The following is a 71,904-nucleotide window of genomic DNA, read 5'->3' on the forward strand; positions in this document are numbered from 1 at the left end:
TATGGAGTAAAGAGCCATGTGTGTTCTGCATTTGCCACTAGCTTGAGGCAGACTTTTTCTCCACACTGGCCATGAGACAGACACTTCACACTGGCCATCAGCTTGGTCGCCAAACAACAGCAGTTTCTTGACAACTGCATGGGGACATTGTGGCTCAAGGAAGGGGAGCAAAGAGGCTCTAGTTTCTATTCTGAACTATTTTATTTGTCTTTGTTGTTATCTGACCATTTTAAATTTAGCAGGGGTACAAAATTTAGCACTCTATGGAAAGCAGTCCCAGCTGTCCCCTTGCAAGAACTTGGTGAGCCAAACCAAGTACTTTGCTCTCAAAATTTTAATTGCTCTTATGCTTCCTGGCAGAAATGTCTTTCACTAGCAGCCAAAAACTGGTGCAAGGACAGTGCCAGCTCTGGGCTTTCTCTCTCCTCCTTGCACCTTTGGGTGTTTGACAAGAGGTTGGGCAGTGAGTGCCTTGGCAGCAGTGAAATGTGCAAGTAACTTCTGGGAAAACGTTGTGATCCTTAAAGCCATGGGGTTGTTTCAGGTGGTTCAGGATGCAGCTTATGCAGCAGGAATGCACACAATGGGGCAGGATTGTGTCTCAGTGTGCTGTAGGCTCTGATAGCTAGACAAGCTATCAAGTCCAAAATACAGCTGAGTTGTATAAATGCTTCACCTGCTGCTTCTGGACAGGCAGGGACACTGTCTGTCCCTTCCTTTAAAACCCCAAGTTCTCATTTCACTACAAGCACTGACCAGTGAAAAGATCGAAAATGAGTTCCTCATTTTAGAATGGCTTTGATAGTATTAGCAAGCAGCAATACTTCCTTTTAATATTTTTAGAAGACTCTGAAAACAAGAGAAAAATAAGACCAAGCTGCCTCTTTTTATATAAAAAAGCTAGTCATTTTAATAATTTCAAAATGACTCTCTACAAGATAACAAACTGTAATACAGGGTTGCAATAGAGGTTCTCCTTTGGAAAGCACAAACTATCAACATAACCACTACACATAAAAACACATTTTCACTTCCTAAGAATATACAGAAATATACAGAATGAAAAAAATGGACAAGGAAATCCAAAAGAATCCCAAACAACAATAGCACAAGACAGGTTCACACAGAATGCTTTTTGGCAACTGGTTATAGGTTACAAAATCACAACTTTCAGGATGTTACACCAGGCCAAGCCTTGGAGCCCATCCTGAGCCAGCTGGGATTGTGCTGGCTTCCACTGACCTCCCAGGAATGTTCTGTGCTCTGGAACCTTATGGTAGTGAAGAGGGGTCTTTGCTCTAAGACAATACATTAAGGCTTCAGGGTTTCATACAGTGCTGAAATGGTTCTAGGACAACAAATCCCATTTCAATAAGGCACATGTTCAGCTACAAAATGGGAAAGCCAGGAGTCAGGTAGCAGTGAGAAGTGCCTGTTTCCCAGATGCTACTGGATCCCAGCGATCCAGCAAACACTCTGAACACATTAATGTGGGACTACCTTGAATGAATAAGGACAGTAGTGTTTGTGTTTCTGTTTTAAAAATGCCAGAATCACCTGGAATTTTCCTGAGCTACTGCTCACTTTGAAGCACAGCTTTTAGGCTGGGAACCACAGGCAAAAGATGTTCTGTGACTTATTTTTAGGGGATACACAGAAGGCAATGACGACAAATAAGCTGATATGTGTTTTGGAGTGACCACCATACATGAAATTTATAAAGGAGACTAACATTCTACAAACAATTTTTAAAGGTAAAAATTTTCAATTTTTACACTGAAAATTACCAGGTGGGACTGTGCGTGGTTACTGATGGAATGGTCCACTAAAACAGGACATCATTTTTGACAATAGTGTAGTGCAGAGAAGACCACCACCTACGCAACAGAATTCCAGAAAAAAAGCCCAGTAGTTGAATGGAAGTCAGAATTGCAACAGAAGCAATTAATTTCCAATAATATGTCCTAGAAAATTAAGTGCTATTTCTTCACTAAATTGTGTGTATGCTATAGAGATGCTAAAATACCTGTTATTTCAAATTAAGCTCTTTTCTTTCCATACGAAATACAATTTGTATGTTAATCCTTCTGAAAGGGATTGGTATTTTGAAACATTGCTCATCCACAGCCTCAAAGATGAGCCCAATGGAACCTGGGATGCCCTCAGGATAACTGTGAGTCCATAAACAATAAGGCTTTCAAGCCTGACTGTTAAATTAAATTGCCAATGCAAGGACATACAAAGTAAACATGTATGAAATTACATTGCTGGGAATCCATCCACGGTTTTGAAATCCCATGTTGCAGTTATTAGAAACAGAGGAAATGTGAATGCCAAAAGATATTAAATATATACAATTCTGCCTTCCTCCTTTGAAGGTCCTGCTTCTTACAAAAAAAAAAAGCCTAAAAATGCTTTTCTCCCAAATGCTGCATGCCTTGCTTGACATGTTGCTCATTGTAGCTGTGCATCTACGTTGGTCAGAATGACCAAATGTTTTACACAACAAAGTAACGTCAAGAGGAGATAAACTTCACAGAATTAACCTATAGAAAGTAATTTCTAAGAAGGGAATGGAGTTCTATGAGAACCATTACACTTGCTTCATGGATTGCTACAAGTAGGTTTCACAACCAAGTCCATGCACCAGCATTAAGATGGAATGAAACAAAAAGAGTGCAGCATCCAGTTAACAAATATGCTGAGGAAACAGCCTGTATATACAAAAGATATGCACTGTTTACCCGACACGTAATTTTTAAGGTGCTTAATTGATGTTTTAAGAAAGTAGCAACATATACATATACGCTGTGTATACAAATCTAAATGTGTATAAGAAACATAACACAGAACCAGACAATATTCCCAGATCCCTGATTTGATTAGACTCTCTAATGCATAAGAATATATTTAAAATATTTAATAAAAATATCTAAAAAAAAGATAACATTTCCATAAAAATAGCTCCAGTTTGTGTCTGCTCTTCTGCTTTGCTGATTCTGCTGGGGGTTCATAAGGAGGCCATTTGGGCCAGCGAGAGTTTGAACAACTGTGCGTGGTGAGAGAGCTCTGTTACCCGGTCCACCATCTTCTGCAGGGATGCTGTGTTGGGGTAACTCAAGGCAGCCGCCTTGGTGGCCAGAACGACGCCCTTGAGCAGCTCGCACAGCTGGTTGCTGGAGTTCACCACCCTGTTGCACATGTCCTGAGTGGTCATTTGCCTGGCGAGCGTGTCGCCGATGAAGACGAGCTTGTGGGCGCTCAGGATGATGAACTTGCTGTGCGCCACGAAGATGCGCGGCGGCTGGGAGGAGCTGACGCAGCTGAAGAAGGCGTCGATGGCGCTGAGCAGCGAGCTGAAGTGAGTCTCGCACTGGTCCGAGTAGAACAGAAGCAGGCGGCTGTCGTGGGAGGTCTGCAGGGCTTGGGGAGGTTTCCATTTGGAGATGTCGTTCTCTACTGGCCTCGTGATCTCCTGCTCCAGACGCTGGAACTGATGGATCTGGAAGGAAAAGCAGAAGCTCCCATCAGCAAGTGTTTGTTATATATCACGATTTCACTTCGTGCCTCGGGACACCCCTGGGCATCCTACACTGACCTTATGCTAAGTAAAAAGGAACAGTATGTTTTCTAGGATCAACTGCTCTGACTACTGTAGATCCAAACACGCAGACTGCAGAAGGGAGAAACATCTAAAATACTTCATTTGCATTAAAAAACCCAACAACCCAAACTCCTGAATTTACAGGCTGTTGCTCATTTGGAGTATTCTGAAATCACAAGTGAGAGAGATGGATCCAAGTGGCAATGAACTCCTACACAATCTTTAAAAGGCTGTCATCTCTGTGGGATTTTGAGATGAAAACCCTTTCAATCTCACCTCCTCATTGCTTGTACAATTTTCTGCCATACGATATGGCAACAACATATTGAAGAATTAATATGAGGGAAAAGTGACAGCCCTTGATCTTGTGAACCTACTTTTTTTAGCACTAAAAGAGATGTTCAGCACAATATTTAAGCTGACAGTACTGATGTTCACTGAGCAGATGTGAAGGTGGCACATGTATCCAGTATGGTCCAGTGAATAAGGCCCTGGATGGAAGGTCAGGAAAGCAAGTTCCCAAGCTGGCTTTGTGACTGATCTTCTGTGAGACATCACAGAAGCTTGTTTCTCTTCTGTGGTAAACTTTTACAGTTTTTAACTTCTCTGCTTTTTATTTTTTGTATCCTTTGCACACTGCTATGGAAAGGGCCCCTCCTGCTCTATTTGGCCAGTGCTCCTCATGTGTGAGGAATGCTGCATTTCAGGGCAATTATATACCCAGGAGAACATACCTGATGGTGCTCTAGCTCCATTTTGCTCTGCTTGATGATATTTTCTTTCTCCAGAAGCTCCTTCTGTTGCCTTTCAAACTCTTCTTTCCCCTGTTTTGCATAAAATAAGAGACTGTGTTAAATCAAAACTGCTCCTGAGCTAAATGGCAGCTCACAGGCCAAGAGAGAGACTGCTTTGTATTGGCTTTCTCACTGCTAGTGCACCACTAAGAGTACAGAAAATTATAGTGTGGCAGGGCAAAAGGGTATCACTATCAGAAATCCAACAGTCCTATCTGACAGGAAGTAATCACCCTGGTGAAATTACTCTCAAGTATGCATTAGCATGGCAATGGGTTGCTGCTTTCCTGCAAGCAGCTTCTACAGAAACCACAGGCAATCCCTCCATGGCCTGGTGCAGAGCAGGGTGCTGGGTTTACCCACCTGCAGGTGAACATAATCGTAGTCATCCATCCAGCTCTTTTCTGAGCTCTCACTGGAGGCACTGTAAGGGTGCTGGCCTTTGCTCAGGAGCGGGGGAAGGGCGCTGCAGTGGCTCTGTGCCTTTTCTGCGTGTTGCTGCATCTGAGGGCTGTCATACACACAGTCAGGAGCGCCCATCACGTTCTCTGGTGCGTTTTTGGCACGGGAGCTGCCCAGGGCCTGTCTGAAGAGCAGCTCTGCGTTGACACTGATGGTGGTGGTGAGCTGCTTGGCGTCGTCCGGGACCGTCCTGGCCACCATCACGAACCGGTCCAGGTCATCGCACTTGCTCTGCACTCTGTTGACAGCCAGCACGTTCAAAGACCAGCTGCAGCTGTTCAAGTCATGACTGGTTTGGGTAAGGATCTGGTGAGAGTCCTCCAGCCTCTGCACCTCCCTCCTCATTTTGTTGAGGAGGCTGAAGTCAGGCAGGCAGGAGGCATTGGCTGCGGATCCCTTGGCAAACTGGAGGTACTCCAGCAGCGACTGCTCCACCTTATCCACAGCAGCGTGAATTTCATTGATGTGCTTCTCCATATACCCATAGGACCTCCAGTCTGGTGTAATGAAGGCTGTGAGGTGATGGACAGCCGCCTCCACCATCTGCTGGAGGCGATAAAGCCTCTCTATGGCCGTGTCTGGATCAAGGATTAGTCTTTTGTCCTGTGCAGTTGATGCTGAATGAGAAGAGTCTTTTGATGTCGTTGATGATGTGGACATGTTGCTCCTCGTGCTTCCTGTGCTGGAGAAAGACAGCCTATTCATCCCATCAGTCACATCCTGTAAGCCTTTATTGTCTTGGAGGACTGCTGGTGGCACATCGTAGACACCTTCTCTTCCTTCTGTGATGGGACCTTCACTGAGTCCTGTCTGTTGTCCTGGGAATGCAATTCCCCTCGGGGTATCATAAACATCCTTTTCCGGTGCAATTTGCTGCCCAAGAAAATGGTTTTGATGGTTTGTAGGGATGTCATAAACACCCTGTGTCTGTGGCATTCCACCTGGCAATAATAGGCTCTCAGGAGAAAATCTATTATGTTCTTTTCCAGTTGCTTTGGTGATGGGAGGAGGAATATCATATACCCCTTCTGGTCTTACACTGTGGGCCACTGTAGATGAAAAGTCCTGCAAGTTTTCCCTCGGGGCTGTATCATCTTGGCATGCAGATGGAGGTGCAGCATAGACCTGAATCACAGAAAACAAAACATGAAACCTTTGACTAAAACAGTGAAATATTTACCATCTTCCATTTGGGATGGAAGATCTGCTATTGCCTTTCAAAGAGTCAGCTACTAATCTTAAGTTTGACTGAGAGTCAGTCTCACTTTTTATCACTCATCTCAATGCAAATTGCCGTAAGCAGCAAAATCCAAAAAGGCAGCATGCTGCCACAAAGATAATGTAGGTCTAATTATCAATTTATAATTCATCACCTTAATTTTGATGCAGTGCTTCCCTTCACCAGTTTTAACAGTTTAAAAACCTAAAGAACTGTTTGAAGTACTGAATCTCCTTTTCCTTCAGGATCATACATGAACCCTTGTTAAAACATGTCCTTGGCCAGACACAAAAATACAGGATCTTGTGGAAAGAGAGTAATGCTTACCCCTTTGGCAGGTGGTATGTCATACACTCCTAAAGCTTTTGCTTCTCCCATGGGAACTGGAAGTGCAGGCCCCTTAACCGATGTGGGGGGAATGTCATATATCTGAAGAAAGAATAAATTGATTACAGAAACAAGTCACCTTGGGAAAAGCTCTGCTACTAGATGCATTTTCATAGTTTCTGTGTTTCCTCTCAGAAAGCTTGAACGTGATCAGAGCTCTTCAGTTTGTTTTGGTTTTTTTTTCATATGGGAGAAAATCTTGGATTTGCCTAGAATTTTGGACAGTTAAGAGGAAATGCACTTTGCTAGGTCTCCTCTGGACAATGGTGTGGACAGCAGGCTGGAGAGATGAAGCCATGGCTGACTTCCCTCCTAGAGGTAAATCAGGGTCATTCTATTGCAGCCACCTCTTGGGGTGAACAGGAAGCACATGTGACCAGAACTGATCACACCCTTAGATCCAGGGTGGTTGAGCTCCAGGTCCTGCCAGCATCCATTCTATAAGTCTGTGGTCCTGGCTAAGGACTGCTGAGGGAGCTCCCCAGAACAAAGATATAGTACAAGCTCAGTGACATGGTGCAGTCAATAGATGGTGAAAACAACTCCCTGCATAGCAGCTGTTCATCTGGGCGATAATTTTACCCTTACTGAGTGAATTACTGTCAACTATGAAACAACAAAGTAAATGGGGAAAAAAATGTTCCCAGGCAGCAAGTTTATTCTGTTCAGATATACTCTTTGATCAAAACAGAGAGAACAAATGGGACTTTTGCGTTTGGTGTGCTGCCAAATCTTAGTCAACATCAAATAAAACTTTGAAATACGTCTGTGATCTGTGAATAAGCCACAGCATCTAATTAAAACATATTTTCTCTCTGAAATGAGAGAACTTGCCTCTCTCGTAAAAGTCTGGTGGAAATTCATCACCTTTTGTGCTCTGTCAGCCCTGTTGGCACTTTTATTGGTACCTACCCCTTGGAGAGGGCGAGCGGGGGGGATATCGTAGGCATCCTTCTGGTGTTTGGAGGGGAATTCATAAACATAACCTTGTCCTGACCTGACTGGTGTTATTACCTGTGGATAAAGGAAAAAGAGGAAATGTTAAGTCTCTGAGGATCTTGGCATGTTCTCTCTGTAGCTGCACAGGGTATAAACAATCCAGTCCTGTTAACATTCATGCTTCATTGGCGGTGTTAGTAACACCACTCTGCCTACCTTTCTGAGAGCTGAACACCCTAAAATCAGTGTTGGTAGCTACAAGTGCACCATTTTTTCTTTCCATGACTGTTTGCTAGTGCTCTACACTGTCTTCTATGTGTCAAGCACAGCTTCTGTGCAGGTCTGACAGCTCAGTCCTTTCTTCCCATTGACCTCCCATTAGCACAGACCACACGAGGTGACTGATGGCTGCACCACCCACTCGCTGAGACCAGGGCTGTGTGCACTCATCCTACTAGGTGTGAGTGTCCCCACTCACTGATAGTCTTGAAATACTGTTTAGGCTCTGGGAGTCTATGCCTTTGCTTGCAGAGATATTTTCTACCTACTCCAGCAGGACTCCTTGAGTTATTGTGCTCCATAACACAACATTCTGGAGAACTGAGTGTGAGTTGTGGTTTTGGAAATTCTTTAGATAGAAATGCCATGCTTAAACTTTCCAAAGCAGGACATTCAATTTTGCTGTCTCTACTTGGTTTTTCTATGTTAGTGGCTAAGAGATTGGAAATGTCAAGCCATTCTTGAAGTATATAATGCAATAACAGCCTCTGAAAAACAAGTAAGCTTAGAATTTACATTTTTTTACATTTTGTAAACCATCAACTACCATAATGACTACAAATAAAATCTGGTGAAAAATAAATGCCTTAAGCCTTGGACAGCATCTGCACAGCAGAATTTCAGTATAGTGTGGTATAAAAGAAATGTTACCTAACCCCAAAAGAGAGCTGGGTTGGTAGTGGAAATGCTGACATCTTGCACCCTGCTGGTGCTACTTAGCTCTAAGAAAAAAATACAAATACTGTAACCCAAAGGCACAAAATGGCAAATTACATAGGCTTGTATAAGATGTGGCTTTGTACTCAGCTGAGGAAAATTTTGTACCAGAGCTACCAAACTCCTGAGAAATGTATGCAAGTCACACCAACAGCATTTCTACCCCAAGACTCAGCAAGGATCCCATGGCTGTTTTGGCTGTAAGGAATCCTCACATCCTAGCCAGATTTCACACTGAGTTTTTCTTGACTGAGGTCTTCAGGGAAAGTCCCTCCTGCTAACTCCTACCTCTTCTCTGCCACGTTAACAACACAGGCTTTCCCTCTTTTCACTTGCTGCCCAGCTTTGGCTATGCAGTCTTTGTCCCAGTACCATGCAGCTGGATTTCCCCCTGGGTGGGTGCCTTGCCAGCACCAGTACCAGTCCAACCCAGTGAGCAGCCCAAGGCAGCACCAGCCCCTGCCCTGGCTGTGGGGGCTTTGGGGAAAGGAGGAACAGCCCTGCCTGGCTTTTGCAAGTGTTTTTCATTAAAATAGCACAGAAGACAGGAACTGGAAGTGATAGTCTGCAGAGTGCTGTGTAGGAGAGAACTCCTGCTCAGTTGGGTGTGTGGCTAGTAGGGTTTACATACATAGGAGTGTTTTTTTTGAAAAATCTAAAAATACTACATTTACTCCTGTCCTACAGAGTCACCTACTGCATTGTAAAAGGTATTTGTGGGCAAAATTTTTAAGAAGCTCTTTCTGAAGTTATTAGAAGCTTCCCATAATGGATCACTTATGACAGTATCCCTCCCAGGCCACTCTCATGTAATACTGGGATTATTCTGTTTGCCAGAGAAAATTCTAACTTGTGTCAACACCACTTCATGCTTTTTCTGCCAGTGAGGGCTAGTGACCAGACCAGAATAGTTTGCCATATATATTTTGCATCCTTTTTTCCCCCAGCTGTGTACTGCCAGTCAAATGCTTTCTACCCAAGTCAAGAACAGAAGGATTTGGTTTTAAGCCATGTTTACTCAGATGTTCCTTCCAAGGGCTCCAAAATTACAACCATGGAGTTGCTTCAATGAGTCATTCAGTGTCTTAAAGTGATCCTCTGGGAGAGCTGATAATGTACAGTAAAAACCAAGGGCTGTTTCCTGGGTAGCCCACCTCCACCAGCCCTTCTGCTGCTGTGAACACTGTGGCATTAGGCTGCTTGCTAATATGCTGGGAAACTGCCTGACCATCCCAGAGAAGAGCAACAACAGGGTGTTCATGGCAGGCAGCCAGAGCCCCCACGCAGCGCTGGAAGCAGGAGGAAAGGGCACTGCTGCAGTTTGGCTCTGCTTCACCTGCTGCTCCTTGCCTAGGTGCACAGTGCAGGACCCAGCATGTGGCAGGCTCCAAAAAGACAGATATTGGCTGCTCAGTGTGAAGTTTTTATACCCATTTGCTCAGTTTTGTTCTACACCAGAAACTGAATGACTGAAGTCCTTTAAAAGGAGGCTCAGGGGGAACCTTATCACTCTCTGCAGCTCCCTGGAAGGTGATTATAGCCAGGTGGGGGTTGTCTCTCCTCCCAGGCAATGACTGACACAATAAGAGGACACAGTCTTAAGTTGTCCCAGAGGAAGTTCAGATGTTAGAAAAAATTCTTCACTGAAAGAGTGATTGGGCATTGGAATCATCTGCCCAGGGAGATGGTGTAGTCACCATCCCTGGACATTTTTAAAAAAGACTGGATGTGGCACTCAGTGCCATGGTTTAGTTGATTAGGAGGTGTTAGGTCACAGGGGGGACTTAATGATCTCAAAGGTCTTTTCCAACAGAGTTTATTCTTAATTCTGTGATAAAAGACACCACCATTGTCTTCTTGCTCAGAGAATTGATCTCCATGAATAGTCAGATGCCTTTAATATAGAAAAGGGAGTTGATACAAGCAGCACAGGTAATAAGGCACAGAATCACAGAAGGCTGGGAAAGACCTTCAGGATCAGTGGTTCCAACCATAAACCCAGCACTGCCAGGTGCCTAAGCACACACAAGTAAAACACTTCTTCTCCTTAGAGGTAAATATGGTATTTTGCTCTTGTAACAAGAATCCCTGGTCACAAAACAGATGATATCCTTGCACCATGGAGCCTGGAACACACATGGAAGAGAAGCTTGCTCATGCCCAGAACTTGCAGAGAAATTCTCCCTCACTCTGCACACAGGAGTTTCATGCAGCTGCAGTTACTCTGGTAGCTCATCTTTAGAGGCCTTACCCATTTTTCAAGAAACTCCTGACATACCAGATGCTGCATGAAAGACTTACAGTACTCCAAGGGTGCTGGTTTAATTTACTGTGCTGTGACAGAACCCTAAAATGCTACACCAAAGATAGATGGACAACAGGAAGGAAGCCAGTTTCATTAAGCACTGCAGGACCTTTTGTATCATCTGGACACTTTTGCTCTTCCCCAGACCTGAAGCAGTGGTCAAGCAGTGTCACTCCTTTATTTGGCTGAAACAAAACCCTGCTCTGGGTGTGTCTGGCTATTGTCAAAGAAAGTGAGAGGTTAAAGCACAAAATGCTTGATTCTGGGTATTCATGAGTAAAATCTGCCTGCAAGTGCAATTGTGGACAGAAGACCTGAGCTGTCTGCAGGGCTGTGTTTAGCAGTGCACTCTACTCACAGTGGCATTTATTTTTCAAACAAAAATGCATCAGATGCTTTTATGTCTGCTCCTCTTTAGGCTTTCACAAAAGTTATATGAAAGGCAGGAAATATTACTTTAAGAAAGCCAGCAACAACCAAAGTTTGCTATCATGAAAGACAGCTTTTTTCTCCCAGTGACTTAGGTATATTTTCCTGTGTGGAGGATTATCATCCAGTAGCAACATGTCATGAGCAATTTCACAGCAAAATCTCCTGCAGATGATAATCTGGTCTGCACTGAGTACAAGAATGGTGCCTGTTGTACCTCCACTCCTCTTTCCTTCCAATACTTTTCATTAAGCTGGACTGCTTATTCCTGGTCACTTCAGAACAGAAGCAGCTCATCACCAAAGCTTGGCTAGAGTAAAAATTTTGTAACAGTATTAAACGAATGGCCAGACTACTTGACAAAGGGAAAATGTGGGACATTTGTTCTGACTCTCATGACCTCACATGGGACATCAGGACATGGGGTTGAACTGCTTCTTCTGTCTAAGGAAGAGAGAGGTAGCTGGGCAGATGGAAGTATCAAAGATACCAAATTCAATCAGAAGTAACTTTTGATTTTGGATATATACCCACACACATATTAAATTAACTTGCTGCTTCTGAATGGGATGCTCAGCCCTTCCAATGCATTGTTGAACAATTTTTAATGGTTTTGTTTTTGATGGTAGTTTACTTTTGAAGATGAATTTAGAAGGAAGGAGCTGACTGCAAAGGAAATGTTCCACATTACCCACTTCTAGAAAAGGGAGAGCAGCCCCATCTGACACTCACAAATTTATTTTCTAACAAATGTCATTGCACTTCATACCTCAAGAGGATTACTTTTCCTTTTACCTCTTCTCTTTTAAGAATGCCTGTGGTCATCCAAGTATAAAAAAATAATCCTGCATCTCAAACCAGCAATTTTCCTTGTTTACGTGTTAAAGGAAACAGATGGTGTTCCCACAAACTATCTAGCCCAGCATTCTCAAAACATTGTTAACCACTTAATCTGTGCAGAGCAGCTAACAGGCACCAGCTTTGGCTCTGGTGAGACATGTAATGAGCCTTCAAACTTTCAGTACTGCAAAACAAAGACAACCCAGCAGAAAGTTTGTTCTGTTCTTGCTGAAGACCACACTCTTCCAAAAGCAATTACTTGGGCCTTTTCCATGCCAATGGCATGTCCCTAACCAAGAAAAAAGAGCTGAATGTGCATGTACTTTGCAAAATATCCAGTGCTGTGGTTCATTAAATCCCGCTTCCCTAAATATAGGGGGAGAAAAACCAACATTCTATTTCTTTCAGGATTAAAATGCATGTTAGGCTGCAACAGAGAACATTCCTGACTACGGCAACAAGAAGACCATTCTCGTGCTTACAGCAATACACAACACTGTAGTTTACATTGTTTCACAAGGACAAAGAGCAAATAAACCTACTGAAGCAAACAAAATTACTCTGAATTCACAGCAGTACCGTGGAGGGCACAATTTGGCCTGTTCTCATGAACTCCAATTCCTGATATGCAGAATGATGGGAAACAAGTGAGTTTTACAGGTGACAGAACTGATCAGAGGTATGTCACCTCTGCAACACCTTGCCCCACCCAAATCACGGGCAGAGGGAAGCTAGAAAGGGCAGCTTGGTATTTCCAGGCATGGCCTCTCAATCCCAAGATCCCACTGCTGCCTGCTGACTGCTTTGTAAATAGATTTTAAACAGTGCTTTCTGAAGGTGGGAAAGAGGGGGCATTATTTGAAATCGGGACTAAGAACTATTAAAACATATTTCAGCCCAGGATGCTCTCCTCTTCACCCCATGGGCAGGGCTCAGCAGCTGATGGGTTACCCTGGGAAGAGTTCTGCCCTGGAGGAGGCCAAGTGGTGGTGCAGGAAAGGGGGCTGGCATAAAGCCTGGATGTGGGAAAAATTAGTCAAAATGAGTGTAAGGAAATGGAAAAAAAAAAAATCACGTCTGTTTACTGTTGTAAATAGTTTCTGTAAATTCAATATGAAGCCCTAATTGTAGAAATTCTGTTCCTGAGACTCTTAAGTGGATATATAACAGCCACCTGGGCTCTCTTAGGCTTGTAACAAGCATAAAATAGACAGAGAGAATATACAGAAATAACAGAGAGAATTAAGGGGAAAAAATTCCCTACTCTCTAGAAGTCCTAGACTTTTGCAAGGCAGTGGCAGGAGCCATTGAATGATTTCAGATTAGGCAGTGAACCACCTCTTGGCCATTCTTTCTGTTCTGCTGCATGTACTTAGAAGCCACGGTTGTCTCTTTAATTGTTTTGAGTGTTTTTTCCCCCCTTGGGAAAGGTCCAGTAGCTAAGCTGAACTGCAGGAAGGTTGGGTTGAAAGACAGAGACAGGTAATTTAGGTATTTGGAAGAACCTGGCCAGCTGGCTAAAACTGTCATTTTTACAGAAAGCACATAGTGATTCCACTCATGTCTTCTGCAAGCTGCATCAGGATTCCCAGTGACTGATACTAAATTTCCTGACAGTAATACCTACTGTATCACCTTCTGTTGCCTGCTCTGAAAAAACCAAGCAATCATGCTTTTACTTACTTATTTGCTGTATACAATAATATACAGTGTATTTCCCTGCTGCCAATGAGTAAAGGTTGGCATTTCACATGTGCTAAGGATACTCTTATCAAGGTTTGGGTTTGTAAGTTGCTATAGGCTATGAACTCAGAACACTTTATTTTAATCCAAATAATGTATGAACATTGGGCCACTATAAAATGTTCTGGTGTAGTACTTTCTGCCAAGACTGAGCTGTTGGAGAGCTTTGATCAAGTCTCACAAGCTGGAAGAGACGGGAGGAAGTCTGTAGAGGCATTTCTTCTGATGCACTGGATTTGTAGCTCAGCTATGAGTTGTTCTGAATGCTATGCCCAAAGGTCTCTGCCAGGCAAGAGGAAACTGTCAGAAATGACTGCAGTATTTTCTGGGCTGAGTGAGTTACCAGCATAGGGGGTGGCAGAAAGATTTGAGGCTCCGGACGCGCTGTGACACCTCTGCTTGTCTTTGAGTGGGTGTTCACCACTGAGACTTCTTAGAATATTCAGATGTGTGAAGATAAGAACTCATGGCAAATACAACCCTGACACAAAACAGATTTATTTCTTGATGCTGCTTTTATCTTCAAAAAACCTGCTCATTTTCTCCTACACTTTATCTCCATTTGCTGTCCAAGACTTACACCTATGAAGATTCTGCTGTAAATGCTCTCAAAAGGTGAAACAGGTCCAGATGTCACTTATTCACAGTGTGTTAAATTAAAAATGCTTAATTCTGCAGGCTCAGGCATTTAAACAGAAACTTTTAAATGTGCCTATGAAGTGCCTCATCAGTAGATGCCCAGCCTTAAAAAATGCCCCTGTGGTATTGCCATGTAAACAGCATGTAATAAAAATGGGTGTTACAATTTTGAGCCTCTATTATTTCAACCAGACTCATACAAGTTTTGGGTTGTGAGTCTTGAAGATACAGAGCACAAGTTGTGAAACAGATTTAAGAGAAAAAATGTGACATCACAAGCTGGCCTGGATTCACACCCTCACTGCTGGTGAGAAGGATATAACCAACTGCTTTGCAACCAACTGCTGGCTTAATCCTGACTTCTTAACTTCTGGTGTGACCTCTTCCATTAATCAGTACACAAAAGCAGGGTCATGACACTATTTTTAAGTTTGGTTATTTTTTTTTCCTAAATCTGAAATGCAGGTCTATAGTCTTTCCAAGCAACTAAAAAAAAATATTTGTGGAGTTAGATAAATGTCCTAAGCTCTGATTAGTATAAAATGACAAGGCTCTATGAAGTGTGGTTGAATAGTGCTGAACTTGCATTAGCTGTAGCTTTAGATGATAGTGTTGAATTTTTTCTCACTGATGTTCATGATTGCAAACTAGCTGCAGATAAAAAGGCCTGTATCTCCAGATCTTCCTAAATGAGCTGTACAAAGCACCAAAAAAATCTCATCAGCTCTGTCACCGGCAAGATCTGATTGGGTGTTTTCTTTTTCTTTTTTTTAATGATGTTTTCGTGACATGATCCTGCTCTCTCTCACACCAGCTCTGGGGCTTTCTGCCAGTTGTGTTATGAGCAACTTTTCTGCTTGCTTCAGTGGAACAGGCTTGGTGCTGGCTGGCCTTGAATTGCAAGGCTGACTGGGAAGGGGTATTTCCAAGATTCTGGTAAGAGTCATTCTTGCTTACAAAATCTAATTAAAGAGAGTCAAGCTAATGCTTCTGAGAATGTCCCATTTTTGAGAGGAAGAACAAGAGAGATGAGCAAATCATATCATTGCTATTAAATTATCAGCATTTTTAAAGGAGTGTGAAGAGGAGAGTTGTCCAACATTCTTGATAAGAGTTTTACCAGTGTCATGTCATCTCCATGACCATTACTCATATTTAGGCAGACAGAGACATCATCATTTTTGCATGCACTGGCCAACAGAGCTAAAAAGCTGATGTGTTACAGGACTGGTGATAGAACAGGCATGAAATCAGAAATAATGTCTATGGATGGGTCTTACAGAGAAAGAATCCCCCCAAAATTATTGTGTGATAAGTTTTAGTGGAGAAATATGTGTGTCTGCTAAAGCACTCTCTGGAAAACTGTGATTAAATCTGAGCTGTAGTTGTGATAAGGGGGAAGTATTTGGAAAAACTCAGCACCTCAGCATTCAGGTCTCTTGTCCATGATGAAAAAGGGTATCTTGCTTTGGCCATCCCAGTGTCTAATCTCCCCATTTTGTCACATGAAGAACCAATTGCAAACCAGTACTCGTTTTCTGTGCTGGTAAACTATGACTTTTCAAAGACAGAGGCCCAAATTTAGGGCAAGTTTGGCAGAGGAGAGGAAAGAAAGAAAAAAGATGAGGTGTTAAGAGAAGTAGGGCAGAGAGTGTCCAGTTGTGAATGACATGAGATCCTAAAGGCTCACAAAGAAAAACTAGTTTGGTTCAGTTCATAAAAATTTGAATCTTTTGAGGTGCTTCATATTTTTTAAGTTATTTCCTTCCTCCTATACTTAATTTCTAGACTGGAGGGGGGAAGCTTCATTTGGGAATTTTAACAGGGTATTTCCATGACTTCTTGTTTTCCTTCCTTTAAGATGTTTCTCAGAACAGATCCTTCCCTGTCAACAATTTCAGTTTTTGTGAATCGGCATTTCCCAGTGGGCAAAAAAATGGTTGAGACGAAGCATTGCCAGAGAGTTTCAATTCCACAAGAGTGTTCTCAGAGGGACACTTGGACAGAAACAATGGAAGTGCCCCTAAATCATTTAATTTGGGAACTATGCTGCTCTGAGAGAGAGGGGTAAATAAAACCTTCCATGAGGAAGAAGCTTGATTTGATTTGATTTGATTTGATTTGATTTGATTTGATTTGATTTGATTTGCAGAGGTTCTCTGGCTCTCAAGCTGTATTGGCTCCATTTCTGTATGGGTATCTCAGGGCAGCTGTACAGACAAGTGCTTTAGTAAGTGGTGTTTAGATTAGCACTGCTTACTTTGGCAAGTTTATGGAAGGCACAGACACCTTTTAAACAAATATAAATTCCATCCTTAATTGTTTGCTGCATCTGTATCATAATGACCTCAGCCATGACTGATTGTGTGTATGTAAAAGCTGTGAAGGTAAAACCCAATGGGAATATATTACTGTCTTTTAAGGATTAGGGATGGACTGGCTTATGGAAGAAAGTTCCTGTCTCCTAGGAACCTAACTACCTTAATTTCACTTTGCTCCCATTTTAACAGTCTGTTTGGGAAGAAAGATTAATTTAGATTCATGTTAAAAAAAAAAAAAAAAAAAAAAAGAAAAAAAAGAATGCAATACTGCCACTGCTATATTAAAAAAAAAAAAAAAAAAGGAAAAATTGAAATATTTCATGCAAACATATGGAATTATGATATTCTGATGCTAATTAGTCATCCTCCAAACCAAAACATGTAAAAAATCATAGAATGCCTGCCAAGACTTTAGATTTCACTAGGACTGTACTTTCTGATGGCCAGCAACTTGTCTTCATCTACTCATTTCCTATCTCCAGAAACCACACTTCCTCCTTATGATGAGATTCACTTTCTGAATAATCAGTTTTCCACTCATGTGGAATGGTTTTTTTCTAAAATGCTCTGCTGCTCTGCTTAGTTTTTAGTACTTAGAGGGCAATTTAGATTACCCCAATTTGGTATTATGTTTCAGACTTAACCAAAGGTTAGGTCTCTAACCACCAAGAAAGAGCCCATAAGCTTGCATTTTTCTTTCATTATTACTATTGTTTTACTGGTTTTAGCAAAGGTTTGATCCTGCTCTTGTGCAGACAGATTTGTGTCCCTGGAGACCTTGGTTATTGGATGAGATTGCAGGACTGGCCTTTTTTTCTGATACCCCAGGGGAAAAATGCACGCCTCTGGTCTACAAATAGAAGTGATGAAAAAGAGCCCTGTGCTCAGGGAGGAACAGGGAGTAATGCTGAGCTCATATATTTGCTCAGCCTAATAAAATGCAGTCTTTTACTTGAAATACTTCTCTACAAATCACATCAGTCACTAACTACTGCTTACTCTGCCTTGTGGATGAGGGATTAAGTGCACTGACTTTTTATCAGTAAAATGGTTGTTCTCCTATTACCGGCACATGGAAAGTTACAAGTAAAACTCCCCGGCCTAAGAAAAGGGCTGTGTGCTGTTTTAACCACTGAGCTTGCATTTAATTGGAGGCATTTTCATCCTTTAGAGCACACTTTTTGAAAGCCAGCCCTGAGTGTTGAGGTATGTGTCACCATCCCTGCTGCACTCAGCAAACTTCCTGTGTGTTCAGCACTTTCAACACTGGAGCAATGTTTTGTTACAGGGGATACAAATCCCCAGAGCAGAGCTTGTAATGTGAAAGCAGAAGAAAAGAGGGACTGTATGATCACTGCTTGGGCCACCTATGGAAACCCCATCACAGGAAACCGTGGTATTTCAGACCTGAGGGTAAATGGGGACATTATCTTGGAATGTAAATACATTTTACCAACAAACTGCAAAACACTAGATATGATCTCATTCCTCCTGATAACAAAATAGTAACTCTTTACTGTGTTTAATGCTTTCTCTTCTTACTTCATAAATGTGAAAATAGGCAAGAAAAAGAAGACAATAATGGAAATGCAGGCTTGTTTCTGGAATAAACATCATAAGGAGCCAGTTGTTTCTTCCCAGCTAGAAAAGTACTTGTGTAATTGGAAGGAAAAATGCCATAATGTGGCTAACTGGCTCCTGCTACTGAAGTCTGTGCCAGAATTGTCAGGGTGGTGCTTCTTGTGGGGTGGTGTTTCTGGTGCATTGAACCAGCATGACTCTTAAACAAATAAATAAAAACCAGGGAACAAGGTCTGTTCCCAAAGCCATAGTTTACCCAAACCTCCTGCTGAAGGCAGCGACCTCTTGATAAAGGCAGAGACAGTAGGATGGCAGGGTGTGAAACCCTTGGTTTATCAAGGACATGTTTATACTTGGAAATAGGCCAGAGATGAAGATGAGTTCCTTCCCTATTCCGCTCTATCCACTTGTAAAAGGTGGATAAACCCGAGTGTTTCCTGAACCACAGCATTCCAGTTCAACCAGGCCAACAAACAAAACGGGAGATTTGTTCCAAGCTGGCATTAATCTCTATTTGCTGGAGTTGGTCAGTGCCTTGTGAGAGCTGTAGTTCAGGGCTGGTAACCCCCACAGTGCAGTCTCTTCCCTGGTCAAACATCTGTCTCATTGTTTTGTGCAGAGTTTCCTTGATCAACAGTTCTCCTGAGAGCTACTGGTTCCTACAGAAAGCTGTTTTCCAACAAGGAAATAATTCCCTTAATTTTTTTGGCCAATGCTAGTTTCAGGGTGGCAGGGACAGCACAACAGATCAGCTAGGGGAAACACTGAATCAGAAAATGAGTGTTTAAATTATGGCAGTGACTTTTTTTTTTATGTGTAGCTTTCCCTACTTCAAAGCTTAGGTGTGAACTAATGATTAATCACAGATGCAAAAGAATTTTTGTGCTTTGACAGCACCTTTCCCAAGGATGTTCTCAAAGCAATCCATACAGAATGAGTTCCCTCATAATTAACCCACATATTTTGCAGATGAGATGCAAAAGCACCACTCAAGACCGTGCAGAATTCTATGACAAGGATAAAATCCAGGTTTCCTGAATGTCAGATTTGTCTGAAGTCTTTTTCTCTTTGCTGGCTGCAGCAAAGGAGAGTAAGTTCCAAGGCAGAGCACAGAAAGGGAATAAATTCTAAGATCAGCTTTCACCTCTTTGCGCTCCTCGGGCGCTCTCCACACTTTGGGGTGGAACCATTCTGTGACTGAACTTGCAGCAGAGCTGCAAAAGCCTGGGGCTGACCAAGGCTAACTTTAAACCACCCCTCCTTATCTCTGTCATTGGTGGAGTTCTAGAAGGTGCTATTTTTATTTGATGGAGGGAGCTCCGTTGTCAGCAAGCAGAATCAATTAATCACTGTAATTACCTGCCTCGGGACTCCTTTCTGACTCCTCTGCCTTGCTGGCTGAGGAGATGGGTTACCTCAGCACACTTAATGACATGCCTGCTGCTGATTTACTGCTGCTCCAGGCTAGACAATTCCTGCCTGACAGCAGCTCCTGAGCCCTGCCTGCAGAACCTGTGTGGCAGCCAAGCCACACATTTGCACAAGAGGAGCAAGCAGACACGTGCAGAAAGGGATAGCACAGAAACTGCTGCTGGTCCTGCTGAGAGCACAGCCCAGAGGACACAGCTTTCTTCTCTAGCTCCTGCTGTGGGAAGGGAGAAGACTTGCATACAGCAAGAACTTGCAGCAAATCCCATTACCATCCTTAGGACCAAAATGCACAGCTTGCTGATCAGCTGATTCTGCTGATGGAAGGAGGCAGAGTGGCTCCTTTAAGCCTTTGAAGCAGGTGTCACAAGTCTGAGAAAAGATATTACTCAGACAAAGCAAAGGGACCCCAAATCAAATCTTCAAGATGCCCAGCTTTTCTTAGTATTAAGGATTGTTTTTACTGATCCCTAGAGGAGGAGGATTTGGAGGGCAGACTGTTTGCTCATACAAAGGAGACAAGTGCTAAAGTGCTTCCCTTTAATTAGGCTTTTCTTTCACAAAGGCATTACCAGAGAGTTGCAGCTGCAGCTGTAAAAAAGCAGCTTGGCAAGATGGGGATGATAAAGAATGGGGTAGTTTTACCTCAGACATCTCCTTCACTAATAAGTTGTCTCTTTCCTGCCAGGGTTTCAATCCCAATGGGCTCCTTTTAGTGAAAAACTGAGCAATTCCAAGAAGCAAGAGATCTATCTACCTCTGATCAATGCAGGATGCTGCCATTAGGTTTGCCACCCACTAATGTAACAGTGAGACTAAGGACTCCTAGGCTCAATAAATTTAAGTCAGGACTAAAGCAAGTAGAAAACATTGGTTAGGGCTAAGCATGTTGGCATTTACTTTAATTAAGGATGAAATGCTTTATAAATGTGTGTTATTTTACAGTGAGCAGCATAGCTGGCCTTTCATGGGTTGCAAGGAATTAAATGAAAACAAGTTACAACTCTGACAGATAATTTTCTAAAGGTGACTTGAATTCAGAAAAAAAATCATAATCAAGGTTGCTGAAAAAAATTCTAGGCTGAAACTTGGAGAACATAGGTGTTTTACAGCTTCTGATTTTGTATCTCAACAAGAACATTGAACTAAGACTAAAACAAAGATTTCAGAATCTTAGTGTTCCAAGACTTTTAACACAGTCCTAGCAGCCAACAGGTTAATGCAGAATATCCTGTTATTTTCACTGGAGCTGGACATTGTGGGAAGAGAGAGAAGAAACCTCTAATCAGTAGGAAAATTCTTTCTGTGTGGAGTAGAAACACACATTCATTATGCTAAGCAAACTATCCTAATGGTATTTAGGCAAGTCAGGTACTAAAATGAAGGTACATAGTGCTCAGTCCAAACTAATACCTTGGGCTTACAGACCTTAGTGCAGATCTGTATGGTGCATCTCCTGAGCAACCTCAGGCATCTCTGAACATTGCTGTAAAATGTTTCCTACAGCCATACCCTAAAATGGGATCTCTGCTGTGCTGCCCCATCAACAGGCTTTTTACCAGGTGCTCACTAACCACCTTGGAGGGCATTCACTCTGGACAATACTGTCCCTGGAAAAGATTTCAATGTATGTAGTTTATATGGAAAGAAGAAAATGAGAGAAAATATATAGGAGTTATCAAGAAAACCCATGTAATTGCTCCAACAAAGCTCCTACCTCTGCCTGTGCAGCAAGTGCAATTTTCTCATATTATCTTCCTGCACAGCCTATAAAGCATAACTATGGAAAAGCTGAACGAGCAAACCTCTTTATAAATTGACTTGGAATGGTTTCAAAGATGTTTCTCTCTTGCTCAGAAGGCAAGAAATCCACTTATTCTTATCAAGGAAAATGAAATTATAACAAGGAAATAAAAGCATTAGAAGACATCTTCCAAAGGTCTGATATGAAAAAGGCTGACTTGAGGGTGATATGGGGGAAAAAACACAACAGAGATGGTATTGCCAATCTAAATTAGATGAAAGTTTAAACCAGTAAAGAACTTGCTGAGAGAGCCTTTATCTGCTCACATAAATTGGATATTAATGCTGTGCTTTAAGCTGTAAAGGTAAGGAGGATGCTGATATCTGGAGCTGTTGAACTGGGAATGGAGGGACTGAAAGAATTTCTTTTTGGCTTTGTAATACTTCTTTCCTTGGGTATCTGCCTTAGTCCTTTTCAGTCACCAGGAAACCTGTCAGGTATCCTGTGAAGGTAAAATGAGGGAGCAGCAGCAGATGGGGAGAATTTAAGGACAGCAGGAATAAGGGGAGACCCACATAATGCAATAATGCAGTAAAGGCTGCATCATGGAGCTGCTGCAGCTCTTACTTTCAACCAAGAAATTTAACTGTAGGTAAACATCAAGTGCGCTCTTACAAGGTTTAGGTTTAGTATTAGAACTCCCTCATTATCATCGTCCTCTTGTTTCCTCACTCTTACAAGTATGGCCTTTGTCACATCAGTCACCGATTCCTCTTCGTAGTTTAGACCCTCTGGGAGTGCTCCAGCAAGACAGTATATAATTTTTAATTAAACAAAAATCACTTGGGCAGATGAGGTAACCGTTCATTAATAAGTGGGAGAGCTTATCTTGCTGCTCTTTTGAACATATAATGTGATGAGAGCCTCGGAGGAGCCTGAATCCCACCCTTCTCTCGGCACAGGCGAGCTGCTTTGGAGCAGCGAAGTAAAAGCAAACGCACACACCTTGTTAGCCACAGCAGGACCGTCAATACACCTCTGCACGGAGGGTGGCACCTGGTAAATGTCGTGGCCAGTGGGGATCTGGTAAATGGCCTGGCTGCGGTGGGAAGGCGGCACTTGGTAGACGGGGTCCCGCGGGCCGGGCAGGCCGGCCGGGGGGCGGCTGAGGGGCTGAGCGGCCGGCGCGGGCCCGGAGCGGCCGTCCTGCGCCGCCGCCGCGCCGACCAGCAGCTTGACGCGGTTGCCGGGGACGATGCCCTGGCGGCCGTGCAGGGAGCAGAGCCACCAGCCCTCCAGCCCCTCGGTGTTCTGCTCTATCACCGTCAGGATGTCGCCCTTGCGGAAGGCCAGCTCCTCCGCGCACTCGGGGACGTTGTCGTACAGGGCCCTCGCCATCAGGTTCTGCGGGGAAACACAGCGAGAACGGCAAGTCAACCAACGAGCCTTCCAGCGCGTCCCAGTGATAAGAAATACCTGAATTTGAAAAAGAAGTGTGCAGGAAATCAAAGTAACATGGAAAATCATACAGCACAGCATTCCTCCCCGCCAAGTTGGAAAAATGAGAGGTTTACGCATTAGCAACACTGCTAGTGATACATTTTCCAGCAACAGCGGGTCAGATAGAAGCTCTTTATATGGCCAGGTCACCTGAACAGACAGAAAGTCAGTTCTGCCCCTGGCACTGAGGAGCTCTTCCTGTGAATGAGGGGCTTGTACCTTCACCTCTTGACACTGAGCTCCCTATAAATGTGCTCTGTGTACTGCTACAGCCAGCTAGCACCCATTAAAAATAAACCTGAACAAGACTCACAGGGAGTGAGTAATCCAGAGTAGTTTTTCCCAAACATTTTTACATTTGTGGGGTCCCAAAAGACTTTCCATGGAGGTGCAGATCCCATTACTGTAAAGACAGTGGCCTGGCTTTTTTTAGCTGACACCTGCAGGTGCCTTAAAGTGATGGAATCTGCAGACCACCTGGGAAGAAAAGCTGTCTAAAACATTACAGGCTTTGAGCTACCATGCTCATCTTTGCATTTGTGCCTTCTCACTCTCTGCAAACTTCTTCAGGGGCACAGCACAGCAGTAGCTTAATGGGTAAAACATTTCCTCACCTGCTGCCTCAAAACCACCACCAAAAAAAAAAAAACAACCCTCCAAAACAACTTCAAAGAACACAGTTTCTCTGAGTTCCACCTTCTGTAGAAAGATCTTAAAGAGAAAAATATAATTTTAAAGAAACAATGTCCCCAGTGACCCCAAGTGGGGTCATGCCTGTGCCATGAGGAAAGCAGTGCCCATCTCTGTGGGCCAAAGAATGTAAGAATGTAGGTATCAACCATCACCATAGAGAGCCTCTGTGTGTAATTTAAGGGGAGTCTCAGGGCAGCCAAGGAGTGTCTTTGACTTGTGTCAACATACTTTAAGCACTCTTAGATGCATTTTGCTTGATTCTGTCAAGTGGAGCAGTACCACTAACACAAGGGAACTTCACACAGCTCTACCCCCAAGCTTTTGCCCAGTGTTTCAGGCAGGCTTTGCAGCTTGCTCTGACTTGTGTCCTCTTGGGGCTCTACTCCCAGCGTACCTCTGCTACCAAGCCTTAAGCCAGCTCTGAGCTGATGTAAGATTGCTGGCTGTGATGTGTCACTAATAAGAACCACCTCCTCTCACAGATGGAACTACCTCCCTTTCCTCTTTCTTTGCAGACCTCTATGGCACATCCAGTCCTGAGTAACTGGCCAAGATATTCAATGGAAAGTAGGCAGGCTGTCTGCACTAACATTCTTGGACCCCTCAAAAAGGCCACGAAGATTTAATTTCTTGGCTCTGGGGATATTTCCAGACGTGTTGGAAACAACTGCTCCATGACTGCCTGATTTTCAGTGCAGGCGGTCAGCAGAGATGGTTATAATCCAATTGTAAGCACTTGGAAAAATACACAGAGCCCTGGATCTGGAGTGTTCAAGCTGAAGTATTTGGATGCAGTACACAAGCTCAAATGGTGCTAATCCACCAAAAGGGATATGCAGCTGTCTTAAAGATTTATCTTTCCAATGTCAAAGGAATAGCATCAAGTAAAATTCAGTGTTTTTACCTGTCATATTTATCCTCCTCCTTGGACATACCAGAACCTTTTTGTAAATCATCCCTCACTTGTTGTGTCTTTCCCTATTGTCACACTGATGTTTTCCCATCATTCCTGTGCTTCCTTGGGACAAGAGGCTTTCATTTGACCTTGTGCAGTGTAGTAGGTTGTGTGCAGGGCTGACTGGTGGATGGAAGGGGCTAAGCTCAGATATCACATAAAAGGTAGGTCAACTTGCATTTCCCAAGACATGCAGTGTTGAAATGGGGTGAATGAGATCAGTTTCCTCTTCTCTGAATGGGAGATCAGCTTTCAAATGTATGAGAAACACTGGCTTTGCCTTTCATCAGCATCATTAGTGAGGTTGGTATGAATTAAGCTTTGGCTTGGAAAAGCAGGATTGCCACTTTGAACTCCCATGTAAAACAGCAGTACTGGGGCCCACCATTCCCTCTGATGTACATCTACTCAGCTCATCAGTCAACAACAGTAAGATATCAGAAGAATATAGATAAAGCAGGGAGCAATTTTTGTCCATGTCTTGGCCGGACTGTAAAACTATTATTTAAGCATGGTCAAAAGCAGTGGTCTCTTCTTGAGACTCTATGTTCTTGCTGTGTCAACCAGGCTGCTTATCAGAGCTCAGGAAGCTCAGAAAACAAGAGCCCCTGCCTAATCTGAATATTCAAGTTAATCTCTTATCTTTCCACATTTCTTTCTAGCATGTCTTTCACAGAGGAAATCTACTAATGGGACTAGAGCCTGTGCAACTTAAAGAAGACTTCCACAGAAGAGTTGTTTAAAGGAGGAAGATTACAGCTGGCTAGAGGGAAGCACAAACCAAGCAGGCTAAATCAATGATAAATGTGTATTTTTCTATACTTTGGTGTTCAAAGGTGTTTGAAAAGCTTGATTAGCTTCGACAGCAAAGCAATTCTTAAAACAAAGCTGAAATGGTGGTAGAATTAGGGCAGACAAAAGTTCCCATGTGATTTTTTTTTTCCAGTTGCTCATTATCTCTGTCCCAGTGACCTTCTCACCACCTGGCATGCAGCATATTAACACTTTCTGGATGTGCTTCAAGAACCTCTTTGCTGCAAACAGCTTCAGATTCTCATTGTTGGTGTTAACTCAGGCACCAGAATGTGAATTATACTAATTGGTTGCCACTTGTTTCACAGCCATTTCCCCAAGGCCTTTTAAATAGCCCAGAGCCATGCCACCAGCACCAGTCGCTGATGGAGCAGTGAAGCAGGCAAAATATTCCTCCAAATAAGCCCTGGCAGCCCTGGCACCAGAAACACTAATCCTGTTGCCTGGTGCCAGCAGCAAAGGCACTGCTCCTGCTAAGCAAACCTTCTGTGTTTCCCCTGACTTCATTCTTCCTCCACAGGATTGCTCAGAGTGAGCTTCAGAAACAGTGTCACAGCCACTTTCACGAGTCAGCAAAATCAGCCTTGAGAAAAATGAAATTGTGACCACAGAAGGAAAGCCTTTGGAAACCACAGAGGCACCTTTAACCTGCTGTGGTGATCAAGATAGAAGTCTTTACTTTTCCACACAGGGAAAGACGTTCTGATCAAAGGCATCTTTCAACTTGTGGGCCTTATCTCCATAGATTTGACAAACATGAGTAATTTTTTCATTCTGTGGACATTGTAGCCCATGTATCAATACTCCTTCTCATTGGTCTCATCAGCTCAGAGAGTGGGGACAGTTACATGAAATTAATTGGACTTGCTCTGAAGAAGCATGGATCTGTCCACTCAGATGAGAACTGGCACCAAGTAAGCACTAAGGTCTGATATGAGAAGACAAAAGCACAGTAGTGACCTTCTGGTATCAGTAAATGCTAAAAAAACCTTGGCCATTTCCCAGACAAATCACCAATAGAGAAAGGGCAATGAGAAAATTGCCTTGAAACTTGTTTTCACAACTGGTAAGTTGCACAGATGTCCCTTTATATTACCAATAAAAAAAAAAAAAAAAAAAAAAAAAGAAAAAAAAAGAAAAGAGAGGGCGATAGATGCAGAACTACAAATTCAAGTTCTGTAAAGGCAGGGAAAAAAATTACCTGGTGCTAGATAGGTAAAAAAATTTGTTACAGAAACCAGCTGCACTTCATAAAATGAAGATACTGGCAGCTACCAGCTTTTTTTAATAAGACTAAGACTGGAAGTGCCTGTTGCTCTCCTTTAGGCCAGTCAAATTAATTACATGATAGATGCAGCGCTGCTGTCCTTAAAATCCAAAAGTACCTGTGGACTCTGTGCAGCAGCTTCATTCTCCTGAGCTCCCTGTGCTGTGGCAGCCCTACTTCAAGTAATGAGTGCTTCTCTACAACTAATGCTTGATTGGAATGACTCGGTTCAGCTTTTGTGCCAATCCTTGCCAGCAATACTGGGATATCTGGAAGCTGAAGCCAGGGTCAGGCCCCTGCTGTGTTAAAGCTCTGTAGAGGCAAAACAAAAAAAAAACCCCACATTTGTTCTCAAGAAGCTTAAATTCCTGTTAACCTTGGACTCATGAGTGCAGTCAAAAGCACCTTATGTAAAATCACTGAAATCCAGAAGTTTTAGAGTCTTCTGTTTAACAAAGTGCCATCTCAGTTGTCAGCAGGTCAAAGCCAAAGGGAGCCTGACCCTAATGACTGCTGCCTGGGGATTTTAGCTGGAACATCCTGCAGGAAAAGGCTCAGCAGACTCTGCTGATGCCATGTGTCAGAAACTGCCTAAAAGAACTGGAACTGAAATGGATACTATCTAGATCAAATGCAGATTACAGTGCCAGTTCTCCTGGCACCTTTCTACATCTGTTGAGACAAAAATAAAGCTTTCAAGCTCTCTCTAGGTAAAATGAACCTGGGATTTGAAACTTCTGTCTGAGGTTTCCTTTAATGCCATTTAAAGTCCATTAGCTAAAAGCTGGAAAGATGTAATTTGTATTCTCTGCATGCCTTAGATTTTTGTTTCTTTTGCACTTAGGATGCATGACCCAGTAAGCAAAAGATGCTGCTCTGAAAACTGTCAGTTGTTCTACTTGCAGAACCCAAACTAAAAAACAGTAAGACTCTAAACTACTTTTCTTTTCAGATGTTGAAGGAACTACAGGCCAAATTCAGCTGCATAAGTGAGGTCTATTACAGAACTGTCAAAGGTGTTCTACTCTCTAATTAGTCTATTGCAATTGATGGCTAACATGCCTGCAGCTGGGTGAAGATGCATGAAAATACTTTGAAGATCACGCTCTGTTTTGGCTGCACTTCTCTGCAGTGAAGGCAACTGATAGAATTCTGTAATTCATAGTCTGGAGGACTGTCTTGGGTTGCAATACAGGATGTGGCCAGAAATGTGTCTTCTATCACCATCTGTTGAAGCCGGGTGGGGTAGCGATTCCTTATCTCCGTGGCACATACCATCTGCTAATGGGCCATCTTTAAAACCAGGTGGGGCAATCTTCTTTATCTTTTCCACAACCCATCCTTCCTCCAGGAAGATATAATCTGCTGATGGCCCATTGAGTCCCACTGCATGACTGATAAAATTAATCATCCCACTGGGAGATGCTCCACCCAGGGGGAGGAGCCACGCCTTTCCTACTGAGATTAAAAAACCTGAGATGTGGACAGCAAGATACCTTCTTTCCATGGGATTCCAAAAGAAAAATGGACCTTTCCACATCATTCCTGGACCTTCAGAGGAAAACTGCACCTTCTACAGGAGCACTGCTTCAGCTGAACCACATCTGCCACTGCAGGGGGACTGTAGCCACCATTTAATGGGACTGCTCCAACACCCTGACTGACAGGCTGTCAGGTTGTATTCTGACTCTGTCAGGGTTGGGATTGTTCTTTGTAATACTGTATTTCTATTTTAATTTTCCTAGTAAAGAACTGTTATTCCTAATTCCCATATCTTTTCCTGAGAGCCCCGTAATTTCAAAACTATAATAATAATTTGGAGGAAGGGGGTTTACATTCTCCATTTCAAAGAGAAGCTCCTGCCTTCATTGGCAGACACCTGTCCTTCAAACCAGGACAAGGATGAAGAGGCCGTTTGTTGATGAGGCTAAGAAGTGGCAGAAGAGGGAAGAGTTAAAGAGAGTAGAGGAAACATCTACCACTTCTGTTAGAGTACACACAAGCAGTGACGTGGGTAAGGAGTGTGTGAGGTGCCCACAGCCATGGCAGCAAACGCAGGAATAACAAATGACATGCCAGGAGATTAAACACAATGGTCTCTTGAAGGGCCCAGTGTGGCTGTGCCAAGCTCCAGCACAGGGCTGCTGACTCCTCTCAGCCAGCCCACAGTGAATGAATGCTCGAGGAAAAGGCTCAACCAACCATAAGCTCCAAGAATTTCTGCTGCATCCCTCAGATGTGAGGATACTGATCCCTGCTCTGTGCTTGGCTGCTGAGGAGTATTGTTTTGTCCAGCTTTGTCTTGTTTTGTGATATTGCTTCCTGTGTGTAGAGTTTATGTGCAAACAGGACTGGGAAAACTGCCTCTGCTCTTCACTGAAAGAGGGTGGGACCCCTTTTTTCTATTATTGGACAAACTGTTTCTTAAAATGAGAAACAGCTTCTCTCCTATGTTTAGCTAGCCTGGGAGTAGGAAGGGAGGAACAAAGGAAGGAAAGGTGGGGGCAACGTCTGTGAACAAACCAGTAGCTTAATTTTGGTTGGATCACTTTTAGTTATCCATCTCATAGTATTTTTTATGAAGATTCCCATCTTTTAGATTTTTTAAAAATGAATGACTGCTATTCCAAAGTAAGCTTAAGCATTTACATACCCTTGTAAATGCCCCTGCATTAGGCCCAACAGTAATGATCTGCCAGTGACATAAAAGGATAGTTCTAGAAACTCGGTAAAAATTGAGTTTTATTCTGAGATACACAGCTTGCCTACAAGCAGGACTGGTAGAAGAGAGGACAATTTTAGCTCTATTGTGCCTTCTGACAGAAAGGTTTCAGTGCAAGAGTCATTGGACAGTTTAACTTTGATTCTTTTCAGCTCCCATCTCCTTTTCTATTTCTCACTGTCACTGCCCCTGAAACAAAGCATTCATTGTGCTGTGCTGGCAAGGAAAGCAGCTCTTGAGGCACAGCAGGTAACAGGTCTATCTATAACAAGCAACCTATCACAAAGGCTACTTAACAGAAGTTGACAGAGGTCACTGAATAAGACATCCAGCTTTGAAAAATGTCTTTAGCTGGTCTGCTCAAACCTGGAAGAAGGCAGTGTGAACAACCAAGGCAGTGCCTGATCCACTCAAAGCTGCACTGGCATGTTCATAGACAGGTCCCTGTGGGCAGTGACAAGAGGAGTGGACTATGGAATGGCCCCATCCATGTGCAGACCTGCAGCAGCTCACTGCCAGCAACGAGCTGGGTGCAGACGTCTGCTCTTTATATCAAGATGATATCTAGAGGGGGCAGGAAGTGCTAGGAAAGAAAGATCAAAGAGCTCTGCACCCACAGGGTGTCACAGCTACCGCAGCTTCAGCAGGGCAAAGGCCCTGAGCATGCAAGTCTGCCTGTGCCTGGCTCTGGGGACCCTGAGCTCCCCTGGCCCCAGGATAATGACAAAACAAGGAGCCCAGTTCCAAATGCTCACCATGGTAATGCTTCACTACACTCTTCAGGCAAAGCCCACAGTTCTACTTTACAGGCACTCTTGCTTTCTAGCACCAAAACCCCCCAAGTTTTTGGTTTAGCAAAGATACTTCTCTGGTCAAGCATTGCTCACCCAAACAATTACAAGTCCTGCTGGATGACAATTAAGGCAGCTTTCCATGCACAGATTTGGAACACTGGCTTCACAGTCTCCCAGAGAGCTATGAGCCAACAGCCTCAGCAGAGCCCCAGGGAGGACAGCTCTTCATCCACCCTAAGTATCCTTACTCTCTGGTCCTGTGCATCTCTGGATGCCTGTCAGTCATGCTAAAGCAGACCAAGCTGCCTGGAGGTTGAGATGTGGAAAATCTTTTTTCTGTAGGGTAGAGAGGCAAGTGCCTTATTTCAGTGTTCCCAGCTCTTCTATCTGCCTGAAAGGCCTGATTTTTAGAGCTTGCCCTGGCTGGGACTTTTTTTTTTGGTAGTGAGACAAATTACACAGAAAATTAAGGAGGAAAAATGGGAATGTTCCCTTTCATACAGGACCACACTTGGATAAGCACTGTGGCTGTCATGCCCTGGAATATTCACTGCCAGTTTTTGCAGACACAATACTCCTCCAAGCAGGGTGGGCAAGCAGTGAGCAGACCAACTAGGGCTCAGGCACTGCACACTCCTGCCCAAGATGCTGATGTGATCCACTGGTTCAACCAAGACTGGGATTCAAATCTGACATAAACATGTGAGAGGCTGAAAGTGCTCTGGGCTGAGAACCTTTTTTGTTGCACCAAAACTTATCCATTTTAAGTAAATAGATTTTTGTGTATCCAGTTTTTTTTTCTTTGTAGGTAGCTGGCAAAGTAGTTTGCAAAACTGAGGCACAGCAGTGAACCTGCAGCTTGAGAGGGAATCCAAATGCACGTCTATGAAAGAAGGAATTTGGAGGCTAAAAAAAATGGGTGGGGGGAAGTATAAAAGGAAAAATGTGAAAACAAAGGTTAGAACAAAGATCCTAACTGGTTCTCTGGCCTGTGTGAATAAAATAGTTCACTATTCTGCATTGAGTGCATCAGCTTATTGCCATGCCTGATGTTTCACAATGGAAAAGCAAGTTGAAAAGAAAGACTTCTGGCACTGTATCTACTGAGAGCAACAAAATGATAATTCTACATTGGCAAGAAGAACAAAAACCAAAACAAAACAAAAAACAAAACAAAACAAAACAGGCTGCCTTTGTTTGCTCACACGATATTCTTTTGTCTGTTGCCTGAGTTTTGGTGTATTGCCTTTTTTATTTCAGTTTTATTTCAGTCAGAGGGCGTTACAAAGGCAATCGCAGTAACATAATATCGTAGATGTTAAACAAGGTGTTTCTGGCGCTGGGAGGGCTGTGCCATGAATGGCAGGGATTAGGGGGAGTTCCAGGCCACAGCTGGAAAAGGGGCACAGCTGGAAAAGGGGTTTTGCCCAAGTGCCAAAATACCCTCCTCTTCCCTCTTTCTGGGAATACAGACCACTTCCCCTGACTTACCTTCAAGATCTATTAATATTTTGGGAAATTCCACCACACCTAACTCACTAAGCTTTCTGTGTGTGTTTCAGCCTGTAACTGGTTTCCTTTCCCCCCACCCCAGGAAGGGTGTGATCTTGTTCCATGACTTTAAAAGGCCTTTTCAAATCTGAGGGCTGTGTGCCTTTTGTGACATCAACAGGGAGAGAAAAAAAAAAAAAAAAAAGAAAAAAATCAAACATGCAAACAATACCCTTAGAGTAAATATGATCTCACTGTGATTAAACCACAGTACATCAGAATCAAACAGCAGATGTAAAACTTAACCTCTTTCCCTCAGGCAAGCAATTAAAAACTTAATGAAAGGAGATCGGATGTTAAATGCTAAAGAATTGAAGAAGCAGAGCAGAAGGGAAAATGAAAAAAAAAAAAAGTACGGAAAGAAAGAATCCCAAAACGTGTGTTTTGAGTTCTCAGTTTTCCATTTTCTGGCATTTGTGAGCAGTCTTCTCCCAGACAAAGTTTCCTTAAAAAAAAAAAACCACAACCAAAAACCCAAACTCTCCTTCCAAAATTAACCCTTCCTTCTGCAGCTCTGGGGAAACAATTCCAACTTGATGGTCAAGAAATCACAGCATATGTAGACATATGACCTCAGTATTGCCACCAACTTACTTGCTTGATGTCTTCAGCATTGAAAAGTATGATTTTTTAATTTTTTATTTTTAAATCTAGAACTTAGATGAACTAGGACATGCTCTTCTTCCCCCAAGTCTCCCAAAAAAGTTTCATTAGAAGGCAAAGCCATCCCACTCTATCAATTTAGTGTCACCACCTAGGATACTAAACAGCATCTACAACTTGGGATGCCCTGAGAGTCCAGCTAACTCAAGAGAAAAAGCTCAGGAACTCCTCTTTCCAGGCTCCTTCCAGCCCTCAGCAGGCTGGTGGGACAGGTACCACGTTGCCTGTGAATCAGAATTCCAGGGGAGCCAAGCCTGGCTGGCAGCTGATGCTTGCCAGGTTCAGAGTCATCTCTGTTCTACAGGGCAGGGGCCAAAAGTCAACAAGCCTCCCAGAACAGCTCGATTTTGGCAAGCTGATGTTTTCTGGGTAAGTGTATCCCCAGGAAGAGGGATGGTGAAGGCGTAGGTAAGTTTTAAGCAGCTCTGGTTACTGTGCTCAATCTCAGGCTGAAACACAACTTCAGCAGTATTCTTGATCGTGTGAGAGATTGGTTTGGGCAGTTCCTGGGCTGCAAACAAAATAAAGCAGTATCAAAAGAGACAAAAAACAAAAGAAGGCCCTTCTACAGCAGTAAAAATTGGTTTATTACCCTAAGCATTTTAACTGGGTGTAAAGTCCACAGGACAAGGGCATTCATGACCCTACCTACTGCTAGCTGTATCTTAAACAGAGTGCACACTTCTAGTTGTCTTGTACTTAACCCTTTGGTTCAGAAACTTCTTTAGAATGAGAATTATTGATTTTTTTAATGGTCTGTATCTTCCTCTCTCTGTCTGCAGCTAAGCAGGTTCTTCTTCACTGAAGAACTGAAATTTACTCCTAGGCTCCTTCAGCATTTTCTAAGATTTATTGTTAGCAAATGATTTATAGTATTGCTATTGCTAAAATTTTCAACCTTGCTGTCAATGAGGCCTGCTTAAGAAAGGGCTTCTGATGTACTGACTGCATTCCTGTAGAGTAAACCAATCCTTATTATTCTTCCTTTTCCAGGCAGGCTGATCCACTCTGACTGTGAAGAAAGTGTTTTCAAAACCAACATAAAAACAGAAAGGTGAGAATTGGCCTCACCCCTACAGAGAAAAGAAAAAATACACAATTTTTGTCATGCTATGCACTTGTGTTTCTAGGAGTGTGAACTATAGCTTTAGCAGCCCTGCTTCATGTCAAACACAAGCTACGTCCAAATCTGCTGTGGAAAAATGAGCTCCTTAAAATTAAGACAGTTTCCACTACTGTAATGTCTAGACCAAAAGGCAAAAGAAAACGAGCATTTGCCAAGAGCAGGCTGTGCTAATCAGGCAGTAATACGCAGAGGCTGCACTCTGAGCTGCTGTAAAGTGACCCAGTTTCACTGATGCTGAGAGCCGCAGCCATTTACAGGCAGAAGTGCCTCCACATGCAGCTGTACTTAGCAGCAGCCTTAATAAACATTGCTCAATACCTGCCATGAATATTATTTTCATAGTACAGTCCCAGATGAGTGTCTGATCAAGCCTACTGAAGGCTTGGCACAAAGCACCTTTCAGGGGCCAGAGTACTGCCCTACCAGGAGGTGTCCACTGCTTTCATGGATGCTCAGAGAGCATCTATCCTGTGAAGAAACCTCCTGAAAAGTGACTTAGGCATTTGTGATTCCACATGTTACTGAAAGTGGGTTCCTACAGAGGCGTGGGGACTTTAATGTCCTGAGAAGTTCAGCTACTTTTCTCCATCAAGTGAAGCCAGAAATGGGAACAGTGAGGATAAGGGTCCTCCACAAGTGTTGCAGCCAAGGCAGAGACTGTGCATACTCCTCTTAAGCACTCATGTTGCTTTAAAAACTGAATCAAACTCTGGACCATGGGAGACAGGTGGGTTCCTAATTGCTGTTGGTATGAATGGGATTTAAGTACTTAAATCTTGTGATAAATTAGTAAAAAAAAAAAAAAAAAAAAATTAATCCAGGCAAAAGTGACTTCACATTGGCCCTTGAGTGACCTAAGTGCATCTATTGTATGCAGAAGGCACTCCCATGCCCCTAACACCTTTGATAACATCAATATGACAAGTAGGAAGCTCTGTGCTCCTGGTTTTCTATTTTTTTTTTGTATGCACTAGATGCACCTGGCCTTGCTGCAATTACTCTGGTACTTACAATGGAGCACAGGCCATACACTGAATTTCTCCTAGACACCACACACAGGAATTCAGTGTTCATTGAGCAGATATCAGTGCAACTTTTAACCCCACTTATCTCTGGGCTTGAGATGGTAAGATTCCAAAGCTGAGTTTGTCTGCAGGACCTGTGCTCCAACACTTTAACAAGTTCACAATAACACTTCATGAGACTTCTCCAACATCTAGCCTATATTCTGCAAAAAGCAGAGTTCTGCAGCCTAAGACAATAACCACTGAAATGTGCTTTCATTTTTCCTTTTGCAGAAGATGTTTCTGTAGTCTTACTATTAGTTTTTCAGCTCTCTGATCTGATAGGTCCCCTTAGATGAGGCATTTTGAAATCTGTAGATTTTTGAAATCTGTTTGAAATCAGTAGAGTTGAGTGAAGATATCTCAAGGCCAAGTAATAGTCTAACATGCAACTTGCAACCTCTACCAGGACCTTAAAAGCAAGAGTAAAATCCCCAGACAAGTATCTAATGCCTCTTGTAGTATCTAGAAGAATCAAACTGAATTTGAACTATCAAAAAAAAAAAAAAAAATAAGGAAGGCTGTTTGTTTGGTAGTTCTGCTTCCCCATCAAATACTAAGAACTACTGGACCGTCACAGATTAGGCTACCAGTTTCTGATTAAACAGATTTACAGATTTACATTACTCAGGAGCAGCTGTTAGCATAAAAAGATAGAAGTTTAGAAATCAGGCATAAAAACGGCATGCTGTTTGCTGTAATGCTTTGTGATGGCTCTTCTTCTTCCTCTGAAATAAGCCCTGTAACATCCTTAAGCCTCAGCAGCTCCATCTGTAAAACAGAATTAAAAGCACTCTGCTATCCGACCAAGAGTTTAGTAGGGCAAGTGGACACAATTGTGAGCTCCTCAACTACCCTGGGGTACTGGAGCACCCACCTGTATTAAATATATAAATATAAATCTGCAGGGGAGGTGTGGGAGGGGAAGGAGGGCACACAGAGGCTACAGCCAGAACCTGAAAGTGACAGTGGCTTTGTGAAGGGGACAGTCCTTCTCACTCCATCTCACTAGTGCTGCTGCTGACTTAGGCTGACCCTGCCAGACCTCAGCCACCTCACCCATACTTGCACAGGTGAGAAAAAATCACAAAAGTCCCATTCTAAACCCATGACAGTAAGAGGGACAGCACAATCTTGGTTTTCCCCTTGTTGGCTTGTTCCTCTCCTACTACATTTTACAAGGTTCTACAGTTCCTATTTACTTCTGAGTTTGATTGCCACCCTGCAATTGCTGAGATACTGAAAAAAAAAAGTGAAACCAAGGGGAACAAGGAATAAATGAAACAGAGAGGATTTGGTTAATAAAGTACAGACAGCTCTTTCCCTTTTACATGGTCCAATACTCAAAGTCTTTCATTGCCAGGGTTACAAGCAGCTTTTCACAAGCACTTCTGGTTGAGAATATTGTATTTCTTCCCAGGGACACTATTTTGTTTGTCTTGGCATGCAGACATTGTAATCAAGTCTATATATTACAGGACTGTGCCTTAGCACAAATGGCAGGCATTTCGAACCCTATTTAGGTTTCTTCCTTGCCCAACAAATTATCTAAAAATAGATAATCAAGACTTCATACTTTACATCTACGTCATTCCTTTTGGCTTAAATGAGGTAAGGAATGCAGGGTTTTTTTCCTCTTCTCTTTCACTAACTGTTAAGTTTTAGTAAACAGACAAGTCCCCTTTTCTTCCTTCCTTCCCCCTCTTATTTTGTCTTGCATGTGAACAGACACCAAGCTCCAAAAGCCTTGTTATGATAATGTCTTCTCCCTTTTGCTTCTGTTGCACTTTTATTGCCTGAGATAAGAGTGTTGGAATTGGAGGCCAGATATTCCCTCTCCCATCCACCTCCTTCCCTCATCATGGTGACCCACTGGTATTTCTGTTGCTGTAGAGTATATTGTAGCTGTAACTGCTCCATCCTTGGCACCACAGCCTGGGTTTGGTTTCAGAAAAGGCTGACCCTGCCTCCTGGATTACAGAATGCTGGGATGGAGTCCTGTGAGAACTTGATGGGGTGAAGTTTTGCTGTACATGGGGATTTACATCAAAAGCAAGGTGTTGTCATCAAAGAACTGAGGTGCTGCCCTCAGGCAACTGCAGCCCTGCAGGAATCAGTTTCTGAAAATTAGACCAGGGGGACTAAGAAATGCTCCACACCAATGCAAGTATTTCTTACACTTAACCTTTGCCATCTTTCCATAGCTCTGTTAAAATAACTTCTGTGTTCCCATGCATTTAAATAGTACATGAATGGGAGAACAGGAGCTGACCTGGGCTTAAATATCTCTTTGCTTTAAATAGTCACATAATCACTGAATTTCACACACTATGCAAAAGATAGACAGTGCTGTAGAGACACATGTAAGGTAAAATTCTGAACTTGCTTAAATCCACAGGGATTCTCTCTTTCAGAGGATTCAGACTTGAGTATTAAGATGGAAGAATGCAATGGACAATCAAAGAAGCTTAGATGAAGGAAGAGAGGGAGGGAACAAATTTTGAAAATGTCTGAATAAAAAATGTGTAGATTGAGTAGCAGAAAGGATTTCTAGACCAGAAATGATCTTGGGTTTAGTCACACTGAAAGCAAAATCATGAGTGATGGAGAGACATATTCAGGGTCTCACCCATGAATCAGTTCCTGTTCTGTCCTACTGCTAAAACTCTGAATTAAACTATAATAAGCATTTCAATTATTTCTTTAAATGAAGCCTTATGGGCTACCATAATGAAAGTAAGGAATGACAGGCCCAAGAACACCAGGAACAGTTAAACAGGGCCAAATCTGCACCTGGATGCTAAACCTCCTCTGAAGTGATGGTATAGCCACAGGCAGGCCATGAGCATTCTCTGTTCCTTTATTTCATGTACACATTAAAAAAAATGTTTTCCTATGGGAAGATAAAAGAAAGAGAGAAAATACAGGAAGAACAAAGATTGAATGTGCAGGTATTTTCTTTGTGTATTACTCTAGGGATAAGAAATAGATCTGAGAATGCTTGTCCCAGTTAAACAGTGTAATTTACTTCACATTTCCCAGGGAAAGTAAACATCGTAATCCAGCAAGAAGGTTTTTGAGGCCAAACCTCTCAAACTTCCCTTTTTATTTATTTATTTTTAATGGCTTATTCTTTCTCTGTCTAGCCTTCTCTGTCTAGAATTACGTAATCACAAACCAAACCCAAAATACTCATTCCCACAAGATGGGGCAAAGGAAACAGAGCAGGGGAGACTTCCCTCCTCTGAGCCACCTTATCTGTCCCTATTTTTGCAGTGCCACTGGGCTACATACAAGAAATCAGGAACCTGTATAATCGCGCAGGACCATTATTTTGCTACTGGGATACAAGTGCTGCTTGGCCCTGGACAGTCTGGAAGCAGTTTGTGAGCTTTGGACTAGCAGTGACACTGCCCTTCTAGCCCTTGAGTGCCTGATGCTTTCTGCTCACAGTAACAGCTTCCCTAGGCAGGTATAAAGTCTACCTGGACTGATTAGAGGTGTAGTTAGAAGGGAAGAGATGAATTTTATCTCAGACTTCAGATTAGTAAGTCGTTTGAGACAAGATTTAAAAAAAAAAAAAAAAAAAGCCATGAGATCCACATCAAAATTGTCAAAGCCATGGATTACCTTTGCCAACCCACACCTAACACAATTTCTTTTTCCCTTGTCTTTCCATGAGATGGAGAAACTGGCAGTTGCTTTGGAAACTTAACTCTGACCTTTCCCGAAGTTTGGCTTGAGAGACCCTGAAAGCTTGGTCTGAGCTCAGAGATGTAGAGAAGAGCATGAAAATCCGTGCACATTTACCTGGCTACCACTCGTGCTTCTCACACACACTGCCACAGCATCAGCTCTTTCACACCGTGCTGCCTAGGTTTAGCACGGAGACGGACTCCCAAAGCAACAAAGTCTCCAAGTAAGTATATAGCGTGTGACATTTCCAAAATCACCTTTTTATTGACGCTGGAGTTATTTTTGGCAGGGGAAGGAAAGTTTTTCCTTCCCTCCTCCTTTTTTTCCAATCACACAAGATTACGGTATGTCTGTACAGTAATCTAATGCCCCGTGGGCAATTCTGTACCTTGCCCAGACGTTTTTGAGTAATATTAGGATTAAAGGCTCCGCATTTGTGCCTTTTGAAAAAAAAAAAAAAAAAAACCAACCAAAAAAAACCCCCAACCAACCACACCCCCTCTGGTAAAGGGTCGCTAAAAGCGATTATTTAATAAAAGGGGATGATAGGTATTAATATGAGGGCTAGGCTACCCATTTTTAAACAATGTTAGGGTTGCTTTTCCCCCTCGCTTGTGATCCACCAAACAGACCGCACCGTGATACAGAAACATCCACAAGCGGCTGGAAAGGGGGCGAACGCGCTCCCGGCGAGGACCGGGGGTACCTGTCCCAAACGCGTACCTTTCCCGCCATCCCGGGCTCACCCCGTTATCCAGGGAAAAGCGAGGGGAGCTGCTCAGCACCGACACAGCGCCGGGGGTCCCCGCAGCCCTTCCGCCCTTCGCCGCCCCTCGCTCCCCACTCCCCGCGGACACCCTGCCCGGGCTCTGCGGGCAGGGAGAGCTGGCCCGCGGCGGCACACGGCTGGCCCGAGGAGGTGCGAGGGGAGCCCCGAGCCCGCACAGCCGTGCTGGCGGTCCCGGTTCGGCCCGGTCCCGATCCCGGTCCCGCACAGCGCTCACCTTGTACTTCATGGCTGCGGCTCCGCGCCCCGCCGCATCCCCGCGCGCTCTGCGCGCCCCGCCGCGCGCCGCCGCGCCACCCTCGCGCTCATTTGCATAGAGCCGCCCTCATTTGCATAGCCCCGCCTCCGTGTGCACAGTGCTCGGGCACGAGCCGGCCCCGCCCCCGCCCCGCCCCTACCCTGGGGGAGGCGGCGCGGCCGCGGATTCGAGTCCGGGTGCGGACGCGCCGCATCCAGCCGCTGCCTTCCTTCCATAGCCAGGGACAGAGAGCCCCGCACAGAGCCAGGGATGGTGGTCCTGATCCCCGAGACCCCGCCCGGGGCTTTTCAAAGGTGCTCGTCTCGACTTTTCCCCGGCGGAAAAGGGGCCTAGGGACGCAGGTCGACAGCGGCTGAATGAGAGCCAGCGAGCCCAGTGGCACCTGGCCTGGATCAGCAATAGTGTGGCCAGCAGGAGCAGGGCAGTTATCCCTTGTGAGCCACACCTCAAGTCCTGTGTCCACTTCTGGGCCTCTCACTGAAAGACCCTGAGGTGCTGGAGCAGGTCCAGAGCAGGGCAATGGAGCTGGGGATGGGTCTGGAGCACAAGTCCAGTGCAGAGAGACTGAGGGAACTTGGGGGTGTTTAGCCTGGAGAGAAGGGCTGATGGGGGACCTTATCCTCTCTACAGCCACCTGAAAGGAGTGTAGCCAGGTGGGGGTTGTCTCTTCTCTCAGGCAGACAGCAACATTGCTTCAAGATGTCCAGGTCGGACATAAGGAAAAATTTCTTCATGCAAAGGGTGGGTAACCCATTGGAATTGGCTGCCCAGGGAGGTGGTGGAGTCACCAACCCTGCCAGTGCTCAAGAAACAGCTGGATGTGGCACTTAGTGCCATGGTCTAGTTGACATGATGATGTTTGGTCAAGGGTTGGACTCGGTGATCTCAGAGACCTTTTCCAACCTAATTGATTCTGTGATTCTGTAAACCTTTTCCACCCATCCCTCCCATAGGCATTTTCTCACATGCAGCTCTTGGAGAGGCTGACCACTGCTTTGTTCCTGTCTTTGCAATTATTTTTGTTCTCATTTGTCCTCAGAGGATGATCTTTTTTAGCTACTACTGCTCAAAGCGATCTGCCAAGTGTCTGCTTTGCCTGGCTGCTATTTTAACACTGATTAGACACCAGAGGCCAAGAATGCTTTAATGGCCTGGAGATGTCCATTATGAAGAGTGACCATGGTAAATAAGGATTATTTGGAAGAGAGTAATAATTAACTCTGGTATCTTGGGAGCAAGAAAGAGCGGGGAAAATAGATGTGTGGTGATCCTCCATGCTTTTCAAGTGAGATCTCTTAATCAGGCATGATTAATATGGAGCACATAATAGGAATCTTTGTGTATGGGACATACTCCAGCTTGCTTAGAGGAACAGGAAATAAATTCTCTCCTCTTTGCCCGAGCTGGATCTTACCCAACATTTTTAGGTCACAGATGGACTCAAGGCTATTTCTAGTGGCCTAAAGAAAAATAGCAAAGAATAATCTTGTACTACCAGATTACAAACACAACTACATTCCATAGTACAATGTTATCCTTAAATTCTCATGTGACTAATCCTCTAGAGAGGGATCCTATTGCTAAAATGGCTTCTTGACTGATAAAGAATGTAATACTTTTATCTGCAATCTCCTCTATTCTCCAATTCCAGCATAAAATATGTGGCTGTACTCTACAAATTTACTAAATGAATGCAAAAATGCTTTTTTTTTCTCTATGCTTTTTTCTTGATTGCACATGCCCTAATAGCTCATGGATGTGTGTCAGTACAAAATAAGCCTTGGAAATTAGTGGGAAGAGTGAGCTCCTGCTTTCTGCAGTGCAGAAGAGCCACTGTGGCTGGGCTGTAGCTTTGCTGCTCCAAACCCTTGTAGGGGTTTTTCTCTGGGCCTTTCTTTCCATTTTTGTTGTTGCTGTTGATTCTTCTGATTTCCCAAGAGGAAATGTGATGATACAGATGATACTTTATACATGCTGGGTTTAGGGCAGTGTAGTTTTAAGTGCAGCATCAAAATAAATTTAGGCAGTTTCAAGAGAATAAAACTCACTTGTATGCTGTGTCCTTTGACACTTTAATTAAAGGAATTCTTCCAGTGATTATGTATAACCAGCTTACTCTTAGGAGAGTGCAAATCTCTTTGGAGCATTTCTTAATTAAAGAGTTAAGAATAAAAGAAACACTGGTTTTCTTTTTGCATGTTTTTGCTCTTCATACTCCAAGTAGAAAATTACTTTTAAGTACAGAGGATGCAATGGCTATGGTGTTAGCATGGTATTGGACTGGTATCCAGATCCCACTTCCTTGAATAAGCTCTGTATAATCTCTTCCCTTGACACCATTGCCATGAAGATAAATGCATTAAGGATTGTAAAACCACATCAGCAAGAACCAAATAAGTATTGGAGACAAAAATAAGAAAAGTAACATCATATTTCTGACTTCACCTATATTTAAACTCAGAGAGAGCATCTGGTTTCCAGTCATCCCACCAATAGTGGTACTTTTCTTGTAACTGGTGTTTTTTCAGAATGCTTTACAATCACATTATGAAACCTAAGCACATTTGAGAAGCTGTGCCTTCTGCTATTATTTTAGCTTGCATTGCTTTTAACGTGTGCAAAAAGTCCCTGACTGATTTTAATACGAGGTAACAGATGTGTTAATGTGAAATTCTAGTTGGAGTGTTCCTGTGTGTGTATTGTTTTGCCTTTATCGCTCCCCATAATTCTTATTAAATACTTTTACTTAGATGCCACTGGAATGATACTTCGGGCACAAACCCACAAAGTGTGTCAGCGTTGGTAGCTGTGCTTTACGAATCAGAAGGAGCTGGTATTTTACAGGGGGAAAAAAGAGATTGCCATCGCGTTGAATCATCCTCTCCCACCTACTCCCTTTACCCCGAGGGGGTTTTTAATTTCCCCAGGGCTAAGCACTCCCACTCCGAGGCACGCTTGCAGCGGAGCTCCACGGTCTATCACGGCGTCAGGAACTGGATACACCTGGAAAGAGAGGTTTGCAAAGGCGAACCCGGTGCCGTGTGAGGATGGGGATTGCGGCAGGCACTCTGTGCTCCTGCTGACCTCGGCGGCCGCCCTGCCTCTGCTGTGCAATATTGCATTTCAGGCACAGCCTGGGCCAGTTTGGAGTCGGTTGCCTTGGATAATCAGCTCGATTATACAATGCGGCTTGCTGATGAGGAAGCTGGGACCAGACATTACTGATGTCTGTGTTTCAGGGGCAGCTTGAGCTGTATTGCCAGGATTTATAACTACAAGGTCCTATTGAGGTTCTCAGGAGGGTAATTCATGTAATGTGCCTTTTTTGCTTCGCAGCACAGCAATGGCTTGATTCACTGCCTCATATTTATTCCACTGCAACTCTAGCAGAGTAGCAAATGGGTTCTGTGGCTTCGTCTTGTGCCTCTGTCAGTGGCTTTTGTTTGTTTCTTTGCTTTTGCTGAGGGCAATTAATATTACTCTCTGCTCATTTGGGCATCCTACTGCTTGTCTCCTGCTCTCAGAGCCCGTCCTGCTGAGCTTATTGCTTGCTTTATTCCTGATCATGTCTCTGCTCTGTGTCTTCCCGTTGCCCCCCTGGTTGCCAGCTGAGGTTTGGAGGTGGCAGCAGGTGAGGTGATAGGGCAATCACAGGAACTGCTTGTCTGCTTGACTGCTGTGTGCTGGCCCAGCACGGCATACAGCAGGGAACAGAGCTGCCAGGAAGGGAATACCCGCTGAAGCACATCAGCCAGCTCTCACCTGTCACAATTGATAGGGGAACACGAGACATATCTCCTGCTCTGAAAGGTTACTCAAACAAAAATCCCCTTGTTCCTGCTCCCCATTGACACAATCTGAGAAAAGAGAGACACAGCAGAGTGTCTCCCTCACAGTTGAGAGAGTCTTTTCAGGAAGGGTCTGTGAGCTCTCTGTTTGGGAAACATTGAGCTGCCTTTTATATTTTTCCCCCCTCTTCACAAAGGCCTAACTATCTCTTGGATAATGTTGAGCGGCATCTGCATTTCTTCTTGCTGTGATACTTGGCCAGGGGATTTGGATTAGAATTAATTTAGTTATAGTGCCAGTGCACTTTCTGAGCATAGGGGTCATAATTAGCTACATGTCCTGTCACCTATATAAAGCTACCCAGGCTGGTTCAGCGGATATGCAGTGGATGGAATTTCTTCAGTGCAGAATGGTTTTGTACACACACTCAGAGTGGTGGAATTTGCTTGCTTGGACAAATCTGCTGAAAAAGATGAAACGCTGCTGTTTCCTGAGAAGAACTTGAACAAAAGCTCACCACTGACATGGGCAGGATTCTGTGTCTGTCTGCAGAGAAAGGCTCCCTCTCCCACCTCACTAGGAGATAATAAGAAAAAGATTTCATTCTCACCCAAAGAAGGGAATATTTTGCATTTCAGCAAGCCAAAACAAAGTCTGCTCTGTTTTTCTTTGATCAGTGATGGAAATCTTTTAAAGCAAGCATTCTATTCCATTTAACAGTATGAGAAATCTGTCCTGGCAGACAGAGGAATGGGTAGCAGTCATTGTAGTGGTGAGATTTAAATGCAAGGGTCAAATTGTGAAAATAAAAATTGTGACATAGAATTATCTTCCTAAATCTGCCTGTCCTTTGCCATTTTACCTAAGGTGCCTTTTAACCACAGGGTTAGTTCACTTGCCTTGCTTTAGAATTCTACATTTACTTTAATATACACTAACTAATCTTACAGGCATCCCACCTCCTTTCACAATAAGGCACAAAAGCTGTTTGCATTCTTGAGAAGGGCATTTTATGCAGTGTTTCATCAGGAATTGCTCATTTAACTTTGTAAGTCAAACATCAAGGCCCTGTTTAGTGACCCTCCTTCAGATAAGCGGAATAAATGCAGCTCCTTCTGTCCTCTCTGTTTTGCTTCAAATGCCAGCCAGAAAGAAACATACTGGTGTCCTCCCACCCAAAAGGTTTTGAAACTGAATCCAGCCTTTGTTAGCTTGAGAAATCATGGAAGGCAGTTGGAATTTAGATATTCTGGCACTGGCTGTCACTAAGCCACCAGCCTGACCCAGTGAATAAAACCTGGAAAGTTTGTTCAGTTAACAAAAAAAAAAAAAAGAGGGTGGGGGGGTGGTGATGGTATAAATACCACTACAATTTTCACTTGTTATGAGAAACAAGAGTCACCTTCTCAGGGGAGAATGGACATGGGAAAGGGAAGCAGTGGAATGAGTATTAAAACAGCATGAGGGACACATCTTACTCTGGAGAAAAGAAAAAATAATGTAAAATTGAAAATAAGTAAATTTATCTCTGTTCCAGCACTGGAAATCAGTGCCAGAGAAATGATTGTCATCAATGGCAACTTGAACACAAGTCAGCAGTGCCCTGGCAGCCAGGAGGGTCAACCCTGTCCTGGGAGGATCAGGCACAGCATCACAGCTGGGCAAGGGAGGGGATTGTCCTGCTCTGCTCTGAGCTGGGGCAGCCTCACCTCCAGTGCTGGGGGCAGCTCTGGGTGCTGCAATATGAAAAAGATATTAAGCTACTAAAGGGCATCCAGAGGAGGGCCAAGAGGATGGTGAAGAGCCTTGAGGCAAAACTGTATGAGGAGCAGCTGAGGTCACCTGGTCTGTTCAGCCTGGAGAAGAGGAGACTGAGGGGAGACCTCACTGCAGTTACAGCTTCATTGTGAGAAGAGGAGGGGCAGGCACTGATCTGTCTGTGCTGGCCAGTGACAGGGCACGAGGGAATGGTGTGAAACTGTGTCAGGGAAGGCTTAGGTTGCATATTAGAAAAAGGTTTTTCACCCAGAGGGTGTTTGGGCACTGGAAGAGGCTCCCCAGTGCAGTGGTCACAGCACCAACCTGACAGAGTTCTAGGTGTGTTTGGGCACTGCTCTTGGGCACATGGTGTGGTCCTTGGGGTGTGCTGTACAGGGCCAGGAGTTGGACTCAGTGATCCAAATCAGCTTATCCTGTGATCCTGTGAAAAGCTTTTCCATGTCCATGCATCAGCTCCCATGGAGATGGCTGGTGTGGAGCACTCGAGTCAGGGGACGTCGTGTTCTCAGCAGCGTTGGGAGGAATTTGGGGAGGACAGCACCAACTGCAGCTGAGCTGTCATGCACCCTGTGCAGGGCTGAGGCAAAGCAGGAGCTCTGGGAGCCTTGGTACACGCACTGGTGCAGACTTGGTGCACCATTGGTGAGAGGAGAGGTGGCAGAAGCCCCTGGCTCCAAGGTGGGTACAGGGCAGGTTGGGTTTCCAGTGCCTGCTTGCCCAGGAGCTCGTGTTGTTGGGAGGAGAGGAAGAATGTGAGGTATGCAGGGAAGACTGGAGAGGGAAAAGAATGTCAGCACGGAGCACACACTAGCCTATTCCTTCCAGAGATACTGTCAAAGGGTTATTCATTTCCCAAACAAACAAACCAGTCTAGCAGTTGTGCTCACAGACTATACTCCCTTATTCTCCCCTCCAGCACAGAATATTTTTAATACATGGGTTAAAAAATACCAGCTTGCTTCCAGGCATGTGGCGTGCATGCCATTCAACCTACTGATGCCAAAAGAGTTTTTCTTGTTTTTCCTGAGAAAAACTGAGCACTAGCACAACTATGGAGACCGCAAAGGACTTCTGTTCTCTCTGGTTCACAATTGTGCAGATGAAATATGATAAATGTAATATAGGGGAGGTTGCTCAAGAGGAAATGCATGTTTAGATATCACAGCTTGTTTAAGATGAAAGGAATCCAGGATTGGGACTGGAATTGCCTCAGATAAGAAACTTGGGCACAAAGCTTAGGCATGTTAACCTTTTAATGCAGTTGTAAGAAGTCATAGTGCTGGCATCCAAAGGCTCAAATCTTTACCTGAACTTCCTACTTGAGCTTTCCCTACAGCATCTCTCATCCCTAGAAGCTTTCTCTTGAACATGGTAACACACAGCTCTGCTCTTTCCAGTCTGGGATGCCCTGCTCCTATCTACTTTTCCTGCCTACCTCTACTACCCCTCCTCCTGCCTCCCCAGTCCTGCAGTTGGTAGGGTGGAGAGGCCCAATTCCATGCACATATGCTAGCACTTTGCTCTGAACTTGTGTGGAAGAAGCTTGCACAGACACATGAAGGTACAAAAATGGTGTATAAAGAGGGATGTGTGTTGAACACCTCACACATATATTATATAGACTTAAAATACTGCATAAAAACCCTTGAAATCCCATTAATCCTCTGTACAGAGCATTTGTGTGTCTTAACCCCATTTTGGGAGTCAGGACCAAAGCCAATCTTGTCAAAATACTCTCTTCTTCCTCTGATTTGCAAAATGCATACTACTTTAACTTGGCAAAACATCAAAAATGACCCAAAAATACAATCTCTGCTGACCATAACTTGTCCATCAGTTTTACACATCATTCAAGGAATTGTCCTATGACTGGACTAGCCAGCTGTGTCTATTTTGCTTGCAAAGCTTGTTGTATTTGTTCTCTCTGTCTTTAAGAAACTTTTGTTGCAAATCTCCCACACTTCTTTTAGCAAAGAATATTTGCTGCTGCTGTATTTTATATATTCATGTTTTCTCTCTCCCCATCTCTCATCAACAACTCTTTCAAACCAAAAGCATTTCTCTCTGGTAAGGCCATCAGCTCAGTGGTTCTTCACTAGCCAGCAGCCAGTTTTTTCCAGTAGAACGAGAAGCAAAAATAAAACTTTAATAAAATTCAAGTTTGGGATTAAAAAAAAATACAAAGGACAAAGTTCTGTTTTGCCTTTACTGCCAAGCTCTACTGCCTATGAAGTCTTAGCCTAGATGTGTTTTGAAGCTTGAGGAATTTCAAGTAAATTTCCTTTGTTTGGAGGTGTTTGGAGGTGTTTGGAGGTGTTCGGAGGGAGAGTATAAGATAGGAAAGCAATCATCTTTTCTCTCTTTTGCTTCAAACAGATCTGTGGAGATCAGTTGATATCCATAACAACAGAGAACAGCATATGAAATGTCTCACACTGTCTGACTTATTTTTCTCTTCTTTGCGTGTTGTTGTTTAAGCTCTCATCTCATACTCAGTATAAATTTGCATCTCCACAAAACTGCCAAAAATGGTTTTCTTTGCTTCCATCTAAATCTGTTTATGGTCTACTCTCCCAAAATCATTCTTTAAAGGAAAATGACTGACTTTGAAACCCCTCCTCCTCTTCTGTTATTTTTAACAAGCATTTCAGTGTGGTGTCGTTTAGAGAAAAGATCATTGCTTTGCTGGGTGTTGCAGGACTCTCAGGAAACAATGCTAGAAGAGAAGGAACGTGGGAACTCTGTTCCCTCTCTTTTCCATTTGCAAACCCTGAATGCTTCCAGCAGCAGGGTAGCCAAAGACAGGGTGAAAAGGACAGAGCAAGCTCCCACTGGCAAAGCTTCTCTCATCTTCACTGGGACAAGGATTTGGCTGCACTGTGCACCATCCCAGCCTTGGACTGAGGGCTTCGCTGGCTCCTCACAGCAGGCTGGCTCTGCTGAAGGAGACAGCCCTTGCAGATAACTCAGCCCTCAAAAGTATCCACCACAGTTATTCCTCTGCTTCCCTCAGTCTGGATACTTGCACAGCTGGTGGAAGCACCAGTCCCGGGGTCATATGAAAGGAAGACTGGGCACAGCTCTTGCTGGCCTCACCTCCAACACCTCTGTTCTTGTCGTTGTTTGTCTGCCCTTTTCCCTTACATCCCAGCTGACTCATGGTGTTTGCTTCTGCAGTCTGATGAGGGCTTGAGTCACAAGAAGTGACACGAGGATTTGACACTTCACATCCTCAGAGTTCAGCCCTGTCTGGGAGCTGTAAAGATCTGTCTGCACATGTCCTTACAGCTTTTGAGGAGGGGCTTAGCTCTTTTGTTGTGTTGGAGTGCATTTATCTGGAAGCCATGAGTCAGTACTGGGGAGACTCTCCTTTATCTGCAAGTTCTGAGCCAGAGGGTGTTGGCTTTGGCTCTCTAGACAGTAATAGTGCTCTGCAAAAGGACCTTGGTCGTGCTTTCCTTGTCACTGTAGCCACTTAGTGAGCACAGGTGCTGTGGGATGGCTCCACAGTAGCTGTTCCAGAAGTTGCCTCCAGTGAAAGACCATGATGTGGCTGAGTGTTTGCCCAAAAAGGAGACCATGGAGGACATGTGTATGCAATCCCCTCTCCTCAGAGCACCAGCAGTGGTCTGATGTGACTGTCTGGTGCAGAAATGAAAGTCAAAGTTGTGCAGGGAGAGGTTTTGGGGATATATGTGTAAGCTGGGCCAAAAGGTTTAGGCTGAAGATGGTGGCATAAGCTCCTTAGAATTTTCATAATTTCATTTTCTTTATTTCTCAGAGGGGGATATTTTGGTGCAGAGATCAAAAGTGGGATAGCATAAGAAATGCAAGGTCCCAAATGCTGACTCTTGACCTAATGACATGGGTGAGGGAGAAATCTGTTGGACCAAGCTGCTTTTATAGGAGCTGTAACCACTCTAGAGAGTAGTGGAGGGAGACATGTCCTTGAATTCGTGGGAAAAGGGAAGGAGGGCAAAAAAAGAAAGATGAATAGAGATACAGACTATTATTAATCTAAATAATAGGAGTGAAATAGTCAGGGGCATTGGGGATACACAGCACCCCACACCTTATGCAGACCAGTCCATATTATGGCCTTTTCTGTCTTTTGAGAAATCTGTTCCACTTCTTACTTTGATATTTAAAATATTCTACACTTGATAAATAACAAAATTATGGTCCTTAAAGACTGAACCACATTCTGGTAGCCGCCAAGATAACTTTATGAAGACAGACAAACTTGTGTTAAATTAAAAAAAAATATATATATCACACTAGAAAGTTATGTAAGATTCTATTTTAAAATCATCTGGTCCTAATTTACTAAATTTACTGCCTCAGAGCTAATGCCAAACTGCTACATTTGATTTATAGAAATACTTTAGCACATTTTTCCATCAGGCTATTGTAGAATATATTTGCTGCCTTTTTATTGTAGTTAAAAATGCAGACTTTTTAAAGGGAAGGAACATTTTTGAAGAGCCTATTGATAGTTTCTCACAGGATGCCAGGAGACATGCAGATAGTAAACAATGCTGTGTGCTTAGGAACATTCCACTCGATTTTCAACTCCTTCACCATCTTTTTTTTTCTTTGTAATTGAACAAAGTGATCCATCTGGTAAATGGATGTTTGAAAATGTCCAGTTTGTGCCAAACCACTTTTCTTAAGCACAGACTACATTTTTTTCAGGCAAATATTTAAACAGCAGCCGCACTGTGATGCATTGCTAGCCATTAAAAAAAACACACACACAAAACCCAGACAGCAGGCAGGGAGGAGTCAGGGTGGAAGAAAGCTTAACAAATATTCCATTAAAAATCTATCTAAAAATATCGTGCTAAACAACCCTCCTTCTTCCCCTTTCTCTTCCTGACAAGGGTTTCCAAATGGGAAATGACTGTTAGGGAGTAGAACCTACACTCTCTGATCTGCAGAGCAACTGAGCACATGCTCAGTTTTACACACATGCTCAAGTCCTTCTTTATTAATTTGTGTGTCCATGCTTCACAGAACTGAGTCCTTGGTAAATCTCTGTCAACTTGTATAACAAAATTCTGTTCCAGAAGGGTTCATTATTCAACATTTTTGAGAAACCACTGTTTTTGCTCTCCTGCATCCATCTCTCTTTGAACTTACCCACAAAGTTTGATCCATGTGCAATAAGTTCTCAGTTACATGGATATTGGATAGAGTTCTGGTTCAGGTCCTTCTCTGATTTTTATTAATCTCTGTGTACTGATCATCTGAACTCAGAAGTGCCAAAATGCCACAAGCAGAGGGAATTTTTCTACTATTTCCAGCTTGAGCAGAAGCAGTTGGTACAAGATATCTCTGGTAAACTCGGACTTATTCAGATCAAATCCAGCAGTCATACTGATAGCTCTCTTCAAAAATCCCCGTGCAGTTACCCAGAATTGGCACCCACTGCTTTCATTTTGATGCCTCTGTTTCCTCATCCACCCCTACAAATGCTTTCAGTCTGAGATTCAAATTCAGGGTCTCCTGAAGTCACACAATGAACCAAACATCTTCAAGGACTTTGAATTTCAGCCCTGTTTTGGGTCCATAAACTCCCTCCCATTTTATATCTCAAATATCTTGAGTTATTTTGCAACTGAAGGGATTGATGTTTTTTGCCTTGATGCAGCAAGACATTGGGCTCCTAATGCACGATCCAAAAAAAGTATCAGGGCTTTTGAAGTGTCTGGTTTCAGTAACAGTACTACAAGATGGGTGGGCTTGCACAGTTGAAGAGGCTGCTACTCCAGTAAAAGAACGAGAGGGTGGAACCCTGGTCCTGTCAAAGCTGACCCAAGCGTGGCTGTGACTCCACTGCATCATCAGTTTAGTCTCCACGTAGAGAAGACTTAATCAATTCCCACATTTTAACACCACCAAGGCAAAATCGATGTCTATTTTGTATCCAGGCAATGCTTTGCCACTCTGTAGCATCCCAAGGTTTTGGGGCGTTGCGCTTTTGTGAAATAGGTTATGAGGCTCTGGTGGGGTTTGTGGTTGTTTGCTGCTGTGGTTGCTACGGTTGTTGTTGAAGGGCAGTCAGAAAAGGGGCACTGTGTTGCCCAACATGAAATGGTTGAGAAAATGTGCCTGCAGCTACTCAGTGCAAAGCCACCAATTCTTCCCAAATGCTTCTGTGGTACAGATGCAGGAGAGCCTCCCACGGAGAAGTGGTCTGACATGAAAGGGAAGGGGGGTAAAAAGGTCGCAGCTAGGAAAAGAAATGATTCAGCACTAGTTTTTGCAGGCTGGCATGTGTGTCTGCAGGTCAAAGTCAGTGTAGATTTGTAAATGTTCTTCTGTGTTCTTCTCTGGGAAGGAGGTAACAGTGCAAGGCAAGCAAAGCGCTGAAGTCTAAATTTAATTTGACACACCATGAAAATGAGACAATTGTGTGCTGGCTGCTTGAGGTCCAGAGATGTCGCCTCACATTACTATCATTTGTTGAGTGGTTGCCAACATTTGTCCATTTTCACAGCCCTGTTCAATATAGAAGAAGATTTCTGGGGCTCCTCAGCAGTCAGAGGAAGAGTGGAGCTTTGTTTTTTGGGAGCTAATCCCCTTAAAACCACTTCCTCTTCCCACTGGAGTGAGGTTTTCTTAATGCCTTTTTGTGTGTTTTGTTTTGTTTTAATGACCAGTGCTCTTGGAGCTGTTTCCAGGTCTCCCTGAGAGGTCAGGTCTGCTTTTTTCTTTGCTTGCCATTCATATGGTGAGTAGCAAGTGCTCCTCCCACCCCTTTCCCTCGGGCTTTGAGGCTGCTCTGTTTGCTGACTTCAGTTCTCTTTCAGTATGACAGTGGATGTTTTGTTATTTTACTCTCTAGAAAAAAATACAGTTCCATAAAAACTTGTGAATTTGTGTCACTTTTTGCTATTTATCACCACCCAAAGATCTGGGAGAGTAAAAAGTGTGTCTGCATCTTTCAGCCTTTTCTTTGCATGGTGATACAGTGAAAGACACCTGATGCAGAGAGGAATTTTTCCACCTGCAGCCCTGGATGGCTTTCAGCTCAGCATTAACCTTTGTTGTTTTCTCTCACAGCATTTCAGAACATGAAAATAAACATGCATGTGACATGTTTATATAGCTTATATAGTTCTAGATTTCAGGTGTATTGTCTGTAAGCTGGTGCCCCAGATAATCTAAATTATATCTGACATGCCAGTTTTAAAGACATACAACTGATATGTGACTGCTTGATTAAATGTACATCCTAAAGATGGTGTCTGTGTTTGATTGCTTCAATATCTTGGTGTTGAGAACCCAGAAACTACACTGAAGCTGCTCAAATTTATGAGTCATTACCAGTCCAGTTGATAAAGCTTGTGTTGGAGTAGCTGACAGTTGCATTCATATGTGTAGGGTAGTAATTATAATTTATTACAGATATATATGGGGCTTCTATATTTTCAGTGAATCTCCCCCACTGTGCTGTCGAGCTACAAATAGCACCAGGCTGGATTTCACTTGCTCTAGGGCCTGTGTTGTCCTTGTCCTCAAAAATCAAAGTGGTTTGGACGTTTGGTTCACTTAGGCATGTGGATATTGAGGGCTAGACTTTCAGAGTAAATGTGGGTCCACCAGGAGTGGGGCTGGGTTGCCTGGGCATGGAGTCTGTGATCACATCTGTCTTGGGCTACCCCAGCTGACATACAGCTGCAGCTCCAGGGGACAGCAATAGCCAATATGTCCAATTGCATCACACCCATCCTCACAAGGATAGTTGAGAATGGGGGTCTGAGCCTTTTGAACCCTGAATGTTTATTGGGATCATGGCCAAGATACCTAAAAGTCCTGGCTCAGCCAAACTGAGCTGGAGTATGAGACCTGCTTCTCCCTCTCTTCAAATCATTTCTTCTGGCAGGAGCCAGACATGCAGAAGAGAAAACACATAAAATAATAATAATCACATCTTCAAAATATGTTTGAGTTGTTTCCAGGTAAAAATTTGGTCCAGGAGTTCTGGGAGCAGGAAAGATTTGGTAGTTAGAGTAGTGGTGGTAGAAAAATCAGGGCCAGTTTCCAGTCCCTAAGGTTCAGCCAAGTGAAAATTCATCCATTGTGAAGTTGTCACCGCCTGCTTGCTTAGGCGACCACGACCTCTGCCACTTTGATCCTTTCAATACAAAGTGGCCTCTTCCCTGGTCCAGCAAGGAACAGAAAATGATTCACTGCAGTCAAGCATCTCAGTGCTCAAAGTAGCCAGTAAGTTTTTCCCAGGACTTTTCAAAAAGCCTGTTCATTTGATGGAATGCACACAGAAGGCAAAGATGCTGTAGAGGGGAACTACTCTCTCCAGGTTTCTGTTTCTACCAGTTTGTGCAATATGTATAAGAGCCTTAAAGCCATCACTGATTAACTAACTCATGCATCAATGAGCACATACTGCTCTGTGCATCTGTAGTCTGCCTTGCTAGCTGCTATGACAAAATGCATCTTTCTGGTTTTTTAGTCTGAAATCACACCTCACAGTGGGAGCTTCGAGGTCATACACTTATATTCAGGATGTGGTTTTCAATTGCAATACAGAGTGGCAAGAGCAAAATGGACTCAGAAAGTTTGCTGTGCAGTGCCATCTGTGACCCATGCTTTGCCATTATTCTTCACAAAGAGGTGAAACCCACTGTTCTAGCCCTCTGAACTGCAGCTGGCATGCTGGGAAGGCTAGACTCAGTTTAGCTTGCTCACTGGGTACAGTAGGACAATAGCAAGGGCAGGAAGACAAATGGAAAACTGCAGCACAATGACTCTTGCCCAAATACTCAGTACCACGGGCCCTTACATTTTGCTTTGGCTTCTGCTTAAATTGAATTGTCACCACAATAAATCTCAACTTTTTCCATCCTCCTAGGTGGGTACCTAAGTAGAATTAGCATCCTGGCTAATACTTAAGCTACCCTATACAAGGAATTCTTATATGCCACCTCTTTGGTTGCCATGCATCTGGCAAGCCCTTGCCAGTGTTTAAGACTCAGCCCTTTGGGTTTGGAGTCCGCAAAGGGCCTCACTGTGAGAAGCTTGTGGGAATCACTTTCTGCAACTAGTTCTTATTCAGTCATGAGAGGCTTAGCATATACAAAATGTAGGTGGGGGCATCTACTCCTTAAACAAAATAATAAGGTAAAGCAAATGTAGTGGCTGTCCTGACACTTCTTCTAAAGGGCTAGTTTCTAGGAACACAGGGCTAGTTCAGCAGGGACTAGCTGTGCTGCTGAAAAAGCTCTATTAACTTACTCAACCCAACCCTGCTGAATGTCATCACACAGGAAAGACTGTCTTTCCTTTTTGCTGGCAAGCACTCATTGCTCACCAGCAGAGCAGTTTTACCTTCAGGGAGGGATACAGTCTTTGCTGGGAGCTCAGCAGCCCGTGGGACTTTATACAGGAAGGTTTTCTGTCCTTCTTTGTGACAGATTTGCCATTAAATTGAACAGAAAGAGAATTTGCCATGCTAATGGCATTCCTCCACTCATTAGCAAACAGCAGAGGCTGTTTGTGCTGTGTGCTGAGGACAGCCCTGGTGTGACCAGGAGATGTGCATGGCTGTGCAGCATCCACCTTCATCCTGCAGGCATTTGCCACACTTGCCTTTGGCCAGAGGACCAGGGCCTGCTAATTCTCCCTGATAAATCTATATCACCATCACATTTAACAGAACTGGAGCTGTGGAACATACTGGAACCAAGTCTTCATCTTTCTTCTTTAGAGGACAAAGGGGAAAAAACCCAAAAAACCCCAAAAAACCCCCCAAAACAAAAGAAAAAAAACCAAAAACCAAAAAACAAACAAACAAACAAAAAAAACCCAAACCAAACCAAAACAAAAAAAACCCAAAAAACAAAAAAAAACCAAAGCCAAAAAAAAACCTCTTTATAATCTAAAATCCCTCAGAATCATGGTTTGAAACTGCTACCAAAGAGAAGTTTGAAGGAAATATTTGCCCACCAGTTAGTAAACTGATCTTTAAGGAAAAGCTTTTGAGATTATTGCATAATTTGTGGTCTCTGACCTCATAATGAAAATAAAGCTTCTTCTAAAACCACCACCTAGCTACAAATCATGACTTCATTTCAAAGAAGAGCTATTGAAAGAACAAGACCAATTCCATGTATTACATTCTAATAATCTTTCAGACTATCTCATTTTTGCTGGAGTAGCACAAAATCATCATACATAGAGTGGGTTCCTTTTCCCATAAATATATTTTGAGTGTGAAACATGGGCTTCACAACAATTTACTTTTGGTGATGATTTCATCTGGGATTTTAGTGGCTTGTACAGTGATGTCAAAACAGCTTCTGGCCCAAGCAGCTCATCCTGCCACTGGTATGGAGACCATGTCATGGAAACTTCAGAGATGGTGGCTGCTGGTGGATCTCACACAGAAGATGTTACTGCAAAATTTCAGCCCATACTAAAAAAAAACCCACACTGAGCTATGTGGTAGTGTGGGAGTGCAAAAGTAAAGGGCTGGCTTGGGGTATGTTAGCACTAACCCAAATAAACTAGATACATTCTCCAGCTCTTTTTTTTGTTTGTTTGTTTGTTTTGTTTGTTTGTTTGTTTGCTTGTTTTCTTGTTTTTTTTTTTGTTTTTTTTTTGTTTGTTTTTTTTTTGTTTGTTTTTTTTTTTTGTTTTATGTAGCCTCAGGTCTACTGAATGATTCATAACATCCAAAGTTTCTAAAATCTTGCATTAGTTGGATTTTCACAGTGCATCTTCCAAATCTAGCCATGTCAACATGCAATATTTATGTCTCATTTAATATTACAGCCCTGTTCTGCAACTGTGAAGCTTCTTCCTGGAGCAGTGAAAGAGCTTCAAGGGGGCTCACACTCATGGCTGGATCTTGTGGTTATTGAGCCAGGCCCTCAATTTAACAGCAAAGTTTTTGATGTGCTAACATGTGAGCATGTCTCTTCTCTCTGATATAATATTCTAGAGTTCAAAGAATACCAAACACAGGTGAAAATGGCCCTGACCTTTCTACCAAACAGCAGCATTGTTCCATATTTGCACTGCAGTGCATGGTTCTAATAGTCTGAGCCCTGCCAGATTCTATGTCCATTTAGCTGTGTTTTGTTCTGCTAATAGTGTGATTTGTTTCACATGGAACAAAGTTTGCCAGGAGAACTGCATGCTCTTCCCTTTAAATAACACTCTCAGGATCTGCTCCCAGGCCATTCTCTCCTCTGAATATTTTCTGAACCCTTACATTTCAAATTGTTCCTATTTGCCTGGCATGCAAATATTTCAATGGTGGGGACTGCAGCAGCTCTTATAGAAATTGTACAGAAGTCCATAGGCCAGATTATTAAAACTGCCTCTAGGGAAGGATTTTTCTTCAATTGTGAAGCATCATGACCAATTTCAATATGTTACTGAACGGCCAAGTTATTTTCAGTCAGGATAACCAAATATTGGATTCTGTATTTCTGAAAAGAGTAACTGCTTTCAGTGATTTACTTCCCAATTGATAATGGCTATTAAAATATCAGCATGTGTGAAAATTATATCTACATGTAAAGATACTCACTTTACAGTCTAACCAGGTCACAACTAATATGGTAAAATTTCTCTGGTTTTTAAGTACCATAAGTGCACCTTACAGTCAGTAAGTACTGAATGCATGCTTCATTCAAAGCACTGGTATTGGGTAATATAATTCATCTTAAGTTGTCTGTCTTCTTTCATAAGTGCAAGTGAAAAGTAAATATTCTGGCTGAGGAAGCGAAACCAGCTCTGACCCGAGCACCTCTGCTGATTAATGTAGCGTGGAATTTTGCAACAAGCACCTCAGAGAGAAAGGAATGCAAAATCAATTTGACACATTTTTTTCTTATTTTATGCCATATTACATCAATTATTGAAAGGTTGAGTTGAAGAGCTGGAGATTCCAACTTAAAAGGTATCCTCCTGAGGAAAGAAAAGGAATGGCTAAAATTTCCTTTTTCAAAAAAAATTTTAAACAGATTAAGGTCCAGTACCTTTCTACTAGATTGCAAGGGGTACCAGACCTCTAGTGCACACTGCTTCTCACCTTTCAATTGCATCTTCTCAGAGAATCAAGAAGAAGCTTCCCTTCTACCTTTATATAGATCTTTGACTTCTGCACCTAAAAATCTTTCCATCATTCTAGTTCAGCTTAAAAAAACAAACCAAAAACAACACAGTAAATGGACATGGAGTAATTTTACTTGGTCCCCTTCTGGGTGACAAGGAATATCTGGAAATGTCAATATCATCACCATTTTCCCTCTGTAGTTTTTCTTTAAAACTGAGAATATGTTTGCTGAAAGTCATTGTTCCCTACCTTCCTGGGCTTTACAATTCCCCTAGCAAAAGATCAGTATTATGGAACTGGGGAATTTCCTCTTACCTCTATTTACTGCAGATAATGATACTGAGGTAGATTGAGAAAACTGCATGCCCTTCTACATGGGTGGCAGAGATTTTAAAACCAAGCCAAATGACCTTTATTTCAATACAATTATTTAGTTTCTGGGAAGAGACAGTGTGCTTGTATTTTGGGGTATTTCTGACTGATTTATCTCCTTTTTCTCTCATATACAAAAGAAGGGTGAAACTTTGGGGTTTCTAGTCTGAGGAAATACCCTGTTTCCAGTTGTGAATAGAGTACAGATGTGTGAAAGTGTTTTATTCCCTCTGCCTCCTAAGATGATAAAAATATTTTCCATTGCTTTTTTAAACTACAGAGAATAAAACCCCAGTAATAACTGGGGAGGTTAATTTGTATTTTTATTTTGTTTAACACAAAAAGAAATTAAAGCTCTTGATCTACTTCTCCCTCTTCAAGGAACACTTGGACTGCTTGCACCTCCTCATTCCTTCAGGCCAATATTTTTATGAGTGTTCATTACTGTAAACACCTTCCACTAGAAGACTAAAACTTCATGTTTATTGCTCATCATAGTTTTGCTTATAGCTGAAGTAGTTTATTTATTCACATAAACAAAAGAAAACTAAGGCTCTGCCTGACTACCCAGCAGAACAGTTCTTGCTTTCTCAGGTAGTGCTGTAAAGGACTTATGCCTGTTGTGCATAAAACCTTCTCTAAAATCCAGGCTGCCATAAAGGAGATAGCTAGAAGCTTTTGCATGACACCATAATATCTGGAACTCATCCACAGCAATGCAGTGAAGTATTTTAAAATACATATGAATCTCCCAAATCTTTGGAAATCTGAACAGCTTGCTATGAGCATGACCAGAAATTAAATATCTCCCAGACCTGCAAACCACATCTGTTGCCAAGTTTAATCCCAAATACCAAAAATGCAGAAAAAAACTGTCTCATAAAGCATGCAGACACTTATAGGTACAGATAGATCATCTGCTTTGTGAAATCCCTGACAAATCCCCAGAATTTTCAATATGCAAAATCAACTTGCAGCTGCAAATCTGCTACAAAGTGGATTTCTGTGCTGCAAAGAGATGGTTTTCTTGGTGGTGCACCTATATCTACATCAAGGGCTTCACAGGCACTTTGGAATTCCATCTCACTGGGATAGGCTCTGGGTGAGCTGCCAGCCTTGGCTCCCTGGAAGTCGAGAGTTGGGAGTTTCTTATCTTTAGATAAGTGGTCATCTGCACACACAGTGCAGTTTGTAATAAATATGTTCATGTGCATCCCTCAGCTTTCATTTCCTTAGGGAACCAGGCACAGCACACTCCACCCCCCAGGTGCACACACACACACACAGGTGGGCATTTAGTAGGTAAATTTAAGGACCAGTCTGACAAGTTTCACAAACTGTACTGGTCCCTCGAGTGCTGTTGTGACCTGTGGCACATTCACACAGACTGCACTGATACCTGGCCTTCAGAAATGAGCACCAGGCCATTGTGTGTGGTTGCTGTAATGCTTCCAACACACAGATCTCCACCTCTCTGCATGTTAACCAGGCCTGTGGGTTTGGGAGTGCTTTTGCATAACTTCTGTTCATGCAGCTGAAAATCGCTCCTCTTTTTGCATAAGCAAGTCCTGGCCATTAAAATCAGATTCCAAAGAAAAAGGTCAGCTTTTAACAACCATCCATTGTATAAATGTACCCTTGTTTTTTCCTATTCCCTCCCTAGATAACCACAATGATTCTTTAGGTACTTTTTTGCCTGTCTGTTAATGTTCATCCCATAGTTTGTGTCTGCATTTGGGTGTTTTGTAAGTTGACTTATTGATTGCTTTTCTGTAATTTATTTTAAGTAAAGAAGTGAGAGTCAGACTTTTCCACTGGTTTCTCAAGAACAAGCTTGTTCTTCTGTTGCTGCTGGTGTACATGGCTGCTTATCCTGCACTGAGGTAAGACTGAGTTAGACTGTTCTGTGTTAGAGCTGTTCAACTAGTGTCTAATTCCTCAGATCCTTCCAGCTAGTGAGATGTGCAATTCCTCAAGCATTTAGTAGGATAACATTATGAAATCATATATTATTTTTTTACCAGCCAGCAGATGAAATGACAGCTCTGCCTGTGCTCTGGAATGTCATTGTGGTGGCCTCTTTTACAAGTTTTGTCAGCTCAAGAAAAACAAATTCCCTACTCATTTGCCTGAGGTCACAAAAAAACAACTAAGCATTTAGTGTTGTTAAAGGGAACCATAATTATTATCAATTACCAAGTGTGCAAACATATTTTGTTTACTCAATGGATTTAGACCTATTTTCATTCCAGTCTAATTAGAAAGCTACATGGTAATCTCCAGCCTCAGGCTTTTCCTACCCATCCTTGAGTGACTGCTTAACTTATCCTTTCAAAATAAACAAAGGGCTGCCACATCCACAGCAAAGCTCCAAAAGGAGGTTCCATATACAGTGACACAGCATTAAGATATGACTTCTTGTAGCAATTCCCTTTTATTTTGCATTGAAAAATTGCCTGCTAATTAGTAGCTTCAGTGGAGGAGATTTAACTTTGAAATTTAATTTCATTATTTTTACACTAAGTTAATATTTTCTTTCAGACATGTTGGGAGAGGAACAAAATAAATTTGAAGCAAAGATTAGTTAGTTGACCATATGACAAAAAAGATAAATTCTGTGAGTATAAAGTAGTGAAGTAGGAACCTGAATGAGTTTATGAGTTCTCATTTCTCATATGCCTTCCAGAGCATGTTAAATAAACGTGTTGGGGTTAGCCCTTAGATATTAGAACCTGCCTGTGGGCAGAAAATGATATTATATGATCTCAGGAGGTCTCTTTGAGCCCTAGTTTTCTGAGATAAATTTCGAATTAGACAGGAGGCTGAGTTTTGTGAGTCACTGAACTTAATCCAGTACTGCTAGAAATCAGGGTGCCCACCATGCACCCTGAAAGGGAAGAGCAGACCCCTCGTTGAGGGGAGAAAGGGAGGAGCAGACCCCTCATTTGAGAGCTGTGCTGCTGTAGGAGGAGGGGGACATGGAAAAAGGGGAGTGTATTTAACAAACTTGTTGTAGGACCAGTATTCAACATTTATTAGGCACAAGGCAGTTTGGAGCTAATGCAAGAGAAAAGAAGGCTCAGTGTCTGCAGGCAGAGGTTCTCAAGGTTGGAACCACAGGCTTTGTGCAGAACATGGCAATTAGGCACCCAAACCACCCACACAAATCCCATCCCAGAAAACCGTGGTGTGTTTCTGCTTATAATTATGGTTGTATTTATATTTTAGACCAAAACACAAACAAACCTCTTTAACAAAAGAAAAGGTCTCATTGCCCAAACAACATTTCTGTCAGGAAGAAGGGGCCTTATACAATAGAGCCAGTCACAGCACCAGGTATCAGCCAGGAGGTGTTCAACACCACAGCAGTGATGCTTCAGTGAGATTTTGGGTAGTTTAGAAAAGAGGTTCCAAGATTTCAAGTGAAGGGCAAGTGGGTGTGTGCATCCCCATGTCCACTGTTGTGTGACAGCACGTGTTCAGCTGCTGCCATGTTTTGTGGGAGAAGCTGGATGTCTCATGTTTTTTACAAGGTTAAGTAACCAGACTCTGGCAAACCATCGGACTCTGTCGCTCTCTATCATGTTAATATTTCCACTCAGGGATATACAGTGGCTTTAGGACCTCAGGAAGAAATGTTTGTGCAAATTACCAAGCAATTCAATGGTATGTGCATTCCAAGGACTCATAACTCAGGCAGAAAAAAAAAAAAAAATCAACAAATTCCTCAAAGGAACTTGTTTAGGGTAGCAATTTCCTTGCCATATTTTAGCTCTCTGTCTCCAGCTATTCAGGCTGTCTAAAATAAATCACTGGGTTCTTTTCTTCTTCTTTTTTTTCTGAACAATGGGGTAAGTGTGATCATTTTTTTGGTGCTAACCCTTCTCATTAATTCTTCTCTTCCCTAAATCAAAACAAAACCTGTGACTGTTTCTGTTGACAGCTCTACTCTAAGACCCAAACATGCAAAAACTTTCAACAGGCTTAAAGTAGTATTTTAACCAGGAGAAGTCAAAATAGCTCAGCTGGTTTACCCACCACTGGAATGTAACACAAGCTGTGTAGGCAAACCAGGCCTCACATGCTAAAAAACATCAATAATGAGTTGGATCTTTAGAAGTTAGGGATTTCACCCTATGCTGGAAGGATGCTAAGTCCAGACTCCTATTAGGTGGCCTCATCCCAGACAGTGGTGAGTCCATAGAAAATCATAACCAATTGTGGGTTGGTTTTGGTTTTTTTGGTTTTTTTTTTGCCAAAGCTGTATAATTTCCCTTTGAAGTGCTGTTGGTGAGGAGCATGTTTTATTATGCATGGTGATAACAGCAGTTCAAAATTTTAACTCATTTTTCAGTATAAAGTAAGAATTTGTTTCCATGAGAGCTTCAGGCCAGCTTTTTAGCTACAAGCTGCAATTTTAAAAAAAATCTCAAAATAATTTAAGGCACTGCTTGAGAGCAAGAGACCAAAGGGATGTTTCTAAGCTAAAAGGCAGACAGAATAAGCTTGGCCTGTCACCAAGCTGCACTGAATTTGACAAATGAAATTTCATTAGAAGTGCAGGGAAGGTTGTGAAACTGCCAGTAAATAACTGTCTCCCCAGAGCCTCACACTTTTTCCAGAGTCTATTTTCTCCTTGGACTTCATTCTGCCAGGGATGATATTTTAAAAGGAAAAACCAGAGTTAAGCATCAGAGTTAGAAGTTAGTAGATAATAAAGGTCAAATGTATTTCTTCCAGGAGCTACTGGAATTTATGCCATTGTGTTATCTTTTCTTCCTCCCTTGTGCTTTCGCTCACAATTGTTACCACCAATGGGTCCAAGCCAAAACCATGAATCTAGACAAATTTGGGAATGATTCCATAGCTAAATTGTGTAGCTGACCATTTTCTCTCCAATGATCTGGGGCAAAACCCAAGCCCCAGGCCTGCCACCCCATGCTCTGTAATGCATAAAGCTGTTTCAGACCTGGATCTGAACTTCATGGCTTATGACTCTCTCTAGTCATCATTCCCCAGAATCCAAAATGCAGATTAAATGCACATCATCCTTCATCCCACCAAACCACATCTGTGCACAAAGCTACTTTTGCCCTCTCAGGGCATTACAAAACCATGAAGTATCTCTCCTGGCTGTTACCAAGCAAAGAAAAAGGGTTCTTTGTCTTTTTTTCTTGCTGCTTCTGTAATGAAGGTTTTCTACTCTTTCTGTCTTGGGGATTTAAGACACCTCAATTTTCAAACAGGAAGGCCTATCATGACATGAGCTTGTGACTTCTGTAAGGATTAGCTCTGGAATTTACTCTTCTGTACCACCCCTCACTGCTCCTCAGAACCTTGGCTGGGGTGGCCCTGACAATGCAGCTCCTTTTGCTCTGAAGCCAGGGCAAGATGCAAAGCCCAGTGATGGGCAAAGTGCAGAAATGCAACTTTCCTGCACATCTGCTGCAGCTTGTGATTGACTGAGACTGGTCTGAGGGAGCACCTGAGCTGTTTCCACAGGGTGTTCTGTGCTCAGTGACACAGTCTGCATGGCTTCTTACAAATGGCACTCCCAAGGATGCCTGCTTTGGGAAACATGCCTGCCTGTGTCTGTCTCTGCTGTTAGATGCAGTTTTGATCATGCTACAGATGTTCTGCAAGTGAACTCTTCCCTGAATTCAAGGAAAGACCTAGCTTTTCCTGGTAGCTGGTGAAAAATGGGTGTATATATATGGGACACAGCAGTGTCCTCAATGGACAAGAGATGGAAAAGGAGGTGCCCTCTGACTCATTTTCTAGTTTTCTTTTTAAAAACTCAACACTGTGTGTTTGGGGCAAAATTAATACCTGTCAGAAGAGCAGAGCTGGCATTTCAGCTCCTTAATTTGGTTGCTAGTTTAATTTGCTGGGAACCAAGCCCTGTGCATCACATGCTTCAGCTGATAAAATCAGCAGAACTTTACCACCTTCCCTCCTCAGACCATGCCACTGATGTAAATGGAAGTCATTAGCCCAGCAGTTTATGGGAAGAGGATTTAGAGTATTGAGATAATAGAGAGCTAGTCATTGCTTTTCCAAGTTTCCTGTTTTCTAGAACCTTAATTAGAACTTTTAAAAATCACTGATAACCCATGTATCTTGCCACTGCTTTTAGTAGAGTAATCCTATGTGAGTTTCCACAAATCCTTTTTAATTAGCCTCTTTCCCAGGGTGTGCCATGCCAGCAGATGATTACTGCATTAATCTTACTGTGTTTGCAGCAGATTCTTTATTCCTTCTCTGCAGATGGAGTATTATCTTGAGGCCCCATGAAGTTTTAGCTCTCAATCATCCTCTGTAAAATCTATTCTCACCCTTAAAGAGTCTAGTCCCATTTTGGGGAGGAACAGGGGGGATGGTCTAAAATAAAATGTTGCAGATGATGTTGCACAAAACACCACATGCAATTGCACACAACATACACAGTGCTGCCAGCTGTCCTGCTGCTTAAGAACAAAAACTCTCTCATGAAATCTGAATTTGCAAGTTGATTATAGTGCCATTGAACAAGCTAACAAATGCCATACCACTGCAAAGGTCACACAGGAGGCAGTGCTAACACACCCATTAGTGATACCAAACTCTGCAGATTTTGATATCAGATGGACTTCTAAGTCTTGAGAAATAAGAATTTATTTATGATGCTTACTGTTGAGAAATAATACAGAATTTGTCATATGAGAAAAAAAATTCCCATGGTTGCACTTGTTATTCACCTCTGTACTGGATAGAAAATTGTCATGAGAAATAAAACTCTGGGATACTTAGCCAACTAGATTTGCTAGAAATCATGCCCTGCATAATTTGTATCTGCCTCCAATTTGATACAATTTTGGGTCATCAGTCAGATGTTAGTCTGAAATTTAACATAACATTAGGGAGGGTCAGCAGAATATTGAGCTTTGTACTTAAAATACTACAATTTATGCTGTGTGTTTCCTACATCAGCTGCTGTATATGGCACTATGGAAAACATTTTGCAACTGGTCCCAGTAACTTCCTGAAAATATTTTCCCTGAAACTTTCTGTTTGGAGGTGAGAAGCTAAAAAAATTATGTAAGTACAGTTTTGCTGTCTCTGGGCTTCATGAAAGTATGACTTCATTGATGGTCATGTGAAATGAGGATGGCAAGGTTCAGAGTGGACCATTTCTTTCTTGTGGTCATGGGGAGCCTGGAATGACAATCTATCAATCTTTTTGTTTGAGTTTATCCATCCCAGTGATAGCCTGGGTGCCAGCAGGTATTTGATGGCTTTATGGTCACTGTGGGTTAGAAGCCAGTGGAAGGGCTATAAATTTTCAGACCCCAGAATGATCTGATATGTAACCAATGGAAGTTAGGGACAAGCATCTCCTTTGGGGACACTGCCAGGTTATTTGTATCTCAGCAAGAGAGCTGGTCTTACACCAAAACCAGCACGTGGATTAGAAGGACAGCTAGTTGTTTCAAATATGGTGATTCCTATCTATTCCAGCTCTCAGGCTCAGTAGGGAAGCTCCATCAGATAGTGAGGGCACACAGTGAAAGGGATCTGCCAGAAAAATCTTACAATTGCTCTATAGATACTGCACAGCTAAATGCTGAGAATCAGGTCCTACAAGACCCTACCAGTGCTGCAATTTGCTGATGTCCCTGTAAATGGAGAGTACCTTGCAGAGTGGGAACCTGGGGCACCTGTCCTTTCAGTATCAAAGGGGAAAAATCACAGAAAGGGGAAATCTGAGGCCAAAAAATCTGAGACAGGCTCCTGAGAAGATTTTCAACAGTGGTATTTTGCACTGATTCCCACTATGTCCTGGGAGCCAGTAAAGATTTCTGAAACTATTTGCTTGATACAACACCCACTGCTTGTTTTAATTAGCTCGCTCTCATTTTTAATAAGCAGCAGCTGAAAATCTGGAGTGGGATCTTGTATGTGTTCAGTGTTAATGTGGAAAGATGGGCCTGACAGACTTCAAGCTTGCATCCTGGTTATTGCAGGTGTAGTTCCACAAATCTGATCTGGTACAGCATAGGAGGAGTGGCAAGACCCAGCCAAACTAATCTGGGTGGGTTAGAGCTATTTTTCACTTGAACTACTTAAAATATATAAAAGCCATTTAGGCTCCTTTTTTGCTCATTTCTGTTCAAGGCTGCTGAGGTCTTCTGTTGAAAGCAGGTAATGATTGCCTGCAGAGGATAGCATGTCAGCAGTCTTTGACTGATAACAAACAAACCAACCAAGCTCTACTCATGTTCTTTCACACAGAGCCTTTAATACTTATTGACATGCCTGGAGCTGAAAAAAGTCAAAAGTGAACCCTGTTAATGGTTTGTAAACAGCAGTGTGGCCACACCTTGTAGTGTCTGCAGCCTAAGGGAACAGATCTGCCAAACTAGATCTGCTCTTAAATCCCAGGAAACAAATCATTGGTAATAAAACACAATGGCTGTTCTCCATCTGCAATCAATTTCTGTTTAACTAATGATGTTAAGTGGAAAATAGCCAGAGTCATCTCTTATTAGGTTCTTGAATAAACAATGGCTGTAGCTCAAACGCTTCATTAGCAGGGAGGGAAGCAGCCAGCAGTTCCTTTTCCAGGTGTCTGTAGCTGTTGGGGTTTGCACAGCTGTGGGCAGGCAGGCATGGCCGTGTTGGTGCCATCACCCTTTGTGTGATGGAGGGAAGTGTCTCTGTTTGCTGCTTGCCCTGGGCAAGCCTGGTTTTAGCAGCAAGGTGAGCTCTGCACTCCAGTGAAGTGACTGAGTCCTTCTGCTACTTGCAAATGGCTTTGGGCTCAACTGTGAAAGAAGTCACCCAGGGTCTAGGAGAAGCTCTGTGCCACTGGGAGGAAATTACAGAGCTGTGTCTATCTCTAAGCTCTCATGCAGAGAGCCTGAGACAAGGCACCTTTTTGTTTCCCCTGTCCACTTAAGCAGGTTGAGGTGTCACTGCTAATGGTACTGCAGACCCCTAGAGCAGGCCAGCTGCACAGAGTCAAGATGTTTTTTCTGGTTCAATAGCAGAGGAAAGGTACAAGGTGTAATACTGGGTTCAGGGCCAAGGGCAAAAGTTGTCTAAAGCTAAAGTTGATGTTATGACTTCAACTTGTCTTGCCAAAAGCCATGCACAGATAACACCTCTCAACTTTCACTCCTTAAAAAACTCCTTAGTTTTTTGTGCCATCTATAAATTACAGAATCCAAGTCTCTTTAAGTGGAAATTCTGTGCTGTGTGTGCACACAAGGCTTGGCTGTTCTCTTACATCAAAATGCCATGCCAAATAAATAATCATGAGCATACAGAAATGTCATGAATGAGAGAAAGGAGAAAAAGACTGAAGTTAAATATGACTTCTGAAAAGTATTCTGGGAAATGAACAGGCATTGTGAGCAAAGGCAGAATAATTTGTAGGCAGATGATTGAATCTGTTCTCTAATGGCATTATAATGCTGCCAATAAGAAATGTATGTATTCATAGAACTTAAGTAGATGCTAGATCCTCTTGCTTTAGTATTAAAGTAAATACATCTTTAATGTGTTTTCAGAGAGCCCCTTCAGTTCTACCCTACTCTTTGTTACTTTAAAGAGAAAAAAAAATGCACACAAAAAACAAAACAGAAGAATTCCTAGAGAAAAATATTTATGTTCATTTGGGGCAACCCAAAGCCTTTCATTTGTTTTTGTTGTGAAAGGCAAATGTTTGCCCTGGGTCTGAGCCCAGCCTGCAGGTGTGGTGGCTGGTCCTGTGTCCCTGCATGTGTGGGCAGCTTTCAGGGTGGCCCTCAGGGTGTCCTGCCTTGCCACACTCCACTGAGCTGTTTGCATTGCTGGGTGTGTAGATCTGTCTGTCTTGTAAAATCTGAGTATTTCTGGCTCAGGTGACATTAGAGAAACTGTGAAAGGTAGGGGCTTTGCTTTGGTTAGCTTTTCTCTTTGTGCTCTTCAGACCTAATGGCTTCAGCCAGATCAAAAGGGAGTTCCCTGACTTCTCCCTGGTGTCTGACTGCTTCTGACCATCAAAGCATTGGTTCCAAGCATTTAATGTTTGCACTGACCTATTCCAGCCCTTTTATATGTATCTGTGTTTAGTTAGCTGCTCTGGATCCCCCCTCTCCAGTGGAATAGCAATGATGACCATGATTGGCACAAAGAGTGTTTGCTTTGGCTTTTTCTTAGGTGAATCCTGGTAATCCAGGTACACACTGTGGCAACCCCACACAACAGTAAAACAAAACACTTAGAGGCTGTCTTTAACTGGCCAAGGTAGTATTTAAAAATTGTACACAGGGATAGCCTAGCCCTTAAATACCAGGCTGCTCAACAGCTGATGAACTTGTCATCTAGAAGCCATGCTCTTCCTTCTGCACTCATCCTTGTTAACTTAGGGATACCTTCTCCAATTGGTCCAGGATGCATTAATCCATAATCTACATTTCAGCTAAGTCTCTGTATCTCTGTTTCTCCTTACTTCCCAGTTGACTGGAGCATTAGATGTGCCTTGCTTGCACTTTGGCATACTTGGAAAGGAAGGAGGACTAAGCTGGCTTTAAACTTGTACCTGGCTGCAGTCTAGGACTTACTGGGTTGGACACAGGCAAAAACCAGAGCAGGCTTAGGCTTTTTTCCACACTTTGCTTTGTCTGCCAGCATGTGCTGAAGACTGCTCTGTTTTCTGTGAGGATTATCAGGGAATGGACTTTTTGCATATGGGCTGTCCCTGAGGTCTTACTGCTGCATTAAAGAACTGAAAATGCAGGAGCTGTTCCCAAGGCAAGGCTTCCTTTAGATAAACTGTGGCCAATGAAGGTTGTGAGCTAACTACTTGCACAGCAGATGGGAAACAAATGGAAAGCATACAAACCCCTATATCTATATTACATGCTTGTATATTTTCTGCCTGCATTGCTAATTTAGTCTGAATTTTAGTCTGAATAGTCTAATTTTTCCTGAAATATAAATAAATATAATCAGAGCAATTGGTACTTTTCTTCAAAATCCTTTCTAAGGTACTCACTTTTTCCTGCTGCCTCAGCCAACACTATACCCAAATTTCTACATGGTGATTTTTAATGACCTAAAGCTCTATGCACTACATCTCTGTAATTGCCTATATTTTAGGTAGCTGCTGCCTCAGGCCTTTATCTTTCTGTGTTTCAATGGAGATGAAAATAAACCATCTCTGTCAAGTACAAGTAGACGTTGTAGATGGAGAAAATGAATGAAAATATTATTCATGGAGTGAAATGTAATCCCCAAAATCCAGTCTGGGAGAGCTGCTGCTCAGCTGAGGCCAGTTTTAAAACCTTTAAGGCAACCTGCTTTCCTTGTAAACTGAGGAATTGAGTATAAATACATTTTACTGCACCTTAAAGTACAAAACAAAACAGAGGGTTGAAAGGTACTGTGCTCTCTTGTTAAGCCTCACCCTCTTTATATGGAGCTATCCTAGCCCTCCTACTCTTTCTCTGTGGTCTTAGTACCAGAATTAATCCCAGTTTCCCTTCCCCACTGGCAAGGGGCCTCTCCCCTTGTTAGCCTCTGGTCAGACAGTACTGCTGAAGTCTGATTCAGAGCTTGCTGCTGATGCCAAACCTGTGTTTAGCTATTGTTTGGAAACCCTAACAATTAGCCAGGCTGTATATGTTCAGCTGGAAGCCAAGGAAGAAGTGCAGAAGGTCAGAGGCTGGGCATGAGCTGCTGAACAAGTGTCACAGAGCAGCTCAGTGTCCTGTAGAGCAAGGCACAGGGAATGTGCAGAGAAAATCCACGGTGGCATTTTGGGAGAGGACATCCTCAGGAAGGACATGCTGTTGCTGCCTGAACAAAGCAGGTGGATCAGTTTTGTGGCCTGAACTGCAGAAGCAGATAAAGCACTGAGGGCTGAGTGAAAAAACACCTATTTTTTGCTAAAAAAATTAATTGAATACTGGGATAGTTGCAAAATCTAGGAGCTGGTGGTACACATAGTCTTTTTCTCTGGAGAATATAATGAGTTGGCTGGACAGTGGAAGGCTCATAAGGATAAAAAATGAGGGCTGTGTGCTGCATGTCAAGAGAAAAGTACATGATTCAAATATAACTTGCATGGGGGTCATCCAAACCTGTGGACTTGTTTCAGCTTGTAACTCACTGCTGTGTCTTGCTTCTGCCATTTGGTCCCAAATAAGCAGCTATGAGGACAATTTAATTTACTCATGCAGCTCCCCTGAATCCAGATGTGGGCTGGGTTGTGCACAGAGAGGAAAATGCTGCCCCTGCCCCATTATTGTGCAGGCATCAAGATGTGTGGGCAGACCTTGGTTGGCTGGTTTTTGGAAGGTGCTAGTGTTAGGTACAGGTTATATTTCTCTGGGCAGGAAGGCTGGAATGTATCCTGCCCAGCAGAGATGCTGAAAGTGAGGTGTCTCCAGGGCTTATCAAATCTTACACCAGATTCCATGGACTGTGGAGAGAACAGCCAAGGCTAGCTGTCTTGGTTGGGTGGGGTGGGTGCTAATGCCCCAGATCCTTGGCTGGAGAACTAAAACACTGTGGTGCTTCTGTCTGTAAATCCTGAGTATGGACTCGGGGGATGTGGTGGGAGGGGATGTCTGAATGGGGAGACACTGAGGCAAATGTGATTGTACACATCTCATGGCCCAAATGAGAGAGGAACAGGATCACTCCATGCTCCACCAATGGCACTGGGGCAATCACCTCTGCTGGGCAAGGCACAGGCTTCCCTTCCATCATGGGGACTTTGCCTCCTGGCCAAAGTACAGGGAGGTGGTGTTGGCCAGTTTCTGAAAGAAGAAATCTGTATCTGAGTCCTGCTGTCTGTTTCCAGGCATGTTCCAGATGCAAGCAAGCCAAAGTTCTTTATCTGACCTCAATTTACACCTTCCTAGAGGGAAATAAGGAGGCTCTGCAACTGAGACTCCTGACTGTAAGAAAGCAAAGTGTGCCACAAGCATTTCTCTACCTGTCCTAGTAGCAGGAGAGAAGGGAAAGTTTCTGCTTAGTGGAAGAAAGTGAGCACAGCTAAAGCCTTATTAAACACAGGGAGACACTTGCTACCTTTCAGCTCCTGCTTTCTCCCTGTGATTTGGCACCAATTCATTCTGCCCACACAACTTCTTCAGTGTGACTTGGCTTTGCAAAAATCTCCTTAATCCACTACAGAAAGGTTTAATGCAGCTGCATCCAGCACAGTCCTATTTCACTTGATTTAAATGAGAGAGTTAAATCTCAGTCTAGACAGAGAGCTCTCTAGCTCCTGTGGATCTTGTACCCAGCAAGCAGTATCATCCATGAGCATGTTTCTCATTTTCCAGACGAGCCCAGGGGATCTGCACACCCCCTCCATAAAATTCCTGTCTGTGCTAAATTGCCTCCTAGTCCTGATTTATACCTCAATAAAACATATCACGAGAAGGAGAAAATGTTTAATTGTATAACTGACATACTTATGCAGGACACATTTTTGGTGGTTATTTATGCACTTATCTTCTTTAAAAGGGGTGTAAAGAGCCATGACTTTCATTTACAGTGAGAAGTGAGGAAAGAGGTGAGGAAAATAAATGTATGGGGCAAGGAGTAAACCCTAAACAATTGTGGCTTCTGGAAAACAACCTCTGTTAAAAGATTCACTGAAAAATATGAAGAGATGCATTTGGGATCTTAGGGGGTTTCAAGAAAAACTTGGAGATTCTTTCTGCCCTTTATCAAACCCAGCCATTTGGGCAATTTGATGTTGAAAGTTGGAAAGAGTTTCATTTTTTTTAAACAGTAACAAGTGGAAAAAAGTCTTTTATGTTGCTTATGAAATCGTGAATTCCAAGTTCTTATTTGATTTCTTTCACCCAGACCCCTTTCAAAATTGCACTGTGGTTTTCTTTTAAAATAGTTTCCTCAGGAATAAATACAGTGCTGGAGACTGGGACAGGTATGCAAGCCTGGCTTCAGATTTGGGCTGTGAAGTTTCTATTGGCAACTATGTTCTACTGACAAGGCAGCACCTTAAATGAGAGTTCAACCAGCACATGCAAGATAAGGTGACTCCAGGATAATTAGAAATGGGTTCATTACTGGGAGGCCAGCATGATTTATTTAATTATATCATAAATCTGCTTCCTTATCTTTTCCATCTCCCATGTAAGGATTTAGCTTCTATGACTGTTCTTTGGGTGTGAAAGCCAAGGGAGCAAAGTTAAGACTGTAGTTCAGCTCCAATTTTATCAATTAGTGATAAAATGTTTATTATGGCATGGAGTTTGTGCTTTTTTCAGCATGATGTGATTCTTGCCTCAGGGGTCATCTGCATTTCAAAGAAAAGAAGAGTAGGTGTGTGGTAATGCATAGACATGCCTACATGTTTGTGTGTTAGGCTGACAGAAAGAAGAAATACTTCATTAAACATGTAGGTCAGCAGCATTCTCAATCTCCTTTTCTTGCACTGTTTGGCCCTGTGGTGTTGCTCTCTGCAGGGAAATTTGGGTGCTGTGGACCAGCAAAAGGGGAGCATGAGTTTGGGAACTTGTGAAGCCTTTTGGAGTGGTGGAGTAAAG

The 71,904-nt window shown here is 43.0% G+C and overlaps 1 protein-coding gene across 2 annotated transcripts; it reads right to left on the minus strand.

Moving 5' to 3' along the window:
• Positions 1-809: 809 nt before the first annotated feature.
• On the minus strand, positions 810-39,359 carry NEDD9 (neural precursor cell expressed, developmentally down-regulated 9). Of its 2 annotated transcripts, XM_056484774.1 has the most exons (7): positions 39,280-39,359; positions 22,437-22,835; positions 7,379-7,480; positions 6,407-6,508; positions 4,762-5,985; positions 4,339-4,428; positions 810-3,502 (listed from the first exon to the last, which is right to left on the minus strand). In XM_056484774.1, exons 1-7 carry the CDS (start codon positions 39,289-39,291, stop codon positions 3,011-3,013), a joined length of 2,421 nt encoding a protein of 806 aa, XP_056340749.1. In that variant the 5' UTR covers positions 39,292-39,359; the 3' UTR covers positions 810-3,010. The 2 variants fall into 2 exon arrangements, with proteins under 2 accessions (XP_056340749.1, XP_056340750.1); XM_056484775.1 differs by lacking the exon at positions 22,437-22,835 and having other exon boundaries at positions 39,280-39,340.
• Positions 39,360-71,904: the final 32,545 nt, after the last annotated feature.

The sequence above is a fragment of the Oenanthe melanoleuca genome, chromosome 2 (genome assembly GCF_029582105.1).
Source record: "Oenanthe melanoleuca isolate GR-GAL-2019-014 chromosome 2, OMel1.0, whole genome shotgun sequence".
Classification (NCBI taxonomy): Eukaryota; Metazoa; Chordata; class Aves; order Passeriformes; family Muscicapidae; genus Oenanthe; species Oenanthe melanoleuca.

Excerpts from the sequence above, each read along its gene's own strand:
- NEDD9 (XM_056484774.1), bottom strand. Across the intron at positions 6,509-7,378 it reads CCGCTCGCCCTCTCCAAGGG|ATATATGACATTCCCCCCAC; the intron begins GTAGGTACCAAT and ends TTCTTTCTTCAG. Across the intron at positions 3,503-4,338 it reads TGGAGCTAGAGCACCATCAG|ATCCATCAGTTCCAGCGTCT; the intron begins GTATGTTCTCCT and ends TTTTCCTTCCAG.